At 33.0% G+C, this 72089-nt stretch overlaps 2 pseudogenes; both read left to right on the forward strand.

The window, feature by feature from the left end:
* The first annotated feature begins 35875 nt into the window (after nucleotides 1-35875).
* Nucleotides 35876-38239, forward strand: LOC149226898 (copper-transporting ATPase HMA4-like; annotated as a pseudogene).
* Nucleotides 38240-49545: 11306 nt separating this feature from the next.
* Nucleotides 49546-51992, forward strand: LOC149226899 (copper-transporting ATPase HMA4-like; annotated as a pseudogene).
* The last annotated feature ends 20097 nt before the right edge of the window (nucleotides 51993-72089 follow it).

Consider the following 72089-nt stretch of genomic DNA (forward strand, 5'->3'; position numbering starts at 1 on the left):
GGATAATGGATTGAAGGAATTCATTTATAATGATATTCTAAAGCCAACAACATCTGATGCAAAGGATCTGGGATAATGAAAGAAGTGTGTTTCCAGGGTGAGGAGAATCATATTGGAGGGAGTCTAAGACCATATTGTCTCAAATCTCCATAGGAAAGAGACTTTGTATGTAATGTGCAAAGCATTGACAAAATTGTTCTAGAATAGTAGTGACCACAAGAATCTAACACTAAAGAACAAGCTTCGAAATATGAAGATGCAAAAGAATGAGACTATTCTGTAGTATCTGAGCAGGTTCACACAATGTCACGATTAACTTGGTCAATTTGGTGTTATTGTCATAGAGGGTGATTTTGTGAGCCTAACCATTCTAGGCCTTCCCAAAAGATGCCACAACTACCAAGATTCGGTGAATGGGAGGGAGACTACAAAATTTGGAGTGTCTATGGTCTGACTTGGTGCATGAGTTAATAAGGTTGAATACCAAAGATGGGACCTCATCCAAATAAGAGGAAGAGAAATTTGCACTAGTCAGAAAAAGAAGGAAGGCCAAGGGGAAGAAGTCCCAAGGTGAGGCTAATTGCAGCCAAGAGAGCAAGAAAAATGAATTGTGTAAAATCAGGTGCTTTCACTGTCATGAACTAGGACACTATGCCATGAAATGTCCACACAAGAAGGCGAACAAGAAGACCACAGGAGGAGTAGTGGGGGAAGCGTTGGATTTACAATTTGAACTTGATTTTACCCTCATCACATGCATGTCAATCACATCGATGGGTAGTGTGTGGTATCTCAACAATGATGCCTCATTCCACATGACAGGAAACAAATAATTTTTCAGTGACTTGGAGGACAAAGATCTCTAGAGGAACATCGAGTTTGGAGATGATGGAAGGTACAACGAAACAAGTATTGGTATAGTTACTTTTTAGAGGGATTTTGTCTCCCCTATCAAGCTCAAATACGTGTTGTTTGCTCCAGGTCTAAAAAATAATCTCGTCTCCATAGTGGTATTGGAAGACAATGGTTATGATGTGATCTTCAGTAAAGGTAAATCCTTTCGGAGAAACATAGCTATGGGGCAGGTGAAACATATTGGTCCTAGAGTCAAGAACCTATATGCACTTGAGGTAGAAGATAAATACAAAGCCTTAAGGAGTAAGGAAAAGGTTAGAGACTTGATGGTTGAGAGAGATCTTAATGTAGCTCTCAAAATGGATTCTCAAAAGCAACCTCAAGAAGTTGTGGAGAAATAACAAATGGAGAAGCAAAGAGGAGACAGAGTGGAGTCATCCATTCCAATAGAGAAATCCAGTAGGGGGGATGTTCAATCCAAGTGGGCAGAGGGAACATAAGCAGCCATACCTCTAGGTGTGAGTTGGGGTGATGTGAATCCATAGTCTAAAAGTTGCAAAAAATTGGGCAAGATCCATTGAGGTGTGTTTGTCTCATGGATCATTACCTTACTATGGGAGCCCACAGTACTCAGTAGTAGGAGGATCAATGTCATTCAGATACTGAGGAGTGTAGGGCAGGGTTGGAAGCAGATCAGGAGGCTTAGTAGTAGAGTCAATAGCAGCATAGTATTCCCAATAAACAATTGCATATTGATTCAATGATTTTTTTTATTTTTTTTTTATGCTTCTTAGTTGCAGATCTTGCAATAGCGATAGTAACATAGAGAAGTGTTGCATGTAGTACATTCTAAATTTGTTATATCAAGGTAGTTGAGAATACCTTTCTTGCTGAGAGGGACTGTTGAAAAATGTAGCAAGAAATTTTTTATTTTTATTTTACCTTCGTCAAAATTGAGAAAAAATCGAAATTCCACATCAATAGGAAACTTGGATGAGTGACCTGAGGTGAAATGGTTGTTATCACACAATTAGCTTTGTTAATTCGATTTAGGGGCATGAACTTCAATTTTGTGTAGTGATTCCTAAATTTTAGGAGCCTAGGTTGAGTTAATTTCTGTTGTAACAATTTAAATCAGTTAAATTGAGTTATGACTAGTTAAAATAGTTCTAACTGTTGGAGGAACTAGTGCAGGGTCTAAAGGTGGGGTGTATACCTCAATGATTAACTAGTTAATTGATCATCATCCTAAATTAGCTCATGCATGTAGAGAACTTGAGTTGCCTAGTTGAGATGGAGATTCAAGGTCAGTGTACTATCAATTGTAAACTATTCCAAGTTGTACAGGTGGTGCATGCAGCCAGAGGAAGAGCCTAATGGAACTGCATAATCCAATGGAGGAAAATTCCTATTAAATAGGGATCTAATTCCTCAAGGAAAAACACAAGGATATAGTGGCTTGGCAAGTAGGAAAATTGGCTAAGTATTGGCCATGGTCAATCTGTGAGGCAGTGACATAGACTATACTAGGGCAAGGGTTACTCAGGCTTGAGCAAGCATTGTATTTCTTCTCTATTCTTTGATTAATGTAATTCAGATAGTAATGGGTTTTGAGCAGTTGCTTTCCCCTAGATAAATATATGTATATGTGTTGAATCTTGATGCATGGTAATGATTTGTGTTCTCGATCATGAATTTATTTCTGTAGATGAGTAGAGTAGCTTCAAGTCTTATGATATGGTAAATTTCATGAGCAATTTTGAATCTACACATTAATTTCTACATGTCCCATTATAAGTTTACTCAAATTTCAAGTGTAGGCCTTCATTGGATGCAAAACTAAATTCCACATCCAACAAGTGCACATTATGCATACTTTTGAGAAGACCCACATTGACAAAAATTGAAGATACATTAAAAAGTGTGTTCCCATTATGCATACTTTTGAGAATACCCACATTGATAAAAATTGAAGATACATTAAAAAAACATGTTTAACACTCTTTTTAATGTGTCTTTATTTTTTTATCAATGTGGGTCTCCTCAAAATTATGCATAATGGGAACTTGTTGGATGTGAAATTTAATTCTGCGTCCAACAAGTACCTACACTCGAAATTTGATTAAACCTATAAGGATATAAGTCAAAAATACGATTAGAAAAAAATAGTTTTCTTCTTCTCCCCCAAAATTCCTAACTCTTACCTTATTACTTTTCCTTAAGAGGCTGCTTTTAGCTTGAAATTTCCTCTAATTATTTTATGATCTTGGAAATCTTACCTTTCACTCCTATTCCAAGATCCTAGCCTATCTATGTGTGTTTTCTACCAGAGAAATAGAAAATGTTGCATTAATTTTAATTAATATGTTACCTTTAAGGTTGTTTGTTAAGTAATAGGTATTAGATGAAACATTGTGTTGTTGTGACTCAGCTAATCCAAAGAAACCATGCAAGTAGATTCAAGTGCAAAATTGTGATTTTAATGAATACTACTTAAGGAAAATAAAAGATATTTTCTCTTTTATATGCAACCATGCACACAGTCTTAATTCTCTCTCATTGGACATTTGAATCCATGAAACAAATTAGAAAAAAATGTTGTAAATGTACAATAAAATAAGCAGAACGAAACAAGTAAAAGGTTTACTCAAAAGCGAAAATCATAACTCTACAAGAAAGTATGCACTAAGATGTGAAAAGAAATTCAATCAAATAGGAAATTCACAAGTAGACAAACAATGTTGGGATATCAATACAATGATACCATAGAAGCGTTAAAACACTAATGCGCTTGATAAGAATCAAAACCCAAGAGATAGGTTAAAACCCAAATCAAATTACTGAACTTACAAGATTGCATGCAAATTTGGAAAATTAGATAGTAATCACACTCAACAACTAAAGATCCAAAAATAAATTCCAATTGGGCTTATAGAGATTCAAATAACTGAGATAAATTTTGAGTGGAACCCCCCAAAATCTTCAAAAAAAGGCCTTCAATGATTTGTTTGTAGAGAAAATTTGGAACATAGATCCTATTAATTCGCTACTACAAAGTAATTATCGAAATAGAGGGAATTCAACTCCCTGGTTACAACTGTGGACACAAAATAGAGGGGAAAACTCACACTTAGATATTTTTAGCATACGGGCTTTGGATCGAAGCTTATGAACAAGCTTATGACTATTGTAGAAGACAAAGGGACTAGAAAAGGCCCATAAAAAGGCAATAATGAAAGCTATAAAAATGCTCTCAGTGAGATATCCCTAGTGGAGTCACTATTTTTGTTACAGGAAAAATTTTCTTACAATAATAAGTTACTTTTAACCCAATAGAATTTTCCCAGAGCCTACCCATAAGGTATGTGTATGAAGTGAAACAATACAAACATAAACACTCCAATCATGCACACAAGAATTAACGAAGTAATGTAATAGAAGTTATTGATTCTATCATGATATCCTTACCTCTGTTGATGTAGCTAGCTTGATAGAAAATCTCCAAGATATATTGGCTCCTATTCCTTCCTTGGAACCTGCATAAAAGAGAGAGAACAACCTACTACTTCCCTGCAATCACAAGATTGTTTCACAAAATGAAATCCAACATGCAATAGATAATGAAATTACATAATGGAAATAAGGGGAATATTTCTTAACTTTGCATTAATATCACAGGAGAATCTACGTAGTTACAATTGCTACAAATTCTATCTGAGCTACTCTCTCACCTATACTCTCTAGCATCAAGGATTATTAATACAAGCTTATTGCAAGGTCACTTTTACATAATTTGAGCATGATTTACCTCTTTATCCTCCTTGTTCCTTGTGGAGATCTTAGCTTGTATAGTTTTATCTTGATATTGACCACAATGAACCTAGACACATTCTTGACCATATCAAAGGTTGTGGTTGAAAAAGACCAAATCAATTCTTATCCATTATAACTTTCATTTTGTTTCTCGATCTCTATGCCAAAAGGGAATTACTAGGCTATTGTTTCACCCATTACACTCACAAAGGGTATTGATAGGCAAAGTATTTCAATCTTTACACTGCATAAGAGTGTTGAAGCCTCAAAATCCACTTTCTTGGAGGTATTCACTAAGCACAAATTGACCCTTTGACTTGGAAAGAGTTGTTTCTTTCACTTAGACCCTACTAGGTGGCTTTTTGAGCTATACCAATCTTGCATACCTTCTCATCTTGCTTCCATTATATCCTTGCTTCTCCTACCTAGTCCAATTACAAAATGGAAATAGAACATAGTAAACCTTTTGTGTCTTCATTTTCCTTAAGAATTCATCTTCCAAAATATTCTTTTTTCCCTTTCTATAGAAAATTTCAAATTCTTAACAAAGAATCATTCTAACCCATTTATGTTTCTCTTTTGAAGATAATATTTTCTCCAAGAAGAACTACTACTTTGAAGTGTCTTCATATTAGTAATGGATACCATTTCATAATTTCATGTAGTATGGTCAACATTTATTTTTTGTAGATTGGTTCGAGTAAGTTACCTCATTTAAGTTAGATAATTTCAAAGGCAACGATCCCTCCTTCTTGCATCAAAACTACACCAATGTCATGGTTTGAGGTATCACACTTCACAATGAAGGTTTGTGTGACGTTAGGTATGCTAGGATGGGAGTTGTACACATAGTTTTTCAAAATCCTTAATTGCTTCTTAAGTCCAAGAAAATGATTCTTTATTTAATAATTTTGTTAGAGGTGGTTCCATTTTACCATAATTGAAAAACATGTGGTAATATCCTATCAATCCTGAAATTCCTATCAATTTCTTCAAGTTTTTAATGATTGATTATTTTGTCACAGCCTTAATTTTGTTAGGGTCCACTTTGACACCCTCAAGAGACACAATATGACCCCAATATTCCACATCTTGAACCCCAAAGGAACATTTGAAAGGTTTTGAATATAATTTTTTCTCTTCCAATAGTGTTAAAACATTTTCAACATGTTGTACATGCTCTTTTGAGGATTTATTGTAGATTAGTCTATCATCAAAATATGCTAACACAAATTTTTTAAATGATTGAAAATAAAATTCATCAAAATTTGAAATTTTGAAGGTGTATTAGTAAGTCCAAATGGCATAACCAAAAACCCATACTGACCTTCATGTGCTCCAAAGGCCATTTGGAAATGTATTCTTACCTCATTATAATTTGATAATATATTAAATGGAGATCCAACATAGTAAGTAAAATTGTTTTGTTCAATTCATCTATGACATGTATAGGAAACTTATCTTTGATTGTCATTTTGTTGAGTTGTCTATAATCTATGAACTTACACCATGAACCATCCTTTTATATAACCATCACCATCAGTGAAGTGAAAGAACTTTTGGTAGATTAAATGATGCTATAATATAAAATTTCTTGAACCATAAACTTAATCTCACTCTTCTATGCATATGGATACTTATAAAGCCTGATTTTAGATGGTACATTTCTAGATTGAAAATGACTAGCATGTCCATGGTCTAGAACAGGTGAAAGGACCTTAGGTATCCCTCTAAATACCTTGAAAAGATTGTTGATAACATTTTGAATATCCATTAAATGGACATCATGCTCTTTTCTATAATGGTTAGGATTTTCCCCTAAAATCTTATGCACCTCCCCCCTTGGAATCTAGTCACACCTTGATATGGTCTCCCTCCCCTCATCCATATCTTCTCGGAAGTAGTTCTCTCCCTAGTTGATGCCCTTAGCTCATTCTACCTATGTCTCCCCTACTAGGCTTATTCCTTCCTTTGACATGCCCCCCCATATTTCATCAATTTCTAATTCTATGTCTCTCTCTGATCTTCTAGGTAGCCCTAGGATCTCCTAGATTTTTCTCTTTCAAGAATGTTGTGCTTCAACAATATTCTTCCTATTCTTCCTCTATTGTGGTTTTCAAATCTCCTTCCACTTCCTTCACATTAGCTCAAAAGCTAATGAGGAAGTAGATTTCCTCATATCTATCAATTTAATTTATTGTTTCTTTGGGTTTTGGTTATGGCTTTCATATCTTCATTCTTGGATTGCCTAAAATTGGCTCCTTGTGATCAAGCAAACATTTTCATCCACCCTTGTGTAAATGTTTTTTTTCCTTGATTCTTATAGGGTTTTTGATAAATATTTAATATTTAACTCAACTCCATGGTTTTGGGGTAATGTTAGTCTATGCTTGAAGCCTTGATCTCATCTTTTCAATCCATTGATAGAATTTCTAACCTATACTCTTGTTTGCCTGAAGCTTGCAAATATAACACTTCATTTATGGTATTTTCTCTCTCTCTCTCTCGCTAGGCCATTGTATCTTCTTTAATAAAGCTCTATTTTGTCTCTCATGAAACTCAATGAATATGTATTGTTACTTGTACTAGATTTTGTTAAAAATGGATTTCAATCTATAATTTTTTTCCTAAATTAGGCACAAAAAGAAGGGACTATTGTTCCAAAGATATGACTTTAGAATTTGCCAAAATATGGACACAATGAACAATAAAGCTTCTTAGATATATTTCAATCTCTTCCTTTCATAGAATAGAAATGGAAAGGGTGATAGCATACCTTATCATCCACAAATGTTTATGAATATTGTAAACCCACGATAGTAGTTTAAGGTGTTGCTCCTACGGGAAGACCTTTCCCCAATTCCTTAATCCCAATACCTACACACATGAACAAATGAACAAAGACAATGTATTTACATTTCTAGGACGGCAAGTTAGGCTGCAAAATGATCTAATCATAACACATACAATATGATATAATAAAGAAAAATAATGTACATAGGGAAACCAAATTGTCATTCCATGTAAATAATAATACAATAGAAAAAGTATACCTTTCAATTTAGAGTACTCACTACTGGTCCCTTGTATCTAGTCCTCCCTAGAATTACTCACAAACTAGGATACTTCATAATGTAGAAATGAACCTATTTTGGTGGAATTTCTCTAGTGTTACATGGTATTCTAATTAATTTATCCTCTCATCCACCCACGAGAGTGTTTGGTTATATATGATTTTCCTAGATTTGGGAGGATATATTTAGACATTTAGGCTTAAGATAAGTGAGGGTTGATGGCATGATAATTCTGAAGGAAAATTTTAGGGGCTAATATTCTCAGTTGGGCTAATTTCCCATCTTTTTTCCAAAAAAAGATTCGTTGATTCCCATTTTTTCTAAAACATATTTGCCCAAACCTTATAGGATAAAATTATTTTACCTTAAAAATTGCCAAAATATTATAGATATTATTTCGAATAATTATAAATTTGAATATTTTTACAAAAATATCGCCAAACATTTTACAATTTACATATTAAGGACTACTAAGATTCGCCAATGTCTCTAAACTTTAAGATAAATTTCCATCCTTGAAATTTTCCTTCAAATGGGTGGGTACAAGTCATGGGTAGAATTGATGGCATGTGGACCAAGAAATTACCAGTCATGCCCAAGTTTCATGATAAATTATGAGCTTTTCCCAATTCAATATGAACATTCTTCTTAATTATGAAATAATTTCATTATTATGAAATTGTGACAAAATAATTATGAAAAATTACTCAATTATTTAATTTCAACCCTATACCTTCTAATAACTTCCTTGAAAGACCCACATGAGATAAAACAAGGTTGAAATGGGATGCATTCTAGCCAAAATTTGTGGTAAGTTGAATCAGGGACTCTCTCACTATAGTGGAGTGACAAATAAGGTTATAATAGAATTTGTAGCTGAAATTATTTTGACTACCAAATATTTATCATGGACTCAAAAAATAAAATTATGAGTGTGTCTCCTTGCAATGTAGGGATTGTTTTGATATAGTTTATAAAATTTTCATTTTCCAAATGGTTTAAAGAACTATTAAATTTGACAACAAAAATTAACTTCATGCATAGGTTCCTCTGAGGATCATCATTTAGTTCTACATGATAAATCTCCTCTAGCTCCTCCTCTTCCTCAAGTGAATCCAATATCCCAAGAAAAATAACAAGATCAAGTTTCTCAATGTCCATCAAAAGTAGATCAAGTCCCATGAGATTTGGGTCATGAATGGCACGGTAATTGAAGCCCTCAAATAACAAAGAGTTAGGCAGATCAAGCCTATGAAGTCAAATCTTGAGAATACAAATAATCCTCAGCATGAGACACTCCAATTCTAAATAAACTAGTAAGTACTCCACCTACTTCAAAAGAACTATAGACATAAGTAGGAAGGAAGAAGAAAAAATATCTAGTAGAATCCCACCAAATGGTCACAAGAAGTCATATCCTAAAACCAGATTATTCATTTATTACTTTTTCCTATTATTATGTAATCAATTCATGAGAATATACTCATGTAATACATTTTGTGCTATAGATATTTTAAATATTTAGAAAATTAAGTCAACTATATTCTTCATGGGCGTGATGGAAAAATATGAATTAGACTTTCCTACCTCTAAATTTTGGGAAGATATCCCATGGTGAGAGGGTTTTTTTTTAAGGCAATCAATGGTGAAAAATTCAATGGTTTGAAATTTTATGTGCAAAAATCCAGCCACGCTAAAGGCTGGTGTCACATAGGCTAGGTGTGATCCCCAACTGATTTTGATGGCTTAGATGCTTCTGGGTCACGGTTACTCAAGCCATAGGCTAGGCGTGTCAGTCATCTTAGGATTCACATTACTTTGCAAACAAAAACAAAAATGGGAAGATATGAATTTTTGATATAACCCCACTACATTTCTCATATTTTTCTCAATACAATTCTCCAATTACCATTAAAAGAAACTTTTTGGAGATCAACTGGAGGAGAGGATGTAGATGTTTGAACACCTAATGAACACAATTGTGAAATTATACCATGGTCTCCCCTTTTAAGTTATTTTTTCATGTTATTAGAGCTTATAACTTTAAAGGGTTTCCCTTGAGTACCTCTAAGCTCAAATTCCTTACCTTTCAAGGAAAATCTCATGAAAAATATCTTGAAAATTAAGGGCCATTGATATAAATTAGTGTAACCATTGGACCCCTAATACAACATTAGCACCACCCGTTTGGATTGTAATCATGGAACTATCTAATAAATACTCACCCATATTCAACTTGATACCATGGAACTTTCATGAAGAACTCATCATACCTTCATCTATAATTATTACTTGAAATTACAGTGTTGGAAATACAGAGCAAATGAAAAGTTTTCCAATTTGTAATTGATTAAGTTATGGTTACTACGTAAATCAACCAACATTTTTTCTTTTTTCTTTTTGATATATTATTCTATCTTGAGGGTTTGTGGAGTATTGATTCTAGCTAATGAATTAAAAAATATTATTGGAGTGGTCTCTTCTAGTGCTAGATGTTATTATGATTCAAATTCTTAATCTTCTTCCTCTTGATAGTCTATGTAGAGAAATTTCTTCTTGCCACATTTATGCCCCTTATTGTACTTACTTTCATAATTAAAACATAGTGAATTTTTTTTACTTTCATCCATTTTCTTAGGTGTCAACCTTTTTGGTTGATTGAGGTTAGGAGAGCGAGCATGATGTTCTCTATAGATGTTAGTGAACACACTTCTAGTAGCCATATTCTTACTTTCAACATTCCTTGTCAAACTAAATGCATGCACTAGAGATTTAGGTTCAAAGAGAGGCACCTCATGTTAGATGATTTTCTGTGAAGTTCTCATAAAGAGGTCTAACAAATTATCCTCTAAAAATTATTTACCCGGATACTCAACTTTTTGAATTATTGAATATTCTATATAATTGTAATTTTTTCCAAAAAATACTAATTCAATAAAAAAATGTATTTCTCTTAATATCTCCATAATATATTATCAATTCGTCTATAAAATGGACCAAAAAAAAAAATAAAAAAATAAAAAAAAAATTCCTTTTATAAATCCATTGATATAATATAAATTGATCTTATTATAAATACATGGATGCCATATTTACCTTCTTTAAGGATGTCACTTGGTGTAGATTAAAGCATTGCTCCATTTGAAATATCCATGTTATAAGATCATTACCATCAAAATTCTTCATATTTATCTTCGGAATGAAGTAGTTCCTTGATGCTAACTTAAAGAAATGTTGATGTACATGTTAGATTGAAAATTAATTATTATGGTTTTGTGATTCAATATGTGTGAACTAGAAATGTGATAAAATACTCATAATATGTGTTTGAGTATCAACAAATTTTTCTCCTTATTTTCATTATTTACTAGGATCATCATATCATTTTTGGGAATTTTATCCAAGAGAATATTTTCCATTGATTTGATATCTTTTTGTACATATCCTTATTTTAATCCATTTTTTCTTTGATATTTTAACTGATAGTTTTCCCTTGAAAACCGACTTTCCAACTTGGATACTTGGTACATGACATATTTTATTTCATGAGTCATGGTTGATCTCTGTGGAGGTTTAAGTGGTGAAGCTACTTTTGAGAATCCTTAGGAGCCATGTGTGTAAATAATAATGCTCATATTTTTCCTCTTTATCACACATTTTGAATCACCACAAATAGATCTTCCAATCAAAATTTATTCCAGCTATAAGTTATATACCTTTAAAAACCCTAATTTGTAGATTATCTGGATGGTTGACTTTTGTCTTGATATATCTCTAAAATTTGAGTCCTCAAAAATATAAAATTTCATCCTATAGTACTATAATGTGTCTTCTGTACAATTGCATATTTCTAACCGAAATTTTATGTGCCAAGTGAAAATTATGGTAGCTTTCTAAAAAATTATTTATGTTTTGCCTCTTCCCCAAACCAAATGCATATGTCTAACCGAAATTTTATGTACCGAGTGAAAGTTATGGTAGCTTTCTAAAAAATTATTTATGTTTTGCTTCTGCCCCAAACCAAATTTAAATAACATGTCTCATGTCCAATTTTTCAAATATGATTCTAAAAATTTTACCTAAGGTACCTTCTTATCTCTCCTCAAATAGTTGAAAAATTCATGGCCTAAAACTTTTATGAAAAATTCCAAGATCACTCATCTAAAATTGCTATGTCTTCAAAAATCTATAATTTAATTCATAATCTAAAATTTTTACCCATATGTGCCCCAAGATCTATCTAAAGTCTTTTAAAAATTTCATGGTTTGAAGTGTCCTAGGGAGAAAACTATAGCAGAAATTCCAAGATTGCTTATTTCAAACTGATTTTAGAAATATTCATAAACCGTAACTTCCATGGGGTATATCTCCACAAGCATAACAAACCATAAACCAATTTTTGACCAGATGTATTTCAATATCTCTCTTTAATAATTTCCAAATTTAATATTATGAATCTTCTCATAAAAAAGTTGGAGAAAAAATTCCACGATGATTCATATGAACAATAACACACATAAATGTGTATACTCTGATACGAATTGTTATGAATCGTGCACCTTTAAAATGATAAGAAGTCAATGAATACAATCCACTTCAAGGTTGGAACCTCATTTTATAATGAATACAATACAAGACAAAATATGATGATCATAAGGCTAGGTATCCTTGGTGTGTGAGTGAGAGAGAGAGAGAGTGACTGAGAGAGAGAGAGTGAGAGTGACTGAGAGAGTGAGAGTGACTGAGAGAGAGAGACAAAGGGTACAACATAAATTTCTAGCCTACATAATAATATAACAATATAAATGTAATAACTCAATGGGCTTAAAAAGGGGTTTTAGTGTTAACACGTGAGCTTAACAAAGTATATAGGCCTCATGGGCCCTAGCAATTAGCTTGTACCTTGATGCAATCTTCTTTGTACCCTTGCAAGATATATGATAAGTGGGAGAATGCTCAGATAGGTGTGTCATACGCCTTGTAGTGCTACATAGAGCAGAGAATATTTTCATGACTGTAGTTAAGAAGATAATAATCGTATTGTTATAGTAGATTAGATAATGCATTTAGTACCTTGTATAGCATAGAATACTTGAAATGTGGTAAATATAACAGAGAATACTTTCAAAAAAATAGCCAGAAATAACCAATTTGTAATTTCTAAAATGCAAAAATGATAAATCATAAATAGTTTATGATTTTATTATAGGTATATATTAGAAGCTAGATATAGGGAAAAAAATAGTATTAATGTAAGTTTTATCTTACTATTATGGTTCTCAATTTTTCCAAAATTAAGCTACTGCTAAACACTCTTATTGAAACTACACAAACTCTATAACATTTTAGAGATACAATAAAACATTAAATTACAATTTTAGAGATACAATAAAACATTAAGTGTAATTTAGAAAAAATATTTTTTCCCAAATAGAAATTTTCAAAAAATATCATGCCGTAAATGATTTGATTTGTATTCCATATATTTGCAATTCTTTTGTTTTTTATTTCTATGTATAAAGAGAATTCCACTATAAAAGGTATGAGATGAGATCAATTTAAACATAAACCATCTATTTACTAAATTTAAACTTGGCCTCATTGAACTTATTATCCCTTCACGCATATTGTGACCTGGCTCGACCTTGACCTAGAGATCATGTGCTCAGGACTGCTCTTAACTCTCGCCTGCTCATTCAAAATTTAATGGTGGAGGCTAATGTCCATTCTCCATGAGCAGGTCGTTTTCTTCTCTTTTTGCAGGTCAACAACTTTTGGCGATGAATGGCTGAAGATATCCACCTCTTTTGCAATGGTTCTGTGGGGTGAACCATGCTGGAAAACACTATTAGTTCTGATGTGACCCACTGTATCAGTAAAAACAACAAATGTTTTATTAAATTTAAGCGTCCTGTATTTTAGAGCCACCCCTCACACAACTTTCCGCTCACTCAATCTCATACAAATTCAACATTCCAAGCACCTTCCCCCGTCTCGATGTCATACAAATTCAACGCCCACAGTCACTTCATACAAATTCAACATCCACCGTCACTTCATGGCAGCTTTTCACGCTTATCTTGACGACAGTGTTTCTCGACACAACAAAAGACATGATTCGCTCAAATTCAACATGAGTTTTGGAGTCGTTATCATAGAAATATCACGGCAATATCATTTTCATTTGAGGTATATTAATAGTGTAGGCTTAAAAATATATATATATATATAAATTAGTTCGGAAAATAATGGAAATTTAAGTAATATTATGATAAAATTTGGTATTTTTTTTTTTTGAAAATTTGGGTTACAGTGGTCAAGTTTCAGGATTTTGGGTGCTTATGAATTCTCGATAGTTTCAGGATTCTAAGTGCCCTTGGGTTCTTGATGGTGTTGAATCCATTTCCACCATCAAAAAACTATTCAAACACTCCAACATTCTGATTTTTTGAAAATTTTTTACCTGATTCCAGAAAAACACTTCCAAATAAATTTGTGAAATCTGTAGTCTAACACCTATATTAATTTTAAAAACACAATTTGAAAAGTATTTATTATTTTATGTATTTTATTTTTATTTATAAAAATTATAAATTTAGTCTTAGTTCAAATTTATTAAAAAATAAAATCAAAATAAAATACATCTTATAAATTTAATAAAACATTATAAAATCTATATATTAAAAAAATAAATAATATAAAATCTATATTATTAAAAAAAATAATAAATAAATAATAATTTTAACAATAAATATTAATACTATTTAATAATGAAGAAATAAAACATAACAATGAAAAATAAAACATAAAGTATATATAACAAAGACTACATAGTAGCTAGTACTTGCGCTTAGCTTAATTAAACTAAAAAATAATAAAGACAAAAATTTCATCATAAAAATAAAACAACTAATAAAATATTGTATTGTTAAATGTCATCACCAAAAATTAAGAAATATGATTAACTAATATTGTTTATCTTAACATATATATAGACTTTAATATATATGTTTATTTTTTATTATATATTTATGTCTTTTATTTTTTATTAATATATATATAATTTTGTATAATTAAATTTATTAAAATATATTTTTAATGATGATGATGGTGGTGGTAGTGGTTAAAGTCCACTGAGATCAAATTGGTCTATTGGACCTATAATTTTCTTAGTTCTTAATTGTCTAGCTTCTTGTCTTTCTTGCCGTTGTAGCTTTCTTTTTTCTCTCTACGGTCTTCCAACTTCTTTTATCTTGCATCTCCTTCATCTCTTCCGGTTCTTGGGACATTGGTGTCTTAGCTTCACGTTCTGTTGTGTTCATCTTTTTGAAGATAGTCAGAGAAGAAGTTTGGTCTGGAAGATCTATTTTGCTTTTAAATGAAGATTTATTTTGTGCGGTATTTGAATCCTCATAACTGTTGATGCTTGAGGAGTTGTCAAGTTTACTTTTTTGTTGTTGGGCGGGGCTATCCCCCTGCTTGTCTTGAGAGTTGTTTCTTTCTTGCCCGATTTCTTGCGATTTAGAGTTTTTCTGGAGAGTATTCACCCTTGATGACAGTGTAATGTTCTTTTTGTACTCCTTCCCACCATGTAGATCTGTGGTGATTCTTTCTAGCATAATTTTTCTGGGAGGCTTTTGGGAAATTTTTTGCTAGATGGCCTGTCTCAAAGCAGGATCGACATCTGAAGAGGACACTTTCATAATCGAGTTTCTAGTTCCACACATAGTCTTTACTTGTTAGGTTTATTTCAGCTGGGAATCCGGCGCTGAAGTCCATTTCCACACAGATGCATGCATAGGTGGTTCTGGCATATTCCTCTATTTTTGGGCACCTGTAGTAAAATTTCTCAATTGCATTTCCAATGGCGTTTAGCGAGGAGAAATTCCAGAGATGCAAGGGAAGGTTTGGCAATCTCACCCAAACTAGTGTTGACATTATGACTGTTGTTGAGGAATCGAATGATGGGTTCCATGGCTTCATGAATAGGCTTGAGTCTGACCAAAACCAAGGGCTGGAATCTAGAATGCATTGTCTGTTTTCAGAGTTTTCAAAATCTACTATAAAGAAACCCCTAGCACATGGGTAGATATTAATTTCATCATAAATGACAGGGTTCCATACCTCTGAGATCCAACTATGGAGAGCTGTCAGCCGCAACCAAAAACCATTGAACCGACAGATTACGACACTTTCAGAAAACTTCAAAGCCTCATTGAGTGAGGCCTGGACCACATGGACAGTGGGAGTTGGCGCTCACTGACGATATGGGCAAGAGCTTGCCCCCCAGAGGCGAACAGAACTAAGCCAGTAGCTACCTTCGCGAAGCTGGGAGCCATCTGGACCCTGCGGAAGATAACCCTGAAAGGCTAGCTGTAAATTTGACGGGAGAGATCCTTACACACAACTACAAGCTAATAACAAAGGCAAACACCCTTGTACAATTAATAATAAGAGACGAGTTCCCTGCGGTAACCCTAGATCTCTCCGCTTGCAGATCACCGACGGCAAAGCACGAGGATGCGATCGTAGATTGGGTAGCTAAACACCAGGGTGTGAATGACCTCAGGATCAGAGAACCAAGAAGCTAACCATGCAGAAGATAAACCCTTCAACACTGTTTTAATGTGCTACAATGAACAATTTGCCAGTTTCATAAGTTTGCCTTCATTAAGGGACCTCTCGATTAATGGATTTCGGTAAGGGAAAGAGGAAGACACCGAGATCGGCAGACTGTAGAAGATAGAAGATCAGAGAACTCGTAAGGGAAAGAGGAAGATGCCCAGGATGAAGTAGGAAGATCGGTGAAGATCAGGAGGAAGCAGGAAGATCAACGAAGATAAACCCTTCAAGACTATTTTAATGTGCTGCAGCGGACTGTAGAAGACGCCCAGAAAGCAGGAAGATGCCCAAATCGGCGGATTGTAGAAGATAGAAGATATACTAATATAATGTGTTGACTGCGCACAAAGTTATTATTATAATATCATAATAAAGACAATGAATTCATCGCAAAAATAAAACAATTAATAAAATGTTGTATTGTTGAATGTCGCAAAAATTAAGAAATATGATTAACTAATATTATCTATATATATATATATATATATATATATATATATATATATATATATATATATATATATATATATATATAAGTTATTAAAATATATTTTTAATATAATAATAAATTATCTTAAATTGAAAATATGGAGAAAAGTTATAATTCATGACAATGGAAATAATAAAAAATCAAAATAAAAAGGAAATAAATCTAATAAAAATCTGTAACTGACAAAATTGGAAGTTTTTGAAACACTTTTTGTAGAAATCATGAAATCACATTAAGAAATTTGGTCGAGGAGTTTGTTTTGAACCAACCAGCGTGGTTCATTATCAGGACAAGATGAAGAGAGATACAAATCTTTCTAATGGCTATAAGGAAAAGAAACAACTACTTTTGACTAGGTAAAAGATAGGGAAATAATCAATTTAATCTTAATTGAGTTAAATGTAAATAAATAAATAAATATTGATATTATTATCATTTAATCTTGAACTAATTTAAAATATTGATAAATATATATTTTATTTAACCTTGAACTAATTAATTAAAAATATCTTTTAGTTATAATTTAAATAATAAAATATATATAAGAATATAAATTAAAATTCTAGAAAAATAACTTTGAATCATTAAATATATAAATAAATAAAGGATTATACCTCAAATGATGTTAGGGATAATGGGAATATTAACCTTAAAATAAATTGAACTAAAAATAACCTCTTAAGTCAAAAGAGGAATATAATTTATTATTATTATTATTTTATTTTTTTAAAGCAGGGGGGTCTTTGTGGTTGGTGTTTAATGAGCAGGGGTGGTGCTGTTGGGATTAGCACAAATCCACCCATCTTTGATACTAATTATAGAGCACCCATTCCCCAAATACAAAACCATCATTAGGGGGTTTGAGTTATCAATTGTTTGGTTGAGGTAAATTTATACCCTAGTGCAATGCAAAATAGGGAAGATTACTCTATGATAGATAAGCAGTTGCAGCAGTTCTACAAGGGCTAGGAAAGGGTCATGTGGTTGCCATGTGGAAATCCACAGACCAACGTGAACCCCTCTTATTGGAAAATTTCAATTAGGAATAAATTTTGATCCAGGACTTGGGTTAAGTTAAATTTTATACTATCAAAAAGCTCTTGAAGATTTGATCACAATTGTGGTATCATAATTATTTTTTGTAAAGTTTGTAAAGTGAGGTTTTGGTAACACCATCTTCATAACAAAATTTGAAGGTTGGGTTAAAGCAAACAAGTAACACCTCCCACGACCCTAGAAAAGCCAATGCGATGGTAGGTACTATTACAATTAATACATTGAGGATTTATAATGGCAATAGATTTTGTTCTACAAAGTTTGATAACTTTTGTAAGTAGAATCAAATTGAAAGACATAACACAACTCTATATACCCCTGAGTTTAAAAATAAGGTTGCAAAACAAATGAATGTTGATGGTGAGTGCTAGGTGTATCCGTAATGGAATTATTGCAGAGAATAAGTTATGGGGGAGAATCATTGCTTCTACATGTTAATTGATTAATAGATCTTCCTCACAACTCTTGTGGATATGACCCCTATATAGGATTGTATGGGAAGTAAATCCTCACTTTAGAATATTCAGGTTTTTTATTGAGCCATTTACTCATGCGCCTAAGGAGAATCAATATAAGTTGAATAACATGGTAAAGAAATGTACCTTAATTAACTATGGTGTTTGTGTGAAAGGGTACAATATTTTGGATCCTATAGTTAAAAAAAATCTATGGAAAAAAAGGTTATTTTTGAGAAGTTAATTTTTTCTCACATAGTGGTGTAGCGATGAGGAGTCAGTGGTTTAGTTTCCGCCATAAACTGAGAAAAATAAACTAAAAATGAATGAGAAGTTCATGATGAACCCAATGGAGAGGAGGGCACAGGGAGTTTTGAAAAGGAGGAAGAAACTCCACCTCAAACTTTAAGTCACTCCACTTGGCAAAGAAGGAAACCATATAGGTATAATTATAGTATTTCTAATTTTAAATGTAATTTTTCTTCATCTACTAACATAAATGTTCCTAGAATAGTGAAAAAGGCAATGCTTATGGAAGATAAGGAGTCCCAAAGATTGGTCATGGATAAGAGAATGGTTGCATTTAGAAATATTTATACATGAAACTTGGTCTTATTCCTAATGGAAAAAAAAATATATATATATATTTAAATAAATGTTTAAAAAGAAGATTAGTTTATATGGTAATGCTGAAAAGCATAAGGGAAGGTTGGTTGCAAAATGATATTCCCATGTTTGTGGGATAGATTTGGTTAAATATTTTCTCCAATTGCTAAGTTAACATCTATTAGGTTCCTGTTATCTATAGTAGTATCTCTTGATTTGGAGATAGAACATATGAATGTGGATATTGCATTCCTACATGATGAATTGAAGGAGAATATCTAAATGACATAGCTACAGGACTACATTGGAAAAGGTAAGTATTCACTAGTTTGCAAGTTTAAAAATGTATTTAAATAGTTTCAAATAGTCTTGCAAAATATGATACCAAAAATTTGATTTCTTTGAGTATGCATTAGGATTTTTGAGATCCAAACTAGATCAATATGTGTATTATGAAGAAGATGGTGATTATTTTCTTGTTGTCACTCTATATGTAGATGATAAGTTATTCCTTGGTAGTAGTAAGGATGTGAATTGTGATTTGAAGTCTTCTCTTTAGACACAAATTGACACTAAGAACTTCCAAGATACAAAATATATCTTAGGAATGGAGATTGTATGAGAAAGATGTACCCCAAGATCTATACTCAGTCTTTTAAAAAATTTATGGTCTAAAGTGTCTTAGGGAAAATATTATAGCAGAAATTTCAAGATCACTTATTTGAAACTGATTTTAGAAACATTTACAAACCATAACTTCCATTGGGTATACCTCCAAAAGTACAACAAACCAAAATCCAAATTTTGACCGATGTATTTCGATTTCTCTCCTCATTAATTTCCAAATTTCATGGTAGAAAGAAATTTATAGCAAAAATTCCAAGATGACTCATTTGGATAAGGAAAACCATAAATTTGTATGCTCTAATATGAAATGTTATGAACCATGCACCTTAAAAATGATATGAAGTCAATGAATACAATCGACTTCAAGGATGAGGCCTCATTTTACAATGAATACAAGACAAGACAAGATATGATGATCATAAGACTAGATATCATTAGTATATATAGAAGACAAAGGGTATAGTGATAATGAAAGGGTACAACAGAATCCTACATAATAATATAACAATATAGATGTAACAACTCAATCTCTAAGGCTTAATAAGGATTTTTGGTGTTAACTTGTGAGCTTAACAAAATCTATAAGCCTCGTGTACCATAGTAATTAGGGTGTAGTTTCATGAAATTTTCTTTTTACTTTGCAAACTACATAAAATAGAGAATATTTGCAACAATATCATTTTAAAAAAAACAATTGTAATGTTAAACTAAACTAGATAATTCTTACAAGTATAACATAGAATACTTGCAATAAGCTAAGAATACTTTCAACAAAGTAATAGGGAATAACCAATTTGTACTGGAAGTACTTTCAACAAAGTGATAAGGAATAACCAATTTGTACTTTCTAGTATGCTAAAATGGTAAATCATAAATTATTTATGATTTTCCTATATTGAGGACAAAGAAATTAAATATTGATGTAAGTTTTATCTTACTATTATGATTCTCATTCCGAAATTTCCCCAACATTAAGCTACTACTAAATACTTTTAAGGACACAACCTCAATATTATACCATTTTAGTGGTTGAATATTGAAACTACACAAGCTCAATATTATACCATTTGAGTGGTTGAATAATAAAATATCATGTGATTAATGATTTGTTCTTTATTGCATGTGTTTGTAATTCTTTTGCTCTAATTTCTTTCAAAGAAAGAGAATTTCAGAAAACACTATTAGTTGTGATATGACCCATATGAGAAAAACAATAAATGTTATTTTAAATTTAGAGTCGTTGAAAGCCACCCTCCCCAAACAACTTTCCACGCACCTCTCCCCAACTCGATCCACGGTCACTTCATGGCTTTTCACACTTATGACCACGACAGAATTTTCACAACACAACAAAAGACACGATTCACTGAACTTCAACAACAGGAATTTGGGTAAATTCATTTTCATTTGAGATATATTAATTTGGGAAAATTTTAATAAAATATTAAAGTTTATTAAAAATAGTTTTTGAATTAAAAATAAAATATATTTTATAACTTTAATAAAATATTATGAAATTTATATTACTTTAAAAAGGACCATAAAAGATAAACAATATTCACTAAAAATAAATAATATTTTTTTCTATATAACTATCTAACACCCTAATAATATTTAACAATAAAGAAAGTGACACATAACTTATGATAAGAAAGCAAAGTGAACCATAACTTACTCAACTACAAATATAATATATAATAATTCAAGTTGATCTATTTTATCCACCTTCTCTTAGATATATTTCTTCACTTTTCATATGGTTATATGGATTATAAGGAAATGGATATTAAACTTTAATTAAAAATTTTGGATAAAAATGTAACCAGACCATTCCTTTTTAATTAATAATTGTTTTTGTTATTAATATACATGGTAGAGAATCTCGTAAATTTAATAAGGTATGATAAAATAATAATTTTATGATGTAAATACCTAACTACTTAATAATATTTTATATACCTAATAAACCTAACTTATTTATAATAATAAAAAAACACAACTTAATTATTTAATAGTGAAGAAAGTGAAACATAACTTATATATAATATTATGCCGTAAAACTGTTTCTGCTTGGCTAAGAGCTCATCTTCCTCGGACGAAACAGGTTAACGGCCCAAGACCCAGAGGCATCTGGCAGGAGTGAAAGCCTGCTCCCTTACGGACCACCAGCGGGTTATTACAGGTGGCGTGGTTTTTCTTGATAACGGTGATGAGTCAGATCGACATTCGCGGATAGCAGCCAGAGATGGTTATCTTCACTGTTGGTTTGACACCTGAGTTTGATAGGTTTTGCCACCTTCGAAGAAAAAAAAAAAAAAAAAAAAAAAAAAAAAAAAAACTTATATATAATATAAAAAAATTAAACGCAACTTAATTATTTAATAACGATATAATAATTCAAGATAGTTTATTAATTTATTCTTAAATATATTTCCATATTTTCATATAAATAATAAAGAAAAAGGAGATGGAGATTGAAATTTTAATTAAAAATATTGAAATAAAAATGTAATTTTATATTATTTTTTTTTTAAACATTAAGAGAGATCGAATCTTTTGGTATCTATAGTTAAGATTGATTAATATTAGATATTTTTTTATGTGGTATAATAACAAAATTAATATTTTCAAATATTACAATTTTAATATAGAAATATTTATGTAATTAAACATTTTGATATAATCACAAATATTTAATTAAAAAAAATATTAAAACATTTTGGAACATGATTTTATTCTTTGTGTTGAATTGTATATAGTTTTTTTATTTAAGTGATTATTTTCATTTATTTTGGATTTGCATTAATATTTTTATTTTTATTATTATTTTATTAGAAATATGACATAATTACACATCACCTACATACAAAATTGTAGAATGCACCAATCAACATAATCACTATTTTTATTATCAATTTACATGTAAATAAAATTCTTTTATATAAAAATATTTCAATTCTGATAATAAAAATAAAAAATCTCATAAACTTTACCATAAAAATTATTTTAAATATACTTTTTAAATTAAATAAATTAATTTTAATGTTTTAAAATAAATTGTTTTTATTTAAAAATAAATAAATTTTAAAATTAAATAAATAATATTAGCATCTAATTGTTTTATTAAAATACCAATGACTTTTATATCAACAAAGAAGAATCATAATCACACATAAAATCTTGATGGTCAATGTTATCCCAAAAAAATTGAAAATGGAACATTTAATGCAATATGATATAAGAAATGTTGAATCCTAAATTTTACGTAAATTAACATTTTCAATCATAATCACATAGAAAATCTTGAGCGCCAATGTTATCGCAAAAAAAAACTGACAATGGAACATTTAACATAATATGATATAGAAAATGTTGAATCTTAAATTTTACAAAAATTAAAATTTTCAAAATGTCTTTAAACCTTTAAAGACAATAATATATTTTATTTATAAATAAATATCATATTTCTATTTTTTATAAATAAATATTTTTTTAATTTTATATAAACTAATATTACAATATATATGTAAAAACAATAAAATATTTATTTTTTATTTGATTAAATAAATATTATTTTTTCCATAAATTATATTTAAATGAAAATTAGATTTTTATACCAATTAAACTATTAAACCTTTATATTTGTAATAAAATATTTAAATAGTACTTAATATTAAAATCTAGATAATAAAAATTATATGGTAATACTCACAATTTTATCCTAAAACCATAAGTGAATTGTTTTGATTTTTTCAAATTACCTCTTCTCTTAATCTCGTTTTGTTGCACTCATATCAAATGAGTTTATAACTTTCCCATTTAAAATTTTAAATACTCATTTGTATGTGTTTTATTGGGTTGAAAATGTTAATTAGTTAAATTAAATTAAACGTCTTTTTTACTTTCTTCAAGTGCAAGTTGTTTCAACAAAAAGAAATGGAATATTTGTATTAATAAATATTTATATTTCATTCAAATTGATTTTGCATTTTTTTTCAAAATATTTAATTAGCAATTGTACCACTTGTTGCAAAGGAAACAATAGCAAAGAAGAAAGAAGTCAAATGTATATGCAATTTTGTTTATTTACTCGCGTTTCTTTTTTATGATATGTTTCTTTTTTATCATATGTTATGTTTATGGGAGATTTCAACTAGGTCTATGTTTATGTCTATGTTATGTTTCAGGGAGATTTCAACCAAGCCAATATTACAAAATATGTTCAAAGTGAAGGTAAAGCACAACACTTCACTCCAAAGGATGTATGAAAATTATCTTCATTAAGATTTTGGAACCTTTATAAGTAAATGATTTAAATCAAACATTTCATAACAATTTAATACCATATCACTTTAATTCACAATGGAATGGATAATATTTTTTGTTCATTAGATATTGGTCTAATTTTATGAGGAAAGCTTAGTAGAAAGACTTTAGTAGTAAGTGGAATGTTAATAAACTCCCTCATCATTTTTTCTATGATGTTGTATTTAGTTAATTGTTTATTCTTATCCTTATTTCACTCGTGTAAAGTGTCCAAACTATAAAAGAATGGTATTAGTTTGTTGGTTTTTTGGACTATTATATTTTATCTAACTCAATCGTTTCCATAGCCTCAACTAGGTGTCCACCATTCTCTTTCCATAGTGACTCAATGTCTTCAAATGCACTTCATAAATTTGGTTTAATAAAAGTTAGTGGAAAACCAATATATTTCACTTGGTAGAAAGAAGTGACATTGGTTGGGACAAAATTGTATTGCTCTTACCATGTGATGATGTCATCTAAACCTTGAATCTTTCTCACCACTTATGAAATTCCCCATTCTAATTGTTATTTGACCATGATGATATTGGCATCATAATCCTTGTTCATGAGAATATCCTTTAAGAAGTCAATGGTAAGTGTCACAATTTGTTCCTCACAATTGTGGAAGTAAAGGACAAATTCAGTCACATTATGCTTGAAAACTTTATATGAAGAGTCTTGATTCATGAAATTTTGTATCCTCTCCTTTTGTTGTTTTAATTTGTGTCACCATAAAAAAATGTTTCACCAATAACCTATGTTATTGCTATCTTAGCAATGACATTGCCATTAGGTTTGCTTGCTTGACATTAACCACAACTAAGTTTGTAGTTTCAATTACAAATTTCATGCCTCCATTCCATTTTTGCTATAGAAGGGAAAGATCCCTAAAAACTATAGATGAATCCTCATCATGAAAGCTAGGAGGTTAAAGATGAAATTGAAAATAAAAATTGTTAAAGTTCTTAGAGATGGGTCACATTTTCCCTAGCAAGAGTCCATTTGCATCACCTATGGTGTTAATCAGGAAGGGTGGTTCATTCATATTTATCATTGATTGTTAAGAGCTTAGCTAGAGGACTATCAAGAACATATATCATATTCCAAGGATTGGTGAGTTGCTATAGTTGCATGATGCCATTATATTCACCAAGATAACTCCAACACAAAAATAGTGAAATTCTATTTTGAAATAAATAATGTTAGAAATTAACTATTCGGTGAGAAATGTAGTATTTTATGGGAAAATTTCCTTGTGATTAATTTCTGGTCATTTCTGAAAATATAATTGTTGAAAGTGTTGGTATGTCCATTTTCAACAATTACACTAATGCGCATGTCAATTGTGTTGCCAAAATTAATCCCAAGGAACCCGTTGACAAAGTTTGTGTTTTAAGTTGTGGTATCTCTACATCTAATTTACTTTTGGAATTTTTTCTTCTAATTAGTTGTTTTCCATTTTAAATTATTTCCATGTAGATATCCACGATAAGAAATATTAAGGACTATAACGGTCCATATTCATTAAGCAATCATATATATTGTCTAAAAATCCAAAAATACATGTTATGCCATCATTACATCAAGAAATCCCCCTACCAACCAATGCAAATATGGAAAAAACATGCTAAACTATCATTGCATCAAAACAACCTTCCTCCAACCCAATCAATGCACTGCAAGTACATGAGATCTAAATATTTTATGTAGCTTTTCACAATATTTTTTATGTCAATAAGATGAGGTAAGCATTAAATAGCTATGCCCATTACCCCAATTCTCCCTCCATTTGAATAATTTTTCCTTGCTAGAACAAGCTCCACTATGTAATTAGGAGGGGAAAGAAGCTAATCCATCTCTTTGCATGATTTGGTCTCCCTCTCCTCTAGCAATGGCTCAAGCCTCCACAATTCCCCAAACATAGAAGTTGTCAAAGAACATTATTAATCCAAAATATATTACCACTAGGGGATCCATTATGATGTAACCTAATTTCCCATTAAAAGAGCTATTTCTTAAAAAATATTCAATAAATTCAGTTAGGAGCAGAGAATGAATATGGAGTTTGGTGGTTTACATCCATCTTCAATGTTTCTCAAACCCTTAATCTCCTAAATGGAACAATAATAACAAAATGTTGTAAATTTTTCTCAAACATTATATTAGTCACTACATAAATAAGAAGGCATGGCTTGATAGACCATGAATTAATTATTGCATCACTATCTGGGAAGGTATAGATATCACAATGTTAAGTCGAGTAATAGCACTACAACAAAACAGGCAATTTGCGCCAGATCTAGCACCAGATTCTAGTGCATTTTTTTCTCAATTGGGATGAGCAACCTGGCGCTAAATCTGGCTCTATTGTACAATTTTTAAAGCGTCCTTTTTTGCACCAAATTTTGCATCTTTTTTACGCCAAATTTTCCATCATTTTCTGCATCATAGTTTGCACCAAGATTTTCATTTGGTTTTACAACAGGTTTTGCTTCTAGTTTTGTGCCTTTTTTTGCATCATTTTTTGCTTCCTCTTTTGTGGAATTCTTTGCTTCTATTTTTGTGTCATAATTTGCATCGATTTTTACACCATCTTTGACATCTTATTTAGCGCCTTTTTTTACATCCAATTTGTGCCAATTTTTGCATCTAGTCTTATGCCATCTTTTGCTTCTAATTTTGTACTTATTTTTACATCTATTTTTGTACCAATTTTTCTGCCTTTTTTTACACCATCTTTTCCATCCAATTTTGCACCATATGTTGAATCTGATTTAGTGCCAAATTTCGCATGCATTTTTGCACCATTTTTTGCATCCACTTTTGCATTTTATTTATCTCCCTTTTTTGCATCCTATTTTGCACCATATTTTGCATTTAATTTTGCATCATTTGTTGCATCCAATTTAGCATCATTTTTAACACCATTTCTTGCATCCAATTTTTCATCCTTTTGAGCATCTAAATTTGCATCCTATGTTGAACCATATATTGCATCCACCTTTGCATCCCATTTTGTGTCTATTGTTACGTTCACTTTTGAGCCATTTTTTCGTCTACTTTTGCATTTGTTTTTGCACCAAGTTTTGAATGATTTGTTGCATCATTTTACATCCAATGTTGCATCTCAATTTGCATCCAAAATTGAGCCATTTTTATGCCCATTTTTGCACCATTTTTTCTTCTTTTGTGTCCAATTTTGCACCATTTTTTATGTCCAAATTTGCATCCTTTTTGGTATCTAGTTTTTCATCCTTTTTGGCTTCCAAATTTGCATCCTTTTTTTCTGCCACATTTTGTGTCCGCATTTGCATCTCATTTTGCACCTAGATTTTAGTTGGAATTTTCATCTAGTTATGCATCATCTTTGACATCCTTGGTTTCACCATTTTTTAGTCCCATTTTGCATCTTGTTTTGTGTCTTTTCTTACATCCTTTTTGCATCCTAATTTTACACCATTCTTTGCATCCTCATTTTGGTGTCCATTTTTGCATCCTTGTTTGCACCCAATTCGGTATCCTTTCATATGCCCTATTTTGTTCCCTTCTTTGTGTCTAGTGTTGCACCCTTTTTTAATTTTACTTTAAAAACCTTTTTGTGTCATTGTTTGCATATTGTTTTGATGGCTAGTTTAACATCCAATTTTACTCCCAATTTTTCATCCATGGTTAAATCCACTTTTGGCTTCTTGTTTAGAGTTTTACTTTTATTTCCATTTATGACCACCTCTATGGGTTCATTTTACTAAGTTCATTTACATAGTGAAATATATTAAATTTTCTAAATATCATTTTGCTGTAGGATTTAATGCATGGTTAGATGAAAACAAAACCCTCTCAGTTTATCTCATAAACCTAGGACAAACCAATTAAGAGAAAGGTTGTTCTAAGGCTTAGGATTCTTAGTAGATCAAGATGTAGAGTATAGATTAAGAAAAAGAGAATGAATTCTTGTGAGTCCTCGCATGCAGGTCTTCTTGGAGTTTTTCGTATAGCCAAGAAGCGCTCCTAGCTAGCTCCAAAGCTTGGTCCTACACATAAGAGAGAGAATAAAGCAACCTTCACAACATAATATCTTAATAATCAAAACTATAAAAAAACATATAAATATTATTGAATAAATAAATATAAACCAAAAACCCATGCATACATTAGTTAAAAAGAAGAAGTAAAGAATGAATAGAAACATATGGAAGGAAGAACAACTGATCTATATGAATAAAGGAGTTGGAGGAAAGTTACAACAATCAGATATAGTTGCAACATCACCTCCCCCAACTCATAGCTCCAAAACTCTCCCTTTCAAGACAGATCTCAAGAGCGTGACAATACAAAATTCCCATCATTTTTTCAATGGCCAAGCCTCTAATATATAGGAAAGTGGAGGCTATGAAGATTTCCAAAATTCCTCATTAGTTCAATTTGGGAAAAATCTTTTGGGTGAATAATGTTTCCTCATATAAAAAAGGAATTTTCCACTTTTTAGATGCTTTTGTGCTTAGGAAAAAGCTTCCCCATGCTTTATGGCTCTTTCCCACTTTTGTATGCTTTTTTTTTTAGGAAAAAGCTAAAGATGAGGATAAAGAGATTACATTCCACCATATGTTTCCGAAAGTGACCAAGAATGTCAAATTCAAATTCTAGTTTGCTTATGTTTTAGTTTTTTTTTAAATATATATTTAGTTTTAGTATTTTTTTTTTTCTAGAAAAATATATTTAGTTTTTGGTATATATTTCTATAAGAAAAATTATATTTTGTTTTTATAAAAATGGATTTTAAACATTCCATTCATGCTAAATTTGTGATTTTATGATAGGAGTTTAAATTATATATAGTAAAGTAACTTAATGTCATGTGTCGTGTTGCTGAGATGGGTGTTATACATCTCTTTCTTGCTAAGTTATAGAATGTGCTTGGGTTTTCTTAATGCAATAAAACTAATTATGTTCTTCATGATATCTTGAAATGTTCATCTTGAACCAGGTTAATAAAACAATAAAGTTAAAATAGGTTTTCCTTTGTCCTTTATAGATCTTTGTCCCCATTAATCTTGGTCTTAATAGATTAATTGTCTTGTGGTGGCCTTGAGTGGTCACTTCCATTAGTTGCATGCTTTGTAGTTTTCAGTTAGTGACATTTTTTAGGCTCGATAATATGTTATTTAATTTATCAAAATGTGTTATTGTCCATATTATTGTTAAATATTAATATTAAATATGATGATTTTTAAGCATGTTTTAGCAAAACTTTCCCAAAATGTTTATAGATTGTATTTTATAATGCAATTATTCTTTGCTTGATGAAATTGTTTTGGATATTTTTTTTAATGATTCATTGATTGATGAAATTGTTATGGATATTTTTTTTAGTATATTAAATTGTATGTGATAAAGTCAAAAATCACCTTTTTTTTAGATTTTCATTGATCAATTTCCCTTAAGGCCATCAAGTTCACCATTTGGTCCCAGGTTAAGGAAATATAGGAGTCATGAAGTGGAATTGTCCAAGCACTTAAATCTTGAGACATGTTTCTTTTTAGTCACTTTATACTTTCTTTCTATGTAAATTTTTTATGAAAATAGTCTTGGAACATGAGGGGCGTCAATAGTAAGCGAAAACAAACTCCTAAAAGAAAAATGGTATGCAAAGCACCCATAAATAATGTTGATATAAGAAGCAAAAATATTAAGTGAGGTTCAACCTCATATAATTAGAAAATGGGGGAGGAATTTCCAAGTAGTAGTGATTGATGCTTAGAGATACTTGGGTGGAATGGTTATTATTTGAAATGATTAAGACATCAAGGTTACCAATATGTTTACCTCTTTTCGCATTATGACAATACAATTTTAGTTAATTGACATTGAGGACTACTACCATGTATCCAATGTCTATGACTCCAATATCGCAAATGGAAAACCTCTATTTCTCAATTCTATTTCTAGCACAAGTAATTTATACTCCCCATCTCCATGGATTGTTGGGAGTGACTTCAATATTATAAGTGTCTCGAGGAAAAGAAAGAATGAATCGAAATGTTTAACAAGATATTTTGTAAGCTATACCATTAAAGCCACAAAGTAGTCTCCATTAAAGTTGTCAAGAAATGAGTCTCCATCCCACACATGTGGATCAATGAGATGTAATACATGTGTGTGTGGTTACGAACTCAATACACCTCTATAATAACTCCACAAACTTATGTATTTCACTCTGTCACATAAATTGACAGTAGTGTGACATAAATAAACCAAGAGTAGACATGAAAGCCTTAGGAAACAAACATTCCTTAGATCCTCAATTAGGTGTTTAAATGATGAAGTGAAAATGCAAGGAGAAAAGAAGAATTCATGATTTAACCATCACATACATGTGATCAAGTGTGACTAGGAGTGTATATATTCATATATTTTCCAAAGAGGGAGTGAATACATGAGTTACCATTTATTGGCCCTTATTTTTCTTTCTTTTTCATTTTCTTATATATAGGACTTAGGGAATAAGGTTTTCATAAGTTTGGCACAACTCATAGATATAAGATTTACATGAATTTTCACTTCAACCTTAGAGTTTAGACTTAGATAAATCAATATAGTGTATGTTTAATGATTTTGTCTTTCACTTTTTTATTGTATTCCATCACAAATACAAAAGGGGAAATATTTTGCCACAAATATATGAATGCTTAATCATAAAGTCGTCATGTGATGAAAACAAATTAATGATGTTATTCTCTACGAAAATGATGGGTATTCTTGAGAAAATCTTATGCTTGTGGATGTTTCCTCCCTGGTTGAGAGGGAGTGAGGGTAGACACCATGTTATCCATGTGTCATGTACTATGGCTAGGATTAACAATCGTAAGCCTAGTAAAGGCACTAGTAGGGATAATGGTGGATTGGATAAACATCTGGGACCAATATTCTTTGAGAATTTGAACATTGACTAGGACTAATCACCATAAGTCAAGTACATTAATCCAAGATAAGAATAGTCATGAGGATTGACATTTTCTGGTGTCAAATATTATGATAGTGGATTAGGAAATGATCATGTGAGGACATACCTGGTAAACATCTTGGTGGGGTAAGTGCCTTGAAAGGCAGTGGTGTCCAAATTTATGCCTCCCAACATTGTGCTCTGATCTAATGGAGAGATAAACTTGTTAGTCAAGGCCTTACTATTTTGAAAATTTTGGCTATGATGATGTAAATCATCATTGATGCTTATCAATCTAGATCCCTTCTTATATGAATATTTCAACTTGAGAGTACTCTTTTGTCTCATTATGAGTACCTCGCTAGTTTAGAGGGAGGGTCATCATCTTCATTATTGCCATCATCACCACCATCAATGTGATCATTATTGTCATCATTTCATTATCATCATAATCACCATTCATGTCTTCTTCATGATCATCATCATCATCATGATTTTGTATATTGTCGTCAATTGCTCATAATTATAGGTATCATAAGAAATATCACCAACCTTAGGACACATGATATATGAAAGAAAAATAACCACTTTATTTTTTAGAAATGATTGATGATCATCAACATCACTACCATTATCATCGTCATTATAATTGTCATCATCCCCATCATCATAACTAATATAAGTTTTATCATAATTTTTGTCATCTTCATCATGAACATCATAATTATCATTCATGCCATTATTGTTCTTGATTATGACCAAGATGAAAATAATGATAATGATGATCAGATGATGATGACTTGGAAGATGACGCCAAAGATAATTATTATGATTTTTACCATGATAACATTTAAAAATTGGGAGGAATGGCCAAGGTCATTAGCATCATCATCATTGTCATTGTAACTCCCATCGTCTTTATCATCATTGTCATTATCATAACAATCGCAATTCATGTCATCGTCATCATCTTCATTATCATCATCGTTATAATTATTGACATTGTCATCAGTTGTTCATAATTTTCAATGTCATAAGAAATATAATCAATGCAAAAGATATGATGTGTGTTGGAAAATGGATGCAAAAGTAAACCAAAAAATGGGGGTAAAAATAGACGTAAATTCGGATGAAGAGTGGACACAACATAAGTAGATGCAGAACAAGACAGAAAAATTGAACAAAAGTGGATGAAAAAGTAGATGCAATAGTTCATACAAACTTGAACACAAAATAGGACTCAAACATGGATGAAAAAGTGGAAGAAAACATGGGCACAATAGTAGGCATAAAACTTAGCATGAATTGTGGTGAAACAAATGTGGATACTCCAATGAATGTAAAAAAAAAGGGACACAAACTTGAATGCAAAAAGGACGAAAACTTGGATGAAAAAAGGGATGTAAACATGGGCCAAACATGGGTGCAATAGTGAACACAAAATTAGTTGCAAAACTAGACAAATCAAAAGTGGATGTAAAAGTAAATTCGAAATGGGATGCAAAAAACATAAACAATATTTGATGCAAACTTGGACACAAAAGAGGATGCAAATATGGATGCAATAGTGGAAGAAAATGTGGGTTGCAATGATAGGAATAAGATATGGCACAAATAATAGCACAAAAAAGGTGGATGTAATAATAGACACAAAAAAATATGCGAACTTAGATGCAAGACAAGATGCTATAAGGGATGTAAAAGTGGATGCAAACACAGGTGCAACATGAGAAACAAAATTGGATGCAAAATATGGATGAAATGGAAGTACATGCAAAAGAAGATACAAAATGAGATGCAAAACCCAACACAAAAGTGGATGCAAAAATAGATGAAATATTTTATGCAAAAGAGGATGTGAAGATGGATGCAAAATTGGAAGCAAACATGGGTACAACAGTATGTGCAAAACATGGAACAAATTTTGTCACAACAAAAGTAGATGTAATGATAGATGCAAAAAAAGAAGCAAATGAAGATGAAAAATAGGATGCAAAAAGGGATGTAAAAGTGGGTGTAAACATGGGTGCAACAATGGATGTAAAATAGCTTTTGCAACTTATTTGAAAGAGCAATTTTGTCCCAACAATTAGACTTGTAGCATAAAGAACATGGTTAATACATATGATTTGACCAAAAACTAGTTACTACCAAAATTCAACCAAAAAAAATATTACTGCATAAAAATAGAATTAAAAACAAAAAAAATAAAAACAAAAATTTCCCAAATTAAAAATAAATAAATGATAAACTTTTTTTTACCAAAATTCAGTGATTTTTTTAGTGCTAATACTAACATCACCATTACAACAAGATATTTTTTTGGTGCTAATACTGCCATTACAACAAGATATAAGAGGGATATAATGCAAAAAGTTTAATAATAATATGTATGTAGAAGATGGTCTTCAGACTAGTGAATTCATGATAATCAATGGGACTACAGTCAAAATAATTGGATGTTATTTACTTTTTTACATAGATTGTCAAAATAATTGCATAAATCGATTTTTTTTAACCAAAATTTAACAAAAACTTTGCTAGTGCTAACATTAGAACCACCATTACAACAAGATATCTTTCTAGTGTTAACAACACCATTATAGTAAGATACCTCAAGAGAGACAGAAAATTTAAAAAGTATGATAGTAATATGTATCCAGAAGATGGTAGTGAAACTAGTAATTGTTCATTCTCATTATCATAATCATTGTCATCATCATCACCATCATCCTTGTCATCGTTATTGCCATCATTACATTATCATCATAATCACCATTCATGCCATCATCATCAACTCCATCATCATCATCATTATGGACATTGTTTGCAATTGTTTATAATTATAGACGTTGTAAGAAATATCATCAACCCAAAAAATGTGATCAGTGCTAGAAAAGGGTTGTTTAGGACACATTGATATACGTAAGAGAAATAACAACTCTATTTTTGAGAGATGATTGATGATCATCATTATCACCACCATTATCATCGTCATTGTCATTTTTATCATCCCCATCATCATCATTAATGTAATTTCTATCAACATTGTTGTAATCATCATCATCATTCATGCCATTATTGTTTTTGATGATGACCTAGATGAAAATGATGATGATGACACCAAAGATAATGCTTATGATTATGACAATGACAACATCTAAAATTGGGAAGATTCGCCAAGGTCATTAGCATCGTCATCATCATAATCATTGCCATCATCATCATTAATGTCATTGTAACCACTATCGTCTTTATCATCATAATCACAATTCATGTCATCGCCATCATCTTCATTTTCATCATTGTCAATATTATTGACATTGTCATCAATTGTTCATAATTGTCAATGCCATAAGGAATATCATCAATGCAGAAAATATGATGAGTGTTGGAAAAGGGATGCAAAAGCGAACATAGAAATGGGGGAAACAATAGAAGTAAAATTGGATGAAAAATGGATACAACATAAGTAGATGCACAACAACATGAAAAACCTAACACAAAAGTGGATGCAAAAGTAGATGCAGTTTTCAATGCAAACTTGGATGCAAACATGAATGCAAAAGTGGAAGCAAACATGGGTCCAATGGTAGGTGTAAAACTTGGCACAAACTGTGGTGAAACAAATGTGGATGCAACAACGGACACAAAAGTAGATGCAAAAATGGATGAAACAAAAGTGGATACAATAGGGGATGCAAAAACATACACAATATCTGATGCAAACTTGAACACAAAAGAGGATGCAAATGTGGATGCAAACGTGGTTGCAATGGTAGGCGCAAGATATGGTGCAACAAAAGTGGATGTAACAATAGACAAAAAATATGCAAAATAAGATGCAAAAATGGATGTAAAAGTGGAAGCAAACATTGATGCAACAAGCAAAACAAAATTGGATGAAAAAAATGGATACAATGGAAGTAGATGCAAAAGTAGATACAAAACGAGATGCAAAACCCAATGCATAAACCTGACACAAAAGTGGATGCAAAAATAGATGCAATATTTGATGCAAAAGAGGATGTGAACATGGATGCAAAATTGGAAGCAAACGTGGATACAATAGTGAGTGCAAAACATGGTGCAAATTATGGCATAACAAAAGTGGATGTAATGATAGATGAAAAAAAAGAATCAAAGTATGATGCAAATGAAGATGTAAAAAGGGATGCAAAAAGTGAAATTTAAAATGGGTGCAACAGTGGATGCAAAATTGTATGCAAAAGTGGATGCAATAGAAGTCGATGCAAAAGTAGATGCAAAACGAGACACAAAACCCGATGCAAATCCTAGTCCAAAATTGGATACAAAAAGGGATGCAAAAATAGATGTAGTAGTTGATGAAAACCTAGATGCAAATGAGGATGCAAACATGGATGCAAAATTATAATCAAAAGTGGGTGCAAAAGGAGGTGCCAAACTAGGCGCCAATTGTGGCACAAAAATATTAGATGCAATAGTGGGTACAATAATAGATGCAAAAGAGGATGTAAATATGGATGCCAAACAAGATGGAAAAGTGGATGCAACAAAAGTAGATGCAAAATTATATGCAAAACTAGACACAAAACTCGATGTAAAACTTGGCGCAAAAGTGATGCACAAATGGATGAAAAAATGGATGCAAAAAATGATTTGAAAAAGGATGCAAAAAAGGATGCAAAAGTCGATGAAAAAGTTGATGCAAGTGTAGGTGCAAAAAGTGGATGCAAATGAGGATGAAAAAGTATGTCAAACAAAAATAGATGCCAAAATTGATGCAAAACCTGGAACAAAACCTGGTGCAAAGGATGACACAAAACTTGGCATAAAATTTGGTACAAAACGTGGTGCAAAACCTATCGCAATACCTGGTGCTAAACTTGGTGTAAGATTTGGTGCAAAACTTGATGCAAATTTTGTGTCAAGTTTTGCACCATATTTGATAAATGGATGCAAATAGCACCAAAAATGGGCTCTAGATGCAAAAAAAGAAGTAAAAAGGGACGCTAATCGTTGGTTTTGTTGTAGTGTAGATATCACAATGTGGAAGAGGGAGAAAACAAAAGCAGAATGCAAGGATGACATGAAAACTCCCTTTTTATCGTCCTCATCCATGTGTGTTCCAAGCTATGCTTCTTAGGCTTCACGAGTAGACATAGATGCTTTGGATGTGAGGAAGGCAGCATTCGAGGTGAGAGGTATGGAATGTGCTTCTTGTGCAGGAGCCATAGAAAAAGCTCTCAAAGGCCTTCCTGGGATTAAAAATGCGACTGTGCCTCTTATTCAAAATAGATTTTTAGTATTCTATAGGGCGACCTTCATTGATGTAAGACTAATTTTCCTTCTCAACCTAGCAAAGAATAATTACCCGTGCAAATAAATATTCCTTATTTTTTATTGTCAGAAGACTACAACACCCATATTTCCAAATTCAATGGTCTATTCATTCTAATTTTGTAGTAATACAAAATCAAGATCTAGTAAGGAACTAGGACCACAACAGATTTCCCCTACCAATTTCATAGTTCATCCTACATCTACACAATTTCCATGTGTAGGAAGTAAGATGTTGTCATCTGTAGAAAGTAAGATGAAGATATCAATTCAATGGTATATGATTCAATGCCTAATCCTGCTAAATAGGGGCCCTGCCACGATCCCATTCCCTTAAGTCTTCAATTTTCATAACAAAGGTTGTACTCCTATATGGTGTAATTGTTTAGTTTGAATGTTATCCAGAAAAATTCCATTAAAGAAGCAATAGACAATGTAGGGTTTGAGGTAAAACTAACAGAGGATGGCACTAAGGATAGTATCATGGTAGTATGTTGTATAAGAATAAGGGGATGACTTGCACAAGTTGCTCATAATCTATTGAAATTTCACTTGGGAAAATCCAAGGAGTCAAGAAAGCAGTGGTTTCTCTTGCCCTAGAAGAAGCAAAGGTGCACCATGTTCCCAACCAGGTCAATATTGCTCAAATAATTCAAGAAGTTAGAGATGCAGGGTTTGAGGCTGACCTAATCAATGCAGGAGATGAGACCAATAAAGTGCATTTAAGATTGGAAGGAGTAAGTTCCAGCAAAGAAGCAAAGCTGATTGAGATTTCTCTACAGTCCTTAGCTGGTGTGAACTCTGTTGAAATGGATTCAAATTCAGACAATGTGAGTGTATCATATGACCCAGATCTAACAGGCCCAAGGTCAATAATCCAGTGCATTCAACAGACAGGCCTGGAACCAAATTATTACAGAGCACACCTATGCAGTCCTCTAGGAAGAAGAGATTGTGACAGACAAGATGAAATTAAATGTTACAAGAAATACTTTCTTTGGAGTTGTGTTTTCTCAGTTCATATCTTCTTTTTATCAATGGTTTTTCCAATGATATCTCCATGGGAGGACCTAAAATTAGTTAACGGGCTGACCCTTGATAACATCCTAAGATGGGTTCTCTGTACTCCCGTACAATTTATCATAGTTCGCAGGTTTTACGTTGGTGCATATCATGCATTACACAGAGGGTCAACAAACATGGATGTGTTGATTGCCTTGGGCACCAATACTGCTTATTTCTATTCAGTCTATACTCTTTTAATATCACTCACTTCTAATGCTTTCAAGGGGTAGGACTTATTTGAAACTAGTGCACTACTAATCACCTTTATTCTTTTGGGGAAATATTTGGAAGTTCTTGCAAAGGGAAAGACCTCAGATGCTAATGCAAAATTGATGGACCTTGCACATGATACTACAATTTGTTAACTTTAGATGATGATGGGAATGTGACCTCAGAGATGGAGATAACTAGTCAACTTATCCAACATAATGACATTATTAGGGTTCTTCAAGATACTAAGGTTCCAATAGATGGGATTGTGATAAGTGGTCAGAGCCATGTTAATGAGAGCATGATCACAGGTGAGACTAGGCTTGTTGCAAAGAGGTATGGGGATAAGGTCATAGACGGAACATGAATGAGAATGGATTTTTTCTTGTTAAAGTCATGCATGTGGGTTTAGAAACTACATTGTCTCAAATTGTACAACTTGTAGAAGTTGCCCAGATGGTTAGAGCACCTGTGCAAAAAACATGCTAATAGGATTTCTAGGTCCTTTGTTCGCTTCGTAAGTATATTATCTTGATAAGAAGTTTATTTGTTCCAAGAAAATTTTGAGGGAAATTGGACTTCTGTTGATGGCATTCAGGTTGTTGCAGTTGCTATTATAACCTCGCTTTGTTGGTTCGTTTAAGGGGAAGTTGGGATCTTTCCTCAAACATGGATCCCACCATCGATGAATGGATTTGAGTTGGCATTGCAGTTTGGAATATCAGTACTTGTCATTTCTTGTCCCTGTTCTCTAAGACTTGCAACTCCAAATGTAGTGCTAACTCAACAAGCATAATGTGAAAGTTTTGAAATGCAGCAAAGCGCTGAGAAATCATAACCATGTCTCCATTTAACAGAACGTTGTTCCCCACTGATATCCCAATGATACCAGTGGGAGGAACAAAAGGAACATTGTTGTTCTTAACTCAATTTTGTGCTATAGCTAGCTGGTTCATAGATGGGATTTGGGCATTAATAATACCTACAAGTAATCTGATTCATGTGTTAGCAAAGGCTTCAAGAATTGTAGGATATGCTCCATATATTCTCAGGTTTGAAGTAGTTGTACTCTGAGCATGCTTTGAAATAGTTGTATTGTACTAGAAGAAGTGCATAGGGTGGGTGTTCCATCAACTCCTTGAATACTGGGGTCATTGTAATAAAATGTTATGAAGAAAGACTACATTATTTGTGTGGTTGCACAAGCATGGGTACAGGGAAAGTATACATACTTCGTCACCATATTTTAAATGGAAGAGAAAGAAACATGAAGTACTATAATAAATAGTTGAACCATAAATGATCCATATCTTGAATGATCTTTTGCCAAGAGATATTTGTGTCTACATATTGGATGATGTTTGGAAAGGGTATCTTATGGGAACAAGACGATTGTAATTTTTTTCCTACATCAAGGTGAAACTATATCATCTCAGTCCAATCACTTTGATAAAAATATGTGTCTTGTGCTCAGAACCTTCTTACTGTATCCATATTTTCCCACTTTTGCGCCTTGTCTAGCAACATTTTAGTATTTTAGTCCACATACACAATATTGGAGCAACACTAATTGAATTGAAAAGCCATAGTTCAAGAATATAAACACATGATGATGTTGCTGAGAACCTCCCTTGCCATTGGAGCTGCAAAATGCATTTGGGAAATTGCAGTAACGTTGGGAGCAACCACAGAGACCTGCATAAAAGCAACCACATTCAATAAGATCAAGATTATATATATATTGATCCTGCAATTCTTCAAATCTGTGCTAACACAAGATTTGGGTTACTTGTAGGTTTTAGTAATGATCAAATTCCATCTTTGAACCAACTAGCTATAGCACAGAATTGGGTTAAGAACAACATTTTTCCTTTTGTTCTTGCCACTGATATCATTGGGATCTCAATGGGGAACAAGGTTCTGTTTAGTGGAGATAAGGTTTTAATTTCTCAGCTCCTTCCTCCATTGAAGAACTTACACACTGCCCTTGTTAAGACTTCACTCAATCAGCAAATTAGGGTGTCTACACCTCACTCTATGGCCATACTTTCTACATCTGCACCCCCATTTGCTGGAGCGCAATTTTGGGCTCTTCAAAATGGATATGACAATGGCTTATGATGTGGACTTGATGCGAACTCAGGTAAGGTAATTCCTACTTTTTTTGCTTGGTCTTAACTAAGATTTCAACCCTTCTCAGAGTTTGTACAAAAATGCTTTAATGTGTTGATCCTGATTGTGGTTTGTTATGAAGGATAGGCAATATGACATAGTTATTAATTGCAATTAGTATGTAGTTGTTATTTCTAATTGAAACTATAAATGAGGCAAAGTGCAGGTCCATCTCTTTCTGCTCCACACCCTGTTGGTCATCCTATTGTAGCTCCTCCTACAAGGAAAGTCTGGAGCATTGCCAAGCTTGGTGTTGATGAAAAATCTCTAAAAGAAAATTTGGACTATGCTTATGGGCAAGGCATTGACGATATGGGATAGTGAAATATACCTAATAATATTTAATAATGAAGAAAGTGAAACATAATTTATATATAATAATAATAATAACTCAACTTAATTATTTAATACTGAAGAAAGTCAAACATAACTCATATACAATAAAAAATTTAAACGCACCTTAATTATTTAATAACAAGTATAATATATAATAATTCAAGATAATCTATTTTATTCAAATTTTTTCTTAAATATATTTCCATATTTTCCATATTTTCATATAAAAAATAAAGAAATGGAGATGGAGATTGAAATTTTAATTAAAAATATTGGAATGAAAATTTAATCTTATAACTCATTTCTTTTTAAACATTAAGAGGGATCAAATCTCTTGAGATGCACTGTTAAGATGGATTAATATTAGATGTTTTTTATGTGGCATGGTAACAAAATTAATATTTTCAAATATTACAACTTTGACATGGAAATATTTATGTCATTAAAGATTTTGATATATCCACACATATTTAATTAAAAGAAATATTAAGACATTTTGGAACATAATTTTCGATTCTTTGTGTTGAATTATATATAGTTTTTTAATATACATGATTATTTTCATTTTATTTTGGATAGACATTAATTTTTTTATTTTTATTTTTATTTTATTGGAGACATGACATAATTACACATCACCTACATACAAGGTTGTAGAATGCGCAAATCAACACAATAACTATTATTATTGTTAATTTACATGTAAATAAAATTCATTTTTATAAAAATATTTCAATTCTAATAATAAAGATAGAGAATCTCATAAAACTTTACCATGAGAATTATTTTTAAAATATATTTTAAATTAAATAAATTAATTTTAATGTTTTAAACTAATATTTTTTTTATTTAAAAAAAATTAATTTCAAAATTAGCATCTTATTTTTTTTATTTTAAAATATCAATGACTTTCATATCAACAAAGAACAATTATAATCACACATAAAATCTTGATTGTTAATGTTATCCCCAAAAAAATTGAAAATGGAACATCTAGTACAATATGATATAGGAAATTTCTGTATTCAAGCTTTTGTGATCCATAATGAATTAAGCAAAGTCTTTCGGTAGAAATCACATAAGAGAAAGTTTTGGCCAAAGCATTTTGAACCAACAAGTGTGGTTCATCATCATGACCAATGAAGAGGCAAACCATGGCAAAGGCTTAAATAAAGAGCAATTTAGAGACATAATTTCAAGTAACGGCTATATTTGAACAATAATATTTAAATTATGATATTAATTTACTAATACATTAAAAACAAATATTATTAAGTAATGGCTAGTTTTTGAAAAAAAATAATTAATAATGAGATTATTTTATTAATTTATTAAAAAATATTAATAAGTAATGGCTAGTTTTCCAAAAATAATATTTAAATTAATTTAATAAAACCAAATATTACTAGTTTTTGAAAAAAAATATTTAAATTATGATATTAGTTTATTAATTTATTAAAAACAAATATTAATAAGTAACCACTAATTTTTGAGAAATAATATTTAAATTAATTTAAAAAAAAAAAGGAAGTCAAACTCTAAATGAGGGAAGTAAAAAATTATAAAAACGAGTCAAGGCCCTAATCAAGACAAGATCATTTGATAAATAAAATGAACTAATTTAAAAATAAATAATGGAAAAATAAATAAAATTAAACAAAAATATACACAACTCAAAATAAATAAATAAATAAATAAATATATATATATATATATATATATATATATATATCCAAAGAAAGTAATCAATAAACAAAATAGGGTCAACATTAAAATATGGGGTTGAAGCCTATTAAACAAATAACAAAAATACTAAAAGAGTTAAGAAGAAATAGGATGATAAAATACATAGAAAACAAGAAGGATCAAGAAAATAAACTATAATGAAGAATAAATCAACAACAAATAAAATAAAAAGGACACCAATACCTACATAGATAAACAAACAAACAAAATAAATCTAAAAAAGAAGCCTAAAAAAAAACTAGGAGGAGAGGACAAGGACCCAACTTCTATTAATATTCCAACCATCATCTTTATTCAAATTATTGGGTCTTTTTTCAATTTCAAGGGCCTCCCTCAATTTACAATGATGGAAATGAGTAACCCTAGCAACAGCTTGGGCCTCCTCAATGCAGATGTGATGCTAATATTTTTTGCATGCTCCACCAAAGCATAGGAGCAGGCCCTGCCATGCTTGATGTCAAGAGCATGCTCAGGAATCCTTTGATTAATCGAGCGACCAATATCACCAATGTAGAGAGTCCCACAAGAGCATGGGATAACTTAAACACCCTTCATATTCTTGGAGTCTACTAGGTCTTTTACAAATCTAAGGATCCACTAGAATCCTAAATTTTACACAAATTAACATTTTCAATCATAATCACACATAAAATCTTGATTAACAATATTATTTAAAAAAAAAAAACCTAAAAATAAATCATTTAATATAATATAATATAAGAAATGTTAAATCCTAAATTTTACACAAATTAATATTTTCAAATATGTGTAAGTATTTAAAGAAAATAATATATTTTATTTATAAATAAATATCATATTTATAATTTTTATAAACAATTTTTTCCCAATTTTACATAAATTAATATATATATATATATAAACAATAAAATATTTATTTTTTAATTAATAAAATAAATATCATTATTTTCATAAACCATATTTAAATGAAAATTAGATTTTTTTTTTTTAAACCAGATTTTTACTCAAATTAAACTATTAAGTAATCCTTTATATTTATAATAAAATATTTAAAGAATACTTAATATTAAAACCTAGATAATAAAAATTATATTGTAATACATGTAATTCTATCCTAAAACCATAAGTGAATTGTTTTGATTTTTCCAAATTCAGATTCCTCCTCTTAATCTTGTTTTGTGACACTCGTATCAAATGAGTTTATAACTTTCACATATACAATTAATTAATTAATTATAATTTTATATATATATATATATATATATTACATTACATAAATACATTATAATCAAAATTTAACATAATTATGAATTTAATATTTTGGTACAAATTAAATGTATTTTTTTTTTTCTTCAAGTGCAAGTTGCTTGGACAAAAGAAATAGATTATTTGTATCAATAAATATTTTTATTTGATTCATGTTGATTTTGCATTCTTTTGCAAAAATATTTAACTAGCAATTGCACCACATGTTGCAAAGGAAATAATAGCAGAGAAGAAATAAGTCAGATTTATATGCAATTTTGTTTCTTTACTAGCGTTTAATTTTTTATCATATGTCATGTTTAAGGGAGATTTCAACCAGGCCAATATTTCAAAATATGTTGAAAGTGAATATAATGCACAACACTTCACTCCAAAGGATTTATGAAAATTATCTTCATTAAGATTATGGAACCTTTATAAGTAAATTATTTAAATCAAACATTTCATAACAAACTAATCTCATATCACCTTAATTCACAATGCAATGTATAATATTTTTTGTTCATTAAATATTGGTCTAATTTTGTGAGGAAATTTTAATAGAAAGACTTTAGTAGTAAGGGGAACATTAATAAACTCTCCCATCATTTGTTATATGATTTTGTTAATTTAGTTACTTATTGCTTCTTATCCTTATTTCACTCGTGTAAAATGTCCAAACTATAAAATAATGGTATTAGTTTGTTGGTTTTTTGGACTATTATATTTTATCTAACTCAATCATTTCCATAGCCTCAACTAGGTGTCCACCATTCTCTTTCCATAGTGACTCAACGATAAGTGTCACAATTTGTTCCTCACAATTGTTAAAGTAAAGGACAAATTCATTCACATTATGCTTGAAAACTTTATACTAAGAGTCTTGATTCATGAAATTTTGTATCCTCCCCTTTTGTTGTTTTAATTTGTGTCATCTCAAAAAAATGTTTCACCAATAACCTATGTTATTGCTATCTTAGCACTAACATTGCCAATAGGTTTGCTTGCTTGACATTAACCACAACTAAATTTGTAGTTTCAATTGCAAATTTCATGCCTCCATTCCATTTTTGCTATAGATGACAAAGATCCCTAAAATCTATAGATGAATCATCATCATGAAAGCTAGGAGGTTAAACATGAAATTGAAAAAAAATTGTTGAAGTTCTCGGAGATGGGTCGCATTTTCACTATCAAGAGTCCATTTGTATCACCTATGGCGTTAATTAGGAAGGGTCATTAATTTAGATGGATCATTGATTGTTGAGAGCTTAGCTAGAGGACTATCAAGAACAGATATCATATTCCAAGGATTGGTGAATTGCTATAGTTGCATGATGCCATTATATTCACCAAGATAACTCCAACACAAAATTAATGAAATTGTATTTTGAAATAAATAATGTTAGAAATTAATTATTCAGCCAAAAATGTAGTATTTTATGGGAAAATTTCCTTGTGATTAATTTCTGGTCATTTTTGAAAATATAATTGTTGAAAGTTTTGGTATGCCCACTTTCAGCAATTTCATTGTTGCACATGTCAATTGTATTGCCAAAATTAATCCCAAGGAACATCTTGACAAAGTTTGTGTTTTAAGTTGTGGTGTCTCTACAGCTAATTTACTTCCATATTTTTTTTCTAATCATCCGTTTTCCATTTTAAATTATTTCCATATACATATCCATGATGAGAAATATTAAGGACTATAACTGTCCATATTCACTAAGCAGTTACATATATTATCTATAAAATACCAAAATACATGTTATGCCATCATTACATCAAGAAGGTCCCCATACCAACCAATGCAAATATGGAAAAAACATGCTAAACTATCATTGCATCAAAACAACCTTCCTCCAACCCAAACAATGTACTACAAGTACATGAGATATAAATCCTATATGTAGCTTTTCACAATATTTTCTATGTCAATTAGATGATGTAAGCATTAAATAGTTATGCCCATTACCCCAATGCTCCCTCCATTTGAATAATTTTGCCTTGCTGGAACAAGCTCCACTATGTAATTAGCAGGGGAAAGAAGCCAATCCATCTCTCTGCACCATTTGGTCTTCCTCTCCTCTGGCAATGGCTCAAGCCTCCATAGTTCCCCAAACATAGAAGTTGTCAAAGAACATTTTTAATCCAAACTATATTACCACTAAGGGATCCATTATGATGTAACCTAATTTCCTATTCAAAGAGATATTTCTAAAACAAATTCAATAAATTCAGTTAGGAGCAGAGAATGAAAACAGATTTTGGTGGTTTACATCCATCTTCAATGTTTTCTCAAACCCTTAATCTCCTAAATGGAACAATAATAACAAAATGTTGTAAATTTTTCTCAAACATTATATTAGTCACTACATAAACAGGAAGGCATGGCTTGACGGGCCATGAATTAATTACTACATCACTATCTATGAAGGTATAGATATCACAATGTTAAGTCGAGTAATAGATATCACAATGCTGGAGAGGGAGAAATCGAAGGCAAAACGCAAGAATGACTTGAAAACTCCCTTTTTATCGTCCTCATTGTTATCCTCCACAATGTCCGAGGCCGAGAGGAGATCGACGAAGGTAACCATAGAACAAGTTTTCAGTTTGGTAGCTAACCCTACCAAACTAGAGAGGGATCTCTCTATGATCACAACCAATGAATTGTCTAGAAAAGGAATATATTTTAGGCTAGGTATGCTAGGATCAGGTAGGTCTTGAAAGTTTTAGAGTTTTGATGTTGGATAAGTGATGAAAACCAGGTTTCTAGGTCAAAGGATCAAATGGTTACAGCAACAAAGATATGGAGGAGCAAGGTAGCGATAATTCTATGACAAATTTAGGGTTTGTCGATGTAGTGTGGTGTTTGAAAGATGCAGAAGGGTCTTAATTAGTATGAGCACATGAATTCATTAAACATGAAGGAAATTAACACATAATAATATTCCCATTAAAAAAGAGCTTCATGCAAAGAATTTTGTTTATAAACTTTTAGGAAAACCACTGAAGAATTTATGAATGGAAAGATAAGGTGAATATATTTCATATAAAGCTATAACAGAGAAAAAAAACATCACAAACTTACTGCACATGAATTCCTAGATAATAGCTGCAAACTGCATCCTTTGATTTCCTAAAAATGTTCAACTACAAGATATAATAGTTCTCCCCTCTGATGTCCAACCTGTTCTATGACTGAGAAAATGATACATAAAGATGAAAACAACATATTCTTTCTCTCATAGGTCGAATCCATGAGCATAGGAACTACTCCATGAGGTGTTCCAACCAAAACCCTAAGGACTAGGGAGGTTAAAACAACTCCTCCAGTTAACCTTGACTCCAACCACTCTCATAAATGAGGCTAAATTTACATCAAAACAACTTTAACAAGACTAATTACCCACTATTACATCATATTTACACTAGGATTAATTAATTACATCATAGAAATCTGAATCCAACTGACCAAACTGGATAAAAACTACCACAAACAAAAACGCAACGAATTTATGAGAAAACGCAATGAAATTGGAAAAAGTAGTCTTTGAAGGCCTTCCTGAAGTCCAAATCCAGACCTTCATAGCTCATTGGAACGCTGAGGATGACCGCTACAAAATGGACTCTTTAAGAGCTCAAAAAGGTTACTCCTAGCCCATCAAAAATGCATTCTCCCACAAGTACTATGGAAAACGCACTGTGGCCTCCATCAGGGTGGCAGAAAGGTGGTTTTTTATGGTTTTTTTACTTTTTCACCTGTTAAAATTTGTCAAAAGTATGTTCCCCTCAAGGAAAAAATGATGTATGGACCATGAGGAATCTAGAAATGCAAACCAAACTTCATTTGGAGTTCCCCAACTAAAGTGCAGCATGGGGGATGTTGCGTTTTCTCCTCTATGATTGTGCTAAAATATGCAAAAATTATCAAAAAACTAAATTTCCTCCAAAACTCTTCAAAATTGGTATGTGAGGTCACCAAGTGGTATTTTATGCTATGAGGGAGGCATCAACAAGAAAATCTAACTTTTCCTTCCCTTTTTTCTTGATTAGGGTTTCATTGAGCTTCTCCTTCAATTGCTTGATCTTAACCCTAGAAATAATGTTTGTTGTGTAATAATGGGAAGCCATGTGTTTATACAATCTTTTGTCTCTGTTAACCCTCCTTAGAAGCTTATCCAAGTGACAATTTACCTTGTCAAGCCAAAATTCCCTATCTTCATTTATTTTTGCTTCAATTAGGTCAACAGAAGTCATCTACTCTCTTTGTTATTGAAGTGATCTTTTGAGGCCTTTGGTCCTTGGCATTTTCCTTGTTACTTTCTCTTAATGTTCCTCTGAAACTTCTGCATCCATCACTGCCTTTCCCTTGACATCCTCTTTACCAACATCAACCCCATACTTTTCCAAAAGTAGTTGCTTTACCTTCAATTGTTGATTTTCCTTCTCTAGAAATGAAATCATGAAGTTTGCCTTTGATAAACTGTCCTTGAGATTTTCTATCTCGACATCTTTCTCCTTTATGACCTACTCCATTGTTTTATCCTCCTTACTAGCCTCCAAGTCAACCATGTCAATGTCAAGATGACAAGTTTCCTCATGCTATGATTGTAATCCATGTTTTGTAGATGTTGCTGATGTGAGCTTGGCCCCTTCCACATGATGTGGAGTAAACACAAGCCTCTTTCCCTTTTGATAAGTCTAAGTTACTTCAGGCCTAGATATCTTCTCAACTAAAGTTCTCTTTGAAGAACTACCTTTCACATGCTTAGGTGGGGCTGATGATGTACTTGGGCTTGCTGGTTGACTAGTAGAAGACAATAAAACATCTGATTGAATGAAAGTTTCCCAAGTGATATTATTCTGAGTCAACTGATGCAGTACAATAATCTTGATGAGGGCATGGTGGAAAAGGCTCTTTTCATGGTCACTCTACCTATGTTGCACCTTTTCTGCCATCTTAGCCAGACTTTTATATAGGTAATATGCTAGGTTTAGTGGCTTTACTCCATTGAAATGCATGAGTAATTTGACATGGTATTTGCAAAACCTTGAGAATCTGTCTTCACATGTAAAGTATTTCATTATGACCTTCATCAATGGAGAAAATTTGTCAAGGAGCTATGTAAAAGGAAAAACTTTCTTAATGGTTTGTCTATAGTGGATTTTGATGAAGGGTTGCAAGTTTTGCAGGACCAAATCTAAGTTCTTAAGCCATTTTTCTCCATTATTAGGTATCCCTGTGGCTATTGCTATGATCTCTGTTGAAATAGTGAATTTGACACCTGCAATAATAACCTTATCCCTCCTCAAATGAGTGGCAAACAGACTAATCAATTTATCATGGTATTTGACCCTTTCAACCAACTCACAAAACCCTATTTAACATTCTGCATTCTCAAAGCACTGCTTGGACAATGGGGAAGAGATCAGCTCCTCAGTTTTTAGTGGTTCATACCTCAAGATTTTACCTCCTTTGTTATAGGTTTTCTTCTCCTCCTCCATTTGACTGTTTTGTAAGTGAAATCCTAGTTAGGAAAATAGGAAATTGGAAAGATGTGATGAGATGGAGGGTTTAGGGAAGGGGAAGAGGGGTCAGAAAATTTAGGGAGGTGGGCAGGGGTGTTAGGGAACCCTAGGAAGTGGAATGAGATAAAATGAGCAGAGGGTATGGTCTAGGGAATTAAAACATAGTCAACTAATGAAATAGAGAGAAACGCAGCGAAGGTAGCAAAATAGGTTTTGCATCATGAAATCAAATGAAACAAGGCTATAGAGAGACGAGGAGGGTTCAATTTACTTGCAAGAGGTTAATAGATACTTGCATTTTCTTAAAAAACCTTTCAAAACCAGTATTAGGGCTTGAAACAAGAAAACACATCGAAATTACAACAAAACGCAATGAAAATGAGAAAAAGCAATGAATGGTTCTAGAAAACGCAGCGAAATGCAAGGAAAACGCTACGAAAACACAACGAAATGGTTCTGATGACCCTTGGGAGTGTTTTTACCTCTGAAAATGTTAAGAAACTGTCTTTTCTTGGATGAGAGCTTATTTGGCAATGAACATAAGGGTGAGAGGTGGAATGAAGTGGTATTTATAGGCTATAGAACTCAACTTTATAATGGTAGGGTGGCCAGCCATAATTTTCATATTTCTTTTGATAAAACTATGTAACTTGGAAATTTTACATGCAGCTTTGAAACATAACTTATTACATCATTTTAAAGTGAATTACACTGAGAAACATAACTCTTTGATCAAAACCTGCCACTACTCCTTCATTGCCCGGTTTATTGAATGAAATGATAGTTTTGATGACTCTAACCCTAATGGCCTATTGGAGACACTGAGTTGAATGAAGACCATGGTGACATGACTAAGATGATGATGATTATTTTTTTAATCATGGCACATCCAAGTGAGTGATGGAAGTGACCAGAACATGAAAATCTTGAAGGAGTAGCAATAGACCTAGACACACTAGCCAGTGACCAAATTTTATTCTGAAAACCTAGTGACATGATAAAATTTGACTTGAGACTGCTAACAAAACTTGGTAAAAGCATATTTGATCACTAGTGACATGCATGATTGATTGACACTAACACTCATCCATGTGTGTTCTAAGCTATGCTTCTTGGGCTTCACGAGCAGACATAGATGCTTTGGATGTGAGGAAGGCGACATTCAAGTTGAGAGGTATGGAATGTGCTTCTTATGCAGGAGCCATACAAAAAGCTCTCAAAGGCATTCCCAGGATTAAAGATACAATTGTGGCTCTTATTCAAAACAAAGTTTTAGTATTCTACAGGGAAGCCTTCATTGATGTAAAACTGATTTTCCTTCTCAACCTAGAAGACAATAATTTACCCATGCCAATAAATATTCCTTATTTTTTACTGTTAGAAGTCTACAAGACCTATATTTGCAAATTCTATGGTCTATTCATTCTAATTTTGTAGTAATATAGAATGAAGATCTAGTAAGGAACTAGGACCACAATAGATTTCCCTTACCATTTTCACATAATCATATATAGGGACAGCAGTATTCATTTTAATTTTGTACTAATACAGAATCAAGATCTAGTAAGGAACTAGGAACACAACATATTCCCCCTGCCATTTTCATAGAATCATGTATAGGAGCCCAATATTATATTGCTTCATAGTTCATCCTGTATCTACATAACTGCCATGTGTAGGAAGTAAGATGTTTCTAGGTGTAGAAAGTAAGATGAATACAAAATTTCAATGGTATATGATTCAATGCCCAATCCTGCTAAATAGAGGCTCTGCCACGATCCCTTTCCCTTGAGTCTTAAATTTGCATAGAAAAGGTTGTACTCCTATATGGTGTAATTGTTTAGTTTGAATGTTATGCAAAAAAATTCCATTAAAGAAGCAATAGAAGATGTAGGGTTTGAGGTAAAACTAACAGAGGATGACATTGAGGATAGTACCATGGCAATATGTTGTATAAGAATCAGGAGAATGAATTGCACAAGTTTCTCATAATATATTGAAATTGCACTTGGGAAAATCTGAGGAGTCAAGAAAGTAGTTGTTTCTCTTGCCCTAGAAGAAGCAAAGGTGCACTATGGTCCCAAGCAGGGAAATATTGCTCAAATAATTCAAGAAGGTAGAGATGCAGGGTTTGAGTCTGACCTAACCAATGCAAGAGATGAGACCAATAAATTTCATTTAATATTGGAAGGAGTAAATTTCAACAAAGAAGAAAATTTGATTGAGATTTCTCTATAGTGCTTAGTTGGTGTCAACCCTGCTGAAATGGATTCAAATTTAGACAATGTGTGTATCATATGACCCAAATCTAACAGGCCCAAAGTCAATAATACAGCGCATTCAACAGATAGGCCTAGAACCAAATTATTACAGAACATGCCTATGCAGTCCTCTAGGAATAAGAGATTGTGACAGACAAGATGAAATTAAATGTTACAAGAAATACTTTCTTTGGAGTTGTGTTTTCTCAGTTCATGTATTCTTTTTATCAATGGTTTTTCCAATGATATCTCCATGGGCGGACCTAAAATTAGTTAACAAGCTGACCCTTGATAACATACTAAGATGGGTTCTCTATACTCCCTTACAATTTATCATAGATCACATGTTTTATGTTGGTGCATATCATGCGTTACACAGAGGCTCAGCAAACATAGATGTGTTGATTGCCTTGGGAACCAATGCTGCTTATTTCTACTCAGTCTATACTCTTTTAAAATTACTCACTTCTAATGCTTTCAAGGGGTAGGATGTCTTTGAATTAGTGCACTACTAATCTCTTTTATTCTTTTCGAGAAATATTTGGAATTTCTTGAAAAGGGAAAGACCTCAGATGCTATTACAAAATTTAGGGACCTTGCACCTAATACTATAATGTTGTTAACTTTAGATGATGATGGGAATGTGACCTCAGAGATGGAGATAGGCAGTCAACTTATCCAATGTAATGAAATTATTAGGGTTGTTCCAGGTGCTAAGGTTCCAAAAGATGGGATTGTGATTAGAGGTCGGAGCCATGTTAATGAGAGCATGATCACAGGTGAGGCCAGTCTTGTTGCAAAGAGGTATGGGGATAAGGTCATAGGAAGAACCATGAATGAGAATGGATTTTTTCTTATTAAAGTCATGCATGTGCATTTAGAAACTGCATTATCTCAAATTTTACAACTTGTAGAGGCTGCCTAGATGGTTACAGAACTTGTGCAAAAAATTTCTAACAAGATTTCTAGGTTCTTTGTTCCCTTCGTAAGTATATTATCTTGACAAGCAGTTTATTTATTCCAAGAAAATTTGGAGGGAAATTATACTTCTGATGATCGCATTCATGTGGTTGCAGCTACTATTATAACCTGGCTTGGTTGGTTCGTCTCTTGAGAATTTGGGATCTTTCCTCAAACATGGATCCTGACATCGATGCATGAATTTGAGTTGGCACTGCAGTTTGGAATATCATTTCTTGTCCCTGTGCTATGAGACTTGCAACTCCAACTGCAGTGCCAACTCAACAAGTGCAGTGTGAAAGTTTTGTAATGTAGCAAGGTGTTGAGAAATCATAACCCTATATCCACTGAACAAAACCTCGTTCCCCACTGATATGCCAATGATACCAATGGAAAGAACAAAAGGAACAATGTTGTTCATAACTCAATTTTGTGTTATAGCTAGCTAGTTCAGAGATGGGATTTGGTCATTAATAATACCTACAAGTAACCTAATTCCTATGTTAGCAAAGGCTTGAAGAATTGCAGGATATGATCCATATATTCTTAGGTTTGAAATAGTTGTACACTAAACATGCTTTTAAATAGTTGTACTGCATTGGAAGAAGTGCATAGGGTGGGTGTTCTATAAACTCCTTGAATATTGGGGTAATTGTAATAAAATGCTATGTAGAAAGACTACATTATTTGTGTTTTTGGCCAAGCATGGATACAGGGAAAGTATACACACTTTGTTACCCTATTTTAAATGGAAGAGAAAGAAACATGAAGTAATATAATAAATAGTGGAACCATAAATGATCCATATCTTGATTGATATTTTCCCAAGAGATATTTGTGTCTACATATTGGATGATGTTTGCAAAGGGAATATTATGGGAACAAGACGATTGCAATTTTTTCCCTACATCAAGGTGAATCTATATCAACTCAGTCTAATCACTTTGATAAGAAGAAGTGTCATGTTCTCAGAACCTTCTTACCGTATCCATATTTTCCCACCTTTTCACCTTGTATGGCAACATTTTAGTATTTTATTCCATAGGCACAATCTTGGGGCGACAGCGATTGAATTGAAAAGCCTTAGTTTAAGCATATAAACACATGTTGATGTTGTTGAGAACCACCCCTACCATTGGAATTGCAAAATGAATTTGGAAAATGGCAGTAACTTTGGGAGCCACCACAAAGACCTGCATATAAGCAACCACATTCAATAAGATCAAGATATATATATATATATATATATATATATATTGATCCTGCAATTCTTCAATCCTTTGCTAACACAGGATTTGGGTTGCTTGTAGGTTTTAGTAATGACCAAATCCCATCTCTGAACCAACTGGCTGTAGCATAGAATTAGGTTAAGAACAACATTTTCCTTTTGTTCTTGCCACTGATATCATTGGGATCTCAATGGGGAACGAGGTGATGTTCAGTGCAGATAAGGTTTTGGTTTCTCAGCTCCTTCCTGCATTGAAGAATTTACACACTGCCCTTATTGAGGCTTCACTTGATCAGCAAATTAGGGCATCTACACCTCACTCTATGGCCATACTTTCTACATCTGCACCCCCATCTGATGGAGCGCAATTTTGGGCTCTTCAAAATGGATATGACAATGGCTTATGATGTGGGCATGATGCGATCTTGGGTAGGGGAATTCCTACTATTTTTGCTTGGTCTGGACTGGGAGTTCAACCCTTCTCAGACTTTGTACATAAATGCCTTACTATATTGGTCATGATTGTGGTTTGTTATGAAGGATAGGCAGTATGAGATAGTTATCATTTGCAATTAGTCTATAGTTGTTATTTCTAATTGAAACTATAAATGAGGCAAAGTGCAGATCCATCTCTTGCTGCTCCACACCCTGTTGGCCGTCCTGTTGTAGCTCCTCCTACAAGGAAAGTTTGGAGCATTGCTAACCCCAATGTTGATGAAAAATCTCTGAAAGAAAATTTGGACTATGCTTGTGGGCAGGGCATTGACTGTAGGCCTATTCAACAAGTGACATTGGCCTTCTTTTGAAGAAGTGTGACAAAAACAAGTAAACCTCAGGCAAATTCCCCGGTTTATTGAAAAATAAACAATGTCAGTACTCAGACCCAATTAGATTACATTCCTTGAGAACGCCCTCCTTGACCATTATTCAACCAATTTTAAGAGAAATGGTGGCAATGACGGCTCCTCGGCAATTATTTAGCAAACTTTGAGAGTAATGGAATCTCTGAGTGAATGGTTGGCGAGAGAAATGTTTTGAGCCACTTATTCCCTTACCGCAGAGCTTTGTCGAGACATGAGACCTTGTTTATCGGTTGGAGGATGATATTGAAATCATCGGGGAGGTCAGAGATGATGTTTTCACATGAAATACGTGTTCGTACATGACAGACTCTATATTCAAAAACCCTAAAGCTTGAAACACGAAGCAAAGAAGCTATGCTCGGTAGGTTATGAAGATCTGAGACCGTTCCTTCCAACTACTTTCACTTGTGATGATCGAATGACTTAACATCTTTCAATCTTCTAACATATAATCTAAAGGTGGAAAGTGATGACAGATAGGCAGAGGGGGGGTGGAGCCCCCCGTTTGTTGTGCCAATTGCGTAGCGGGGGGTCACAGGGGGTTTGAGAGGTGCAGCTAACTCCACTCTATGGGGTTCGGCAGTGCCCCGGAAAATTTTGGTTTTGGACCCTATGTTAGATTGGGCAGACCCACCTATGGTTTTGTGCATGATATTCGCACATGGTTTTGGACGCGATGGTTTTCAGTCCATGGTTTTGGACGCGATGGTTTTCGATCCATGGTATTGGATGCTTTGGCATGTATAAATATGTATTGTAACATTGAAAGAAACATAATGAAAAATCAAGTTGGTAGTCTCAGTTTTGGGATCCAGGGGAAAATCTCTGTGTATATGTGTTTTATGTGTTACGCTCTCTCATTGTTTATTTTCTGTGTTTTATAATTTGTATCCAGGTAATTTCTGTATGGGGTTAAGACCTGCATTTGGTATCAGAGCCATTTTGGCTTCAAGGGGATGCCTTTGTTGCTGAGGGGTTTTTCTCGGGCCTGTGGTAGACCCTGTTCAATGGGAGATCTAAGAGATCGATTTTGGTGGTGAAAGAAGATGGCGAGCAGTAGAAAGATAAAGATCGAGAAATTTAATGGTCAGAGTTTTGAGTTGTGGAAACTCAAGATGGAGGATTTGTTGGTGGATAAGGATCAGTGGATCGCGGTAGATCCAATTACTAAACCAACAGGAGTGTCCGATGAAGAATGGAAGAAGTTGGATCGGAAGGCAAAGAGCACAATACGATTATGTGTCTCATATTCAGTATTGATAAATGTATCAGGGGAAGCCATAGCGAAGGAATTGTGGGACAAGTTAGGGACTTTGTACCAATCTAAGTCTTTGGTGAATAAACCGTTCCTGCGAAAAAAACTGTATAACCTGAGGATGAAAGATGGAGACTCGGTGACAGAGCATCTGAATGCATTTAATATTGTGGTAAGTCAACTAGAATTTGTTGATATTAAAATTTCAGATGAAGATAAGTGCATCAGTTTGTTTTGTTCTCCACCAGATTCATGGGATAGTCTGGTTATTGCAATAGGTAGCAATACAACTGCCTTGCAGTTTGATGAAATAGTCTCATCCTTGCTGACGGAGGAGATGAGACAGAAAATATGGAGAGCCGAAATGGTGATGCCTTGTCTATATGGGGACGGTCCCAAAACAGAAACAAAAATAATTCATCGAGTGGGAGATCTAAATCTAAAGGGAGATCTAAATCTCTAGGAAAACCTGTAAAGGTGGTGTACTAGAAATGTGGAAAGGAAGGGCACTACAAAAGGGACTGTAAATCTAAAGCTCCTGATAAAGGAAAGGGATCTGATGATGCCCCTTCTGTAGAGGCGAAAACCACCTCAGATGAAGGTGGGGATGTGTAATTGGCTTCATCAAGTACACATGTGGATCATGAGGCATGGTTGATTGACTCAGGTGCATCTTTTCACTTCACTCCCCATAGAGAGTGGTTATGCGAGTAAGAGAATTACGATGGTGGTGATGTCTTCTTAGGAGATGATAGGAAGGCTAGAATCGTTGGTCGCGGAAAAGTAAAGTTGAAGTTGCAAGGTGGAAGGGTTAGAACACTTCCGGGTGTTCTGCATATTCCTGCATTGGCCAGTAATCTGATTTCTGTAAGCAAGTTGGATGATGCAAGTGTAAAAATAGTGTTCGAGAAGGACACCTGCAAGATGGTTCGAGGAGCACTAGTATTAATGTGGGGAGTTTGGATTGGTACTCTGTACAAGCTGCAAGATAGCATGGTTGTTGATGGGTGCAACGGTTCTGTGGTTCTTGAGAGTGGAGCAGAAAATCTAGTGGTCTCTGGAGAGAAGACCATGTTGTGGCATTAAAGGCTTGGACATATTGGAGAGAAGGGCCTTTGAATACTTCATGGTAAAGGTATGGTAGAAGATATGAGTAATAGCTCTCTGGATTTTGATTTTTGTGAAAATTGTGTATATGGGAAGTAGAATCGGGTGGGTTTCCCCTCTGGTGGTAAGAGGGCGAAACAAATAATAGAGCTTGTGCATAGTGATGTGTTTGGACCTATGAAGGTTCCATCACTGGGTAAGTCTGTGTACTATGTATCATTTATAGATGACTTCTCAGGGAATACATGGATATATTTCTTTAAGAAGAAATCTAAAGTCTTTGACAAGTTTAAAGAATTTAAGGCTTTGGTGGAAACCCAGACAGAAAATAAGATAAAGGTGCTGAGAATAGATAACGGTGTAGAGTTTTGCAGTAAGGAATTTGAAGAATTCTATAAGAAGAGTGGTATAACACGACAGAAGACTACTCCATATACACCTCAGCAAAATAGAGTTGCAGAAAGAATGAACAAGACATTGATAGAAAGGGCAAGAAGCATGCTCAGTGTTGCCGGGTTATGACATGAATTCTGGGCAGAGGCGGTGGAGACTACATGTTACCTGGTCAATGGGTCACCTTCATCAGCATTGGAGGATAAGACTCCACAAGAGGTATGGACTGGTAAGAAACCCTCTCTTTCACATCTAAGGGTATTTAGATGTGATGCATATGTACATGTTCCAATGGAGAAAATAACAAAGTTGGATAGTAAATCGGAAAAGTGCATATTTATTGGGTATAAGGATGGTTTAAAGGGTTATAAGTTTTGGAATCCAGTAACAAGGAAGGTTGTGTACAGCTGAGATGCGGTGTTCAGAGAGGTCAAAGATGTTATTAAACATGAATTCCAACCAAAGGAACCTGAGAAGATAGAGTTTGAGCTAAAGGAGGAAGAATTAAACTCAACAATAGAGGAGGAATCAGAAGATTAAGAGCCACAAACTTCGGGTGTAGGAAGATCAATTCAAGAAAGAAGGTAGCTAGAAAGGTAGAGTCCATCTTCTTTCTGTTCAAATTTTGCTTTATATATTGCTGATGATGATCCCAGAACTGTGAAGGAAGCAGTAGATTCGGAGGATGGAAAACTATGGAAAGAGGCCATGGTTGATGAAATGGCATCTTTACACAAAAATGAGGCTTGGGATCTGGTGGAGTTGTCGACTAGAAGGAAACCCATTGGCAGCAAATGGGTGTTCAAGAAGAAGACAAATGCAGTAGGAAAGGTGGAGAAATACAAAGCTCGATTGGTAGCAAAAGGTTATTCCCAGGTGCCGGGAATTGATTTTGGTGATATTTTTTCTCCTGTTGCCAAGGTAACTTCTATTAGATTACTGTTATCTGTTGTTGCTGCTTTTGATTTTGAGGTAGAACAGATGGATGTGAAGACAACATTTCTTCACAGGGATCTACAAGAGGAGATCTACATGAAGCAACCTAAAGGTTTTGTAGTGAAGGGTAAGAAAGAACTGGTATGCAAGTTAAAGAAGTCTCTGTATGGGTTAAAAAAATCACCAAGGATGTGGTATTAGAAATTTGATACATTTATACGGGGACTTGGCTTCACCAGAAGCAAAGCAGATCACTGTGTGTATTTTAAATTAATTGGTGACCGTGTTAGTTATCTGGTCTTGTATGTGGATGATATGTTGCTGGTTGGAAATGACAAAGAAATTATCCAGGATTTGAAGATCCAATTGTCCTCCAAATTCGACATGAAATATCTTAGTGGTGCAAACTATATTTTGGGCATGTAAATTAAAAGAGATCGAGAAAAGAGGAAGCTCTGGTTAAACTAGAGGAAGTATGTCGAGACAATACTGCAGAGGTTTAATATGCAGAATAGTAGACCAGTGAAGGTTCTTATTCCTGTAGGTGTAAAGTTATCTGTTGAACAGTGTTCCAAGACACAAGAATAGGAAAAGGACATGTCCCATGTTCCATATGAAAGTGCAGTCAGTAGCCTGATGTATGCAATGGTTTGTACTAGACCAGACATTGCACATGCAGTGGGAGTATTGAGCAGGTTTATGTCAAAACCAAGAAAGGAGCATTAGACAGCAGTGAAGAGGGTTTTCAGGTATTTGTGTGGCACTAGTGATTATGGTTTGTGCTGCCAAGGAAGACCAAGATTAGACAGAGTGTTGGATATTCGTGGCTTTGTTGATGCAGACCGGGCTAGAGATCTGGATCAGAGAAGATCTACAAGTGGGTATGTGTTTAACCTATTTGGAGGTGCAGTCAGTTGGATGAATAAGAAACAATCTGTAGTAGCACTATCGACTACAAAGGAAGAATACATGGCAGCCACTCATGCAAGCAAGGAAGCAATTTGGTTGCAGAGATTGTGTTCAAGTATGGGGTTAGTACAGGGAACTATAAGGATAGACTGTGACAACCAAAATGCAATTTTCTTTGCAAAGAACCTTGCATATCATTCAAAGACAAAGCACATTGATGTTCAGTATCACTTTGTGAGGGATATGATAGAAGACAAAAAAGGTGTTGTTGGTAAAGGTGGACACTTTGAAGAATACTGCAGATGCATTAACAAAATCTGTGAGCTCTGAGAAGTTCTCTTGGTGTAGAGAAACAATGGGACTTGCAGGGCTGGATAAATGAATAAGCTCTCTTGTGGCCCCCTATGGAAAGAAAACAACAAGTGGGAGAATGTTGGATTATGTTATATTCCTTCCACAACTAGCCCACATAGTGAACCGGGGGGTTGGGGGGGCGGAGCCCCCCCTTCATTATGCCGATTGCGTAGCAGGGGGGTCACAGAAAGTTTGAGGGGTGCAAGTAACCCTACTCTATGGGGTCTGCCCCGAAAAATTTTGGTTTTGGACCTTATGATAGGTTGGGTGGACCCACCTATGGTTTTGTGCATGATTTTCGCACATGGTTTTGGATGCGATGGTTTTCGATCCATGGTTTTGGACGCGATGGTTTTCGGTCCCTGGTATTGGATGCTTTAGCATGTATAAATATGTATTGTAACATTGAAAGGAACATAATGAAAAATCAAGCTGGTAGTCCCGTTTTGGGATCCAGGGGAAAATCTCTGTGTATATGTGTTTTATGTGTTATCCTCTCGCATTGTTTATTTTATGTGTTTTAGAATTCGTATGCGGGTAATTTCTGTACAGGGTTAAAACCTACAGAAATTTGTATTTTAATTGTAAATTTTATGTATCAAATTACTAAGTACTTATTAAATAAATAAGATTACAATTATCAAATAAATTATATTTTAATTGTAAATTTTATGTACAAATCAATTATTAACTACTTATTAAATAAAGAAAATTACAATTATCATAAACTGAAGAATTTGTTTTAAAATATTTTCAACATAATTACTAATCAAAAGAAAACTTTATAGATTCCCTTTTTTTAAAGTAGCAAAAAAATCATCTAATTTTAAAAAGTGTTGATTTAGAATATATATATATATAAACATATTTTTGACACTTTAAATTTTCTTATCTATCAAGTATGATTTTTTTTTAAATATTAGTGATTTTCATGCTGATTTTGAAAACTGTTGATGCAGCATGAACCCAAATTTTTAAAGGGCCTATTTTTGACATTGTAATTTTTTTTTCATGTGGATTTTGAAAAGCATCAACATTTTTTTGTTAAGGTATATTTTCGACACTTTAAATTTTCTTATGTCCTAAGTATACACAATTTTTTTAAATATTGATTATTTAACTATTTTTCAAGTTGTCTTAGTCCTAAAATGTTTGTTTTTTAAGGGTTTTCCAAATATGTATTTTTTTATTTTCTTTGCAATGTTTTTTATAATGAATTTTTTTTTAAAAGTTAAAAAAAATAATAATAAAATTAATATTTTTGAGGTTAAGATCTCTTATATATTTATATATCATTAATTAACACTTCAATACACATTAAATAATTATTACTAAAAAATAATAATTTTAAATACTTGACAACAAATCCACATTTTTCATATAGATATAAATAAAAAAAATATGTATTTAGGACCTTTATGCTTAAAATTACATCTTAAATAAAAGATTTTTATGAAAAAATTAAATAAAAAAAGTTAAAAAAATACCAAATTTTTTAATTTTTTAATGAATTTTATATCCAAAGGTAATGACATCTAAAAAAGAAAAATTCTAAAAAAAATAATTCACATAAATTTTTAATTTAAAAATAACAAAAAAAAATGTTGAAAAAAAAACATTAAAATAAAATAAAAAACGAAATCCTAAAAAATAAAAATTAAAAATACAATTAAATTAAAAAAAAAAAAACCATCGAAAATAAATAACATAACAAATAAAATAAAAACATTAAAAAATTTAAAAAAAATTGGAAAAACAATAATCAAAATAAAAAATAAAAACACTTAAAAAAAAATTAAAGAAAAATAAATAAAAATAGAGGCCTAGTGGGCCCTGGACATCCAAGGTCATTTCCAGGAATCGACCTTGGCCACCCAAGGTTTGTGGGGCCTTGGGCCTGAGTGGAATGGAGCTACTTAACTCCACCCCACCTAGGCTTAAGGCCCCACATCCCTGGGTGACCAAGATCGATTCCTGGAATCGACCTTAGCTGCCTAGGGTCGAAGGGCCTTTGGCCTAGCGGCCAAAGTCAATTCCAGGAATCGACCTTGGTCACCCACGACCCGCCAAGCCTGATTTTTTGAATGTTTTTTATTTATTTATTTATTTATTTATTTATTTTCTAATTAATTTTTTATTTTTTTAATGACATGTTTTTAATTTCAATTTATTTTATATTTTAATTTTATTCAAAGAAATTTATTTGAATGTATTTTATGTTTTTTATTTTTTAGTTTGATTTTAATATATTATTTATTTATCTCTTTTAATGTTTTTTATCTCGTTCATTTTTTGTTTTTTAAATTACCTAATTAGTGTTTTTAATTTAATTTTTTTATTTTTATTTTTAAATTATATTTTTTTGAAATATTTCTTTTAAAATTTTATTTATTTATATTTTTTAATTTATAATTTTTTTCCTTAAATTTTTATATTTTATAAGTTTATTATGTTTTCTAATATTTTAGGTTTGTTTTTTTGGTTTTTCATATATATTTTTTATGTTTGATTTTTTTTAATGTTTTATTATTTGTTATTATTATTTTTAAATTTTGGATATGTTTCTGGTTTTTTTTTTAATGTTTGAATTTTTGTTTTATTTTGTATTTTTATTTATTTATTATTTTGTTTTATTTTATTTTATTTTTATGCAGAGTCAATGTCTATGTTTGAGTAGCATCTCGATCTCATTGTGTGTCAATTTGATGGTTCCTTTTAAAGTTTTTGTTTTAATGAATTAAGTTCAGCCCCACAATGTGTCAATTTCATAGTCGATCTTTAAGTTTTCAATACAATGGGTCGAGTTCGTCTATACTACGTGTCAATTTGATAGTTGATTATTAAATTTTTGTTGCAATGTGTCAAGTTATCTTAGGCTAAGATTTTAAAATCACTATACTTTTAGCATTTAAAAAAATTACTCATTAAAGTGTTCATTTTTAAAGTTTTTTTAGTCAAAATTTTTTCATAATGTCATGGTTGAAATATGAAAACTTAAGGATTTTTAGTCAAAATCTTTGGTTTTAATTCCATGATTGGAAATTTGTCAAAATTTTAATGTTTTTCTAAGTCATGATATATTAGCTTTAATATTATGGTTGAAAACAATTATAATTATTTTTTCTTTAGCGTCATGGTATAAATTGTTGGAATGTCATGATATATTAGCTTTAATGTTATGGTTGAAAAGAATTATAACTATTTTTTCTTTAGCGTCATGGTATAAATTGTTGGAATCTTTAAGGTTTTTCAAATGTGATATTTTATCTTTAATTTCATTCAAAATCATTGGAATTTTAAGGCTTTTCAATTAATGTCGTGCTTGAAAATTGTTGAAATTTTAAAGTTGTTAGGAGCTATGATATTTTATATTTAAATTTATTAAAAAAAATTGAAAAATTACCAAGAAAAAAAATGTTATTGTAGCATCAACACTTTCTGTTGTAATGGTTTTTGCAAAAAAAAATGGCTTTTATATTTTAATATTTTTTGCAAAAAAAATTAGCTTTTATTAATTTTACTGTCATTTTTTTTAAATATTGAAAATTTACCCAAACAAAATTCAAACATCAATACTTTTTATTTTTACGTTGTTATTTTTTGAACTAAAATTCTCTTTTTAAATAATAGTTCTCGATAACTTTATTCCTCTCCAATAATACCAAATTTTCTATATTCTAATCTCAAACCACCCTTGCTAAACTATCCAATAACTAAAAACAAAATATTATACTCTCAAACCACAATTAATATTATAATCTCAACCCACAATTAATAAATTATCCAAACAAAAAAAACCATCAAATAAAAAAAAACTTTTTCTAATTTTTCGCATCTCAAACCACCATTAATTGATTATCGAAGAATTAAAAACAAACACAACCTAAAAAAAATGAAGAACATTTCACATGATCACAATCTTGTAAGAAACCAATTTGAATTGTTTTCCATTGAGATAAATGGACATATAAATATATCAAGAATTCCAATGATAAATACATTATATTCATGAACATCATAATAACATAAATTTTCCTAACTATTCATTGTATCCATTTTTGTTAAAGAGAATTAGTTTGTTTGCCACTAAGATAGATAGGCATATAAATATATCAAGAATTTCAACCATAGGCACATTGTATTAATAAATTTCATAATAACACCTTTCCAATACTTCATTTTATTCGGATACATTGAATATAATATTCCAATTAGGCTCGAGTGCACTGGAGGGCGGGACTGAGAACGGAAGGCAAGCAGCAAGGGTTTCAGAAAGTAGCAGAGGTTGATCCTAATGGAGGGTCGCAGAGGAGGGAGCTCCACTCCCTCCTATAAGGATGTCGTAGCTAGCAGAGGTAAGGCACCACTGGTAAATGTCAGAGGATCTGCGGAGGAAGGGAAAAGGAATAATGAAAAGGAGACAGATGGGACCAAGACCAAGGAAAACAGTAGCACAAAGGACAAGGAGGAAGAAGACAAAAGTCAGGGAACAAGAGACAAAAAACAAAAGGGACCTTGCAGACCCAAAGCAGAGATCACTCCCAGAGTAGTGTTAAATGACCCTGCTCTGCAGGTGCACAGGGAACACATGGGGACTTACGCTATCATATGTAAATTCATGGGATTATGGCCCACTGAAAAAGCTTTACAAACATGGATCAAATATCACTGGAAACCCAAAGGGAGCATCGACCTACATCTTGGGTCAAAGGGATTCTTCACCGTGGTGTTCACAAACATCGAAGATAAAGACAGAGTATTCGAAGGAGGACCCTACTTTTATGCAGCAGCCGGTCTCTATATGCGGCCTTGGATGATGAACTTTGTCCCAGAGCGGGAGACTTTCACTTCAGTACCAGTTTGGGTAAGGCTCTATTCTCTACCTCTTGATTACTGGCAAACTGAATCGCTAGCTGCCATAGGCAATAAACTAGGTCATTTTGTCAAAGCTTCTGAAGCCACAAGAAGGGGGAAATATACTTCCTTTGCAAGGATTTGTGTGGAAATGGATCTATCAGGAGCTCTTCCGGATGAAGTTATCTTGGAAGTTTTTGATGAGGAATGGGTGCAAACGGTGGACTATGAGCATATATTGTTGAGATGTCGTAAATGCCATGAACATGGACACTTATTCAGAGATTGCCCTCTTAGTAAAGAAGACAATAAGAGAAAATTTAATACTACGAAGGACACAGAAATATTTCATAAAGTGGTAAGTAGAGGAAAAGTAGGTAAAAAAGGTCCAAAGCTACATCAGAATGAGGGACAAAAGGTCAGTCAGAACAAGTTTCAAGTACTGGAAGAGAATGAAGAAATTACAAAAGAAGACCAATCTATGGAGGAAGGTCCTAATGAAAAGGAGAAAGAAGAAGACAACAACCAAACACAAGATATTGGTAATTAGAAAGAGACTATGGTGAGTGAAGCAGAACTGGAGATGGATTAGGAAATGACCCAGAGTGAAATAGATCTGGAGGACCATGAGCTACAGGAAATTCTTGATAAGGAACACCTAGATCTGGAAGGGTTCTTGATGTAGGGAACCACGGGAGGGATAGATTCATTGCCTCAAGAAGAATGCAACAGAATACAGCAGTTGTTTTTATGGAAAACTCAGGAAAGGGGGTTGGATAAAGGAAAAACCATTGACAAGCAGGAGTACAAAGGTGTGAAAACAATGAAATCAACTCCAGGATTAGCTACTAGAAATCCAAGAAAGAAGAGGGGCAAGAAAAAGCAGAATGAGCTCTTGATGGAGTGTGGAAAGCTAATGATAGATTCAGGTAAGATGAAAGACCTAACCAGTTACTCCTTTACAAATCTTTAATAATGAAGTTCACATCTTGGAATATCAGAGGTCTAGGTAGTAAAAGAAAACAAAGAATGCTTAGTAATAGAATGAAACAAGCAACGCCAGATATAATCTTCATCCAGGAAACGAAATGCTCCATTCAGAAATTAAAACAAATCCATAGCAAATGGCTCAGTAGATTTGAGTTTCTAGAAGTTAAAGCAGAGAACACAGCGGGGGGCATACTCACTCTTTGGAACCCCCAAAAAGTTAGCATAATAGATGTGGAGGCATCAAGGAATTATTTATCAGTAGTTATTCAACCAGTGGGGGTTTCAGATACCTTCCTGGTCACAAATGTTTATGGCCCTCAAAGAATAGATGATAAACTCAGATTTCTAGACTCCCTTGTGGATCTCAGGAACAGACATGCAAGAATACCTTGGGTCATGGGAGGGGATTTTAACATGATTAAATCTCTTTCGGAAAAAAGAGGAGGTACCAGAGCGCTAAGTAAAGACTCCTTAGCGTTCCAAACCTTCATAGATAATATGAAACTGGTTGACTCAGAAACAAACAATGGCCTTTTTACTTGGAACAACAAAAGAGGAGGTGAGGCACTAGTAGCCTCCAAGTTAGACAGATTTATGATCTCAGAGGAGCTTATGCTTATAGATAAAGAAATAACAGCAAGAGTTCTCCCCTTTGGAGGCTCAGATCACTGGCCGATTCAACTAGAGATCAAGGGTATAGATTCTCCCAGGAATAGACCCTTCAGATTTGAGAATATCTGGCTCTCCCACCTAGATTTCATCAGCAATATTGAAAAATGGTGGTCAGAAGATTTGCAGATCCAAGGAACAAAAATGTTCCTCCTCCATAAAAGACTAAAGCACATTAAGCTCAGGCTCAAAGAATGGAACAAGAATGATTTTGGTAACATTTTTGTGGACAAAAAATCAGTGGAAATCAAAATTCAGGAACTCAACCAGGCACTGATCATAGATGGCTTTGACAAAGTCAAAAGTGATCAAGCTAATAAACACCATCAAGAATGGGAGAATTTATGCAAACAAGAGGAAATATTTTGGAGACAAAAGTCTAGAGTTCAATGGCTCAAAGAAGGAGAACATAATACTAGATTTTTCCATAGATCCACCATGGCTAATAGAGCACACAACAGAATCTCTTCGATAAAGGATGAGGATGGGGAGCTTCTGATCTCTCATAAGGATATCGAAGCTGTGTTTGTCCAGCATTTCCGAGGTATCACTCGGGAAAACAATTCAGACAGAGAGCAATGCATCAGGGAAGTTACAAGACATATCCCTAAGCTGGTGTCTAGAGAGGACAATTTTAACCTAAATAGACCAGTAACTGAAGAGGAGGTCAGTGAGGTTCTCAAAGATATGCAGAATGGCAAAGCACCAGGCCCAGATGGTTTCAATGTGGATTTTTTTAAAGCCTGCTGGAATATTGTCAAACAGGATATTTTGAATGTAGTGGAGGATTCCAGGAGAAACAAAACTATTCTGAAAGCCCTCAATACCTTCTTCATTTCCCTGATCCCCAAACAAGACATAACTCAAACTACTGATAAGTACAGACCCATAGCTTTATGTAATGTGGTATACAAGATAATATCCAAGGTAGTGGCTAACAGACTCAAGCCTCTACTTCCTTCTTTAGTTTCAGGGGAACAATCTGGTTATGTGGAAGGCAGACAAATTCTAAACAACATTATTCAAGCCCACGAGGTGATTCACACGCTAACTAGCAAGAGGAAGGCTGGAATGATCATGCAATTGGATATTGCCTGAGCATATGACAAGGTGAATTGGATTTACATAAAGAAGGTTCTTACTGCTTTTGGTTTCGATCATAACTGGGTCAGATGGGTTATGGCTCTAGTGACTTCTTCCAGCTTTTCAATTTTGGTGAATGGCTCTCCCTCAGAGATCTTTATTCCTTCTAGAGGCCTCAGGCAGGAGACCCGCTCTCTCCCTTTCTCTTCATCCTTATGATGGAAGGACTTGGTCGGTCCATTAAGCATGCTAAGGTCACAGGCAAGATTAAGGGCCTTCAATTAACTGAGAATGGTCAGGCACTGACTCACCAACAATTTGTAGATGATACCATGCTGCAGGGAATCCCCACAGTCAAAGAAGCTTCAGCCTACAAACAAATCCTGAATGACTTTGCCATGGCTACAGGTATGGAAGTTAATCTCTCTAAATCAAAAATCTTCTTCTTAAATACTAACATTGCTATTCAGAGAAATATCTCCAGAATTCTGGGCTTTCAAAGGGATTCCCTCCCTTCAAAGTATCTGGGAGTTCCTCTCACGGCCAGACCAATGCAAAAAAGTGTTTGGGAACCCGTGCTCAATAAGATGCAAGACAAAATCAAAAAATGAACCATCAGATCTTTGAACCTGGCTGGCAGGCTGGTTCTAACAAAGGTTGTTCTTCAATCAATCCCCATTTTCATGTTATCAACCCTACCAGCTCCCAAAGGAGTCTTACAGCAATTCAGGAATATCCAAAGAGACTTCCTTTGGGGTAAGGAGGAAACAAGGAAGAAACGGGCCCTTGTTTCTTGGGATAAAATCTATAAACCCATGAGCCACGGAGGTCTAGACTTAGATGATCAGGAGATTCTTAGTAAAGTTTTAGGAGCCAAGATTTGGTGGCGTTGGGTTCAAGAGCCAAAAGCTCAATGGGCAAGTATATGGAAAGAAAAATATGCCAGCTCCTAGCACACTAGTGATCTCATAAGAATGTCTGGAAACATAAAGGGCTCATACATCTAGAATAAAGCCTGGGAAAACAGAAGCCTAGTACAAAAAAATAGTTTCTGGGAAATCAGAGCAGGAGATCTAGCACTCTTCTGGGAGGAAAAATGGCAACAAGAACCAACGCTGTTAAAAGAGGACTTTTTAAGCCTCAAGCAGGAAACAGATTCCCAAGGATTAAACAAAGTAAAGGATTTCTGGGATCTTTCTCATAACTCGGGAAAGTGGAGAAGCTGGAGAAACATTGATTGCAGAGATGATAGCCCCATAAAAATAAAAGCAGAGGCACTTATGAGCATGTTAAAACAAAGGATGATCTTGGTAACAGAGGGGCAGGACCAGTTAAGATGGGGTAACAATAAAGAAGGCACCTTTAATCTTAAGGAAGCAAAAGGTATTCTCCTTGAGCTAGATTCCTGTGTTCCGAATAAGACCTGGCAACACCTTTGGAGGCACCAAGGGTGGATGAAGATCAAGCTTTTCATGTGGTTGGTACATCACAAGAAAATATTGACTTGGGACAATATTAGGAAGAGGGGTGTTATGGGGCCTTCTAGATGCCAGCTATGTGAAGCTCAAGAGGAGACAATGGAGCATATTCTCAACAACTGCACTTACACCTCCTGGTTGTGGGATTCTTTCACTACCATTTTTCAACAGACAGACAGGGACAGAGGAAGTATCATTAATACCCTAAACAAGTGGAGAAGAAACTTTACGGAGTATGAGTTCCTTAATTTGGCTTGGGCCTTTACGCCAAGCTTCATTATCTGGAATGTTTGGAAAGAAAGGAACAAAAGAATATTCAAGGATGAAAAGACTATCCCTCATCACCTGTTTGAACTGATCTTGAAATAGCTTAAGGAGACAGTTAGCACCACAGTTTGCAATCACCCCAAGAATCCCCCCTCAGAGTCTGAGTTGAGAACTCTCAGGCAACTGGGAATGCAAGGGATTATTCCCCAAGGCTTAAACAGGAAGGAAATAGCAATGGAAACGGAGAAGGATTTTTGGCATCCTCCACCAAAAGGCTATCTGAAATACAACATTGATGGTGCTTCAAAAGGCAACCCGAGAACAGCCGGTTTTGGAGGGGTGTTAAGAGATGAAGAAGGAGGCATTATCTTTATCTTCCACTACCATTTAGGAAGAGCCACCAACAATATGGCTGAATTAATGGCTTTGGAGCAATGCCTAGAGTTTTTGAAGCAGGACCATGGCTCAAATGTCATTATAGAAGCAGACTCAGAGATAACCATAAACTCTGTGAAAAGAATCAGTTGTGGAACTGGGCCGGAGAAAGTCTCAAATCACTGGAGACTAATCCAAGTTTACCAAAGAATTCAAAGACATCTCCAGGGACTTCGAACTGTTAGTTTCAACCATGTTCGACGAAAAGCCAACAAACTAGTTGATATCCTAGCCAACCAAGGTGTGAACAATTCAGAATGCAGGATTGCGATGAAGTGGTAGGAGATGCCTCAGAGCATATTAAAAGCTCTCTGGGTGACCAAGCGGTTGAGGATAGAGAAGTATTTTGAAACCGTGTTAGGGTGAGAGGCACGAAATGAATTTTTCTCAGCAAGATCGACCGCAGTCTTTCAATGTGTACTTTGGAGAAGGGCAAGCAAAGATAGACATCAAAAAACCCCGGTGTAAGTTGACCGGTTTCCTCAGTTTTACGGACGGTAACATGGTGGGTCGAATCATAGTAAGCCACAGTTTCTGGTTCCGATTCCGCCGAAAGAATGCGCGGGAAGGGAGGTTTGTTTCACCAGCAGTGGTAATATGCCCGCATTCCACTTTCGGGAAGAAAACGAAAACGCGCCAATATGGTTTCCAAGCGATTGCACGTCTCTTAAGCGGAAAATGGTTTTGGGGTTTTGGAAGCGATTCCATTCAGCTTCCAACACGTGGCAGGGGGGTGGAATTGAATACCACCCTCCATCGCACACTAACATTCAGTGATCTTAGGTTGTGCGATATTGCTCCTGGCCATTGGATCCTGCCACTCGGATCTACGGTCAGGAATGACCGGGTTGTTTTGTGGGGCCAGGTCGTTTTTCTCCACTAGTCTTGTTGGGGCGTTTTTCCTCGCTACCATTTGTTTGCGCGAAAAGCTAGGACGGTGGTAACTGTTGTAGCTTCTCTAGAGTGGGGGTGTGGGAGTTTCCGGAGTTTTCCTTGTGGTTGGGGGATCATTTTGCCCAACATAGTGTGTAATTTGAGGGTTTGGTGACAACTGGTGTAGGGTTGGGGGTCTTGTCTTCGGCAGGATGCCCTTTTTTTCCTGAGTCCATGAAGATGGATGGTTCATTGTATATTATGTAACATAATTTTTGGATTAATGAAATAGAAGGAACGTCTCTTGCTTCAGCAAAAAAAAATGCTTCATTTTATTCGGTTATATTTTATGTAACTTTTTTTTAATAGTGTTTATTTCTATATAGGATTTTTAAGGGTGTTTTTGGTTTTTTGTAATATTTTTTTAGATATTTTTACACTTAAAAAAATTAATTTTGTATCATTATTTTATTTCAGTGATCTTATTATTATTATTTTATTTCAATTATCTTATTATTATAAAATAAAATAAAATAGATGAAAAATTAGAATTAAAAAAAATAAAATTAAAATAGAAAAAACCATTATTATGAATAAATAAGATTTAAAATCAAAGAGATCTAGAACAGTCACTGAAGGAGCGCGCTATCAAGGTGCTCCGTAAGCAAAGGTCATCGGTTCTAGTCTCACCGATACCAAAAAATCTAGCATGGTTTTCACTGGTGCGGCTCAGGCCGGGTACGATCCCCGGGCGACTTTGACGGGTTAGACGTCCCTGAGTCGTGGCCTCTCAGCCACAGGGTAAGAGTGATTTTCAAGTTCACCCACTTATCAACCAAAAAAAAGAATAAAAAAAAATTAAAAAAAAAATAACATGGAAAAAAAAATAATAATAAAAATATTATTAAAAGTAATTAAGAATAACTTAAATATAAAAAATACAATATATCCTCAATAATATAATTAACTATTTAATTTATATAACTAAATTAATTTTTAAAATTTCATTCAATAAAATGCACTTCAAACAACAAATAACACATCATAGAAAAATGTAACAACCATGACACCGTCACATTTTTTCACCATGAATTGTGTTGGCTATTAAACTATATTTTTTACTGAAATGCATTTATCAATTATATTTAAAGTATATGATTTTCTTTTATGTTTATAATCACGTGATTTTTTGGGGATTTATAGGTTCAATGGTTAAGAATATGTGTTTCCAGGAGGGTAGAGTATGTATGCCTTAGTAAATTTAGCACTTGAACCACTGCGCGGAGGTGGGTCCCTTGTCTTATAAACAAAAAAATCTCATACACCACTTTGATGTCTGATTTAACTGTGACCTTAAAATTGAATAATAATAATAATAATTTGTTGTTTAGTATTTAGAGATCCACACATGTACACAACTGGATTTATCAATTGTGCTTAAAAGCAATTGGGAGATTTCCCGGGGATTTTGTTGCGCTGGATATCTGCCCAACTCTGTCTTATTATTCTTTGAAGGGTTTATTAATAATTTCTGCTGAAAATAGAGTGGCTGATGTGATCAGAGGACACGCGATTAAAGCTCGAAGCCGCATATGGAGCATCGAGAAAAACATTTGGAATTTGTCCAAACTCATGTTGATCTGTATGAGTTCGACTGGTCGAGCCTCCTGTCTATATCATAACCTTAATTTTAAAGGTGAGGCTTCTGAAAACCTTCCGAAGGCTATAATTTGTTTTGTTGGAGTAGCTTGCGTGAGGTTATATGGGTTTTGCATGGAAAGTTATATAATTCCAAGTTTTTATTTGTGTGAGGTTAGTTGTGTTTTGCATGGAAAGCTATATATATCAAAATTTGTATTTGCTTGATGTTAATAGGTAGTTTATAAATTATATTTATGAGGTGTTAATTAGGTTTATATGGTTTTAAATTTAAATTTAAAGTTTATCGTAATATATTTTAATTATTAAAAATTAAAATTATAAATATAATTAAATATAAGATAAGGAATAATAATATATAATAATAATTTAAGAAGATGGTGTTATTAAAATTTGTGTGGTTTTTATCACTCTGAATTTTTTTATCTAATGTCATTATTATTTTGTTTTTGTCAAGAGTTTTCTAATGATATAAATTTCATCCAAATTTGAGTTATGATCCTTAAATTTCATTATCTTATGCCACATCAACAACCATACATTGAACACATGGCTAATAAGTGGGATCCATGTTCTCATGTGTCAGCCCAATATTATGCCATGTGATTTGATATGTGGTTGACATGTGGTAATACTATGTCACTTGTCACCACTATGTTCTGCCACCTTCACAAACCAAACAGATTAGCAGCTCAGTCACATTTGGATCTTGGTTTTTCATTTATTTTCCATTTCTCACTCTTTCAAATTCTCAAACTATCAGTGTTTCTAGATTCATCCAGATTTCATCAAGGCTATTTGAACAATCTAGTGAAATATTTAGCTATCCAATTCTAGAAATTTCCAAATATGCTCATTAATAAAATCCTAGATTTTTGAACTTCCAAATTTGGGATGTTCACTAATCCATATTACCTCCATAGTGAATATCAGCTAGGGATCCACCTTAGCATCAATGCACTTTTGCTCCACATTAACACCATGCCAACTTAGCAAAATCAAATTTCTGCTCATTTGGATACCTAGACTTTCTACATTTTTGGGTTCATATGGAAATCA

This window comes from Pinus tabuliformis, chromosome J (assembly GCF_031772625.1).
Source record: "Pinus tabuliformis cultivar Carrire ecotype Pingquan chromosome J, CPIR1, whole genome shotgun sequence".
Classification (NCBI taxonomy): domain Eukaryota; kingdom Viridiplantae; phylum Streptophyta; class Pinopsida; order Pinales; family Pinaceae; genus Pinus; species Pinus tabuliformis.